Genomic DNA, 71,394 nt, shown 5'->3' with positions numbered 1-71,394 from the left:
TCAGTTGCTCTAATTTGTTTCTAGTGCTCCTATCCGAGATCTGTTCTGTGCATGGGAGCGGGCTGCCCACATGGTGGCTTGCGTCTCATGGCCATGGGTTGCCAAAACAGTTTCTCCCTGAAATGGGGCTGTGAAGACGTCTTTATTTTAACTGCATGCATAGCCAGCTACTTAAATCTTTATTTCACAAATAACTGCAGGCGCAAAGCTATAGACTCAAAAATAAATTCAGGAAAAATTAATCTATAGCATGTTTGACTTTTTCTTCTGTCTCCTGACATTGTGCACCCACTTTTATAGGAATCTGACAGTGCTTTTAAAACATGCATGGCATACATGGAATGAAGTTGTATAATTTCATATGGTTTGTGTACAGGCAAAGCTGGTTCAAATAATTCCTGGGGTAAATTAAGCATGTGAAATTTGAGATTTCATAAAAAAAAAATTTGGCTGAGTTTGCAAACAGTATAGTTAGCTTTAAAAAGACTTGAGGGTTATTTTTGGTCTTCAAAATAGCACAACCAGATGGCAACAGGCTATTTCTGAACTTTAGTTACATAACTTTGCTAAATATTTTTCTTCCATCTATAATTTGAAATTCTTTTTCTGTAACTCAGACTGTGCTGCTGTAGCATATGGTAGACTTCAGAGCAGAAACAGATCGTAAGGCACTCCCAGTGTTGGGGTGAGCCCTCGCCAGCAGGGAGCAGTCCTGCAGGGGCAGAACCGATGCTGCTGTTGGGTCCATCAATGGTCCCCGACACAGTGAGCAATGAACTGGGAGATCCAGGGTGAGATGGGACAGTAAGTTCTGTTGGTGTCCCAACACCCAGAGTGAAGATGGACGGCAATTAAAGCTGCCGGAGGGGAAGGGAGGTGCTGTAAAGGTGCTCCAGGATGGCTGCCCGTGCAGGAGCGTGCATCTCCAGTTGCGTTTGGGAGAAGAGGTGATGAAGGGCATGGGGTTAAACAGGGCCTCTAAAGGGTCTTTTGCAACTGGACTACATATCAAGCTTTACGGGAAATGATTAAAGAGGTTTTTCCTCCCCACACCATGTTACCACACCAGACTATGACTTTGGAGAAAAAAAAACATTTTGTTCCCTTAGTTTCAAGCAACCATTGCCATTACTTGAATGGTGAGAAGAAACTGTCCCTTTTCAACCCTTAAGCGACATGGATGGAAAACTGCAGCTGAAGCCAGTCTTTCATGAGGATATGAGGGCCTGCTGACATGGTAGATATCACACTTGTTTGAAAATAATCAAAATAGCATTTGTAGGGCTTTTTCTTCTTTGAGAGACCTCAAAGAGCTTTCTAAAAGAGGTGAGTATTTGGTCTTGTTTTTTCCAATAGAATTCAGAACAATTAGAACTGAAAAGCCATTTCAGAGAAGAGGAAAAACTTTTTTTTTTTTTTTAAACATGTAGCAGCACTTGGTGCAGTCTGCTTCACTGCTTCATTGGTGCACTCAATTAACAGTTTGGTTCTTCCCATGCTGAAGATACTCATAGACATTCAGAGGAGGGCAAAACTCAATTATATTTTAAAGGAGTTGTTTAAAGCAAATTTTCCAGGGCGAGTTCATTAAAGGGTGTTTTCTCAAATAGAGAATTTTGTTTTAATTAGTTTTTTTAAATCAAGTTGTCCATATCCTCCAACTCCATTAAAAAAAAAAAACACACAACTTCTGCTAATACAAAGCTTTTACCTGTTTTTCCCTCTTTCTAATAACATCTTCCTGTTGACTAAGTCATAGGTGTGCATTCGTCATGGGTTCCCAATTGTGCTGTTGATTCGTTATATAGAACAGCAAATAAAACATAGCATTAAACCAGCCTGAAAAATTGCCAATAGACAATTTCCCACCAGAAAAAAAGAAATATTTGGCAGGAATATATTTTTTTTAACTGATAGGATTTTGATAGTGAAACAGATGTTAGTGAAATGGAATAGCTGGGGGTGGGGAATGGTTCAGAAATGCCTTGTTCTGAAATCTGTTTTTTATATCAAAATGAATGTTCTAAAATTCTTCCTTGCAAAATTTGCTTTCCAAATCTGGTCTGCTCTTGAGATTTTTAAATAGGTATTTGTTACAAAGCAGAAACTTGGGTTGGTTTCTTGCCCAGTACTAATGTGCTCCCTTCCTTAGGTGGCCCAGTTCTGATCTCCTTACACCACGTGCTCTTGTGTAATTGCTGACTTCCCTGCAATGACTCCTGGGTCAAGTCAGTGCAAATCCATCAGTTTTTGGATTAGACAGAGTAGGGCCAACTTCTAGGTGTGGGTTCAGTCTTGATTTCTCCAGTTCACCAGGCACTCTACAAGATTACCATTACCTTCTATGTTTCTGTGAGTTTAGTTCTGGCTCTAGTGTTCCTGAGTCTGATCTGCACAGTAAAATCTTAATGTGTTCAAGAGTCTCAAGACATCAACTATGTGCCATGAAGAGCACAGAGAGGGCACCCTCCAGGACTTATTTGCAGGGAGGGGGAAGACAGCCCTCTTTCTTTCTCTCTTTCTCTCTTTTTTTTTTTTCTTTATTCAAGGATCCCAAAACCAAATCCTTCCATACATTAATATTTCTGCAGTGTCATTGAAGGGAAGCAAAGGGATGGGTGGTTCAAACCAGTCTGCATCAGCCCAAAAGGAAAATAAAAATGAGTGTTTCAGGTTGCTCTGAATCTGTTTTCTTAAAATATTTTGATTTGTGAGCCAAGCTGAAAAAATCAGTTATTTGCACAACCTTAATTTGAGCTCACTGGAGCAGGGTATTGGCTCAGCCTACTGGAAAGAGAGGCAATTCACCAAACCATAAAAGCCTTGCTGTTCAAATCTCACCATAACATGCTTCTCATGTCACTCACAGTGCAACATAACCCCCCTCCACACAGTGTGTGGATCTGCCAGATCTCTGCAGGTCTTCTACCTTACAAGCGTTTCTGAGACTGTCAAGTTTCTGGAGGTTGCGCTGCATTTATTTTTGCCTCCTGAGCACCTCAAGAGGGCTGAATGCATGATATAGTAATTGTGCAGCTATGAAAATTGTACCTGGATCTCTAGCTCTGACCTCCTTTCTCACATCTTCTGTAAAGCAAGGCACAGAGGAGCTTTGTGGCCCAGCACGAACCGTGCCGCTGGCAGCTATGCAAACTGCCAGCAGCTCTTCAGAGCAAAAATGCAGCTTCCCTGGAGTTGGCTTGCTCATGCTGAGGCTGGGTTATCCAGAGCTGAAGGCAGCCCCGTGTGCCAGTGGGGCAGACAAGGTGAGGCAAAACCTCCCTGCCAGATCGCCTCTGCAGTGAAGCTCACCCTGAGAGAGGGTGCTGGTATTTGGACGAGTGTTGGTCGTTTTGTCCTTGGGTGCAATGGCATATTGCACTTTACTAGGATACTGAATGTTTATTCAAGCACTATAAGGCTTGGGAGACAGATGGGTAGAGACTGCAGTCCTAGTTGTTCTTGCTTGCAGAGCAGGGTTAAATGGGTCTGGGTTTAAAAAGTGAATTTGGGAGATCAAGAAGGAATAAGAATCCAGAAAGTGTTTTTCCTTTCTGGATATTTGAACAGAAGTCTCCTAGAAAGGAAACTGTTAACATCTTGATCCCACTTCTGGCTTTTCTGCTGTTGCAGGACCAGTTAAAGCAGTGTGCTTTGTTGCTTTTCCAGCTCTCCTTGCTCATTTGAATCAGTTTTAAGCTGATAAGCAGACACATGTGCGTTTCTTGTTGGCTGTTACTACATGCTCTTCATCCCTACATCATACACTGGCCCGATGTTTTTGCTGCTTCCTTTTAGATTGCAAGTAGCCCACAGCCATAAACCAAAATAACATGACTTATGATTGCAGGAGAGATTTAGAAGCAAAAAAATCTGATACCTACATCTGTTCCAGACACTGTTTGTGGCTGGGCGTAGATCATATCTGCCCTATAGCTCTTTCTCCCTATCTGTTATGTAGGCCTGTGTTTGGCCCTGAAGATGTGGAGGAGCCTGGTTTATTTGGGTTCATTCCTTATGTTTATACTCTGAGAAGACAGCTTATTTCAGCTGGTGACTTGTAGTATTTTAGTTGTTCTTGAGACATACAGCCAATGATAGGCTCTAAAATGGTGCTGCCTTGTGTCTTGTGCCCACTGCATACTTCACTGTGTTATATCTTTAAAAAAGACTTTCTGTAAGAAGGTCACTCTGCTTTGCTTGAATCCTTATGGGAATTAGCAGTGCTGGGTGAGAAAGAAGTAACGACGACACAGAGGTTTATGAAACCCAATGGCCTGCGTGTGAATCCTGTGGTCTTTCTATGTTTCATAAACCCCAGGAAGCTGATGTGATTGAGACTGATTATTAATTTACCAGATTATTCCTAGTTGACCAAAGCAGTCCGGGTGGCATTAGTAAGAGCAGTTGGGATTTGCACTGATGAAAGAAAGGACCAGCTCATGGAGCAGAAGCTGATGCATGTGCGATACACAGGATAAGCACGTTCCCCAGGGGCTGCTCATCCCTCCACTGCACAAGAATCAGTTATGGCATGTGAAAAATTTAGGTAACAGCACATTGTAAGGGCAGGACTGTGGCTGGGAGCCACGGCCTGTGCTGCAGGGGAGAGAAGAGTGAGTGGCAGGCCCTGGGGCAATTCACGGGGCTCTCTGCAGAGGGCACCCGCGGTCAGCAACACTGCGCTCTTTCCTTGCGTATGGCAAAACGTGTGCATAGAGCTTCATTGGCTTGCTGGATTAATGTTTTACTGTGTCTGGGGGAGAGGAAGCATCCCTTTACAAACAAGCTGTAGCGCTTGTCTGGAGCACACGTCCAAAGGTCATTCTCCAGCAGCGCCAGGGTGCTCGAAAAGTTGAATAGCCCATTTGGCTGAGCCTTGGGAAGCCAGGACTTGCTAATTATCATCGGGAGAGCTGCTTCCTTAGAAGTGTATTGACTACTTGCTAACAGGGTGCAGGGCCTTTCGCCTCCAGGCCTAGAAAATTGTTTCTGTCTAGCGAATACTGGCAGGATCTCCCTTCTGGCTAACACCTCACAAATGTGCCGCTCTCTGAGCTCGCTGGCATGCTTGGGGTTTGTCTGCCTTTGGAGTAACTCAGCATTAGTTATTCCACAGTAGCTATTTGTTTTTATGCATGATCCATTTTCTTCCAGGTTGAATGCCCTTTTTATGTTTTAGCTTAATACACTTTAGATGAGTGGAGATGTTCAGGAATGGAGATCGCACTGAGAATTCACACCGTACCTGAGGCTGATTTGCCTTTCAAGTATAGGCATGGCCCAAGCAGGCAGGCCAAGAGCTAGAGAGACACAGGAGACTGTTACCCCGGGGGAATCCTTGTTGGAGCGGGCCGGAGCTGTGCTGACAGGGCTGGATTGGTGGTGCTTGATGTCAGATAGATAAATAGATGGTTTCATCCATAAGGATGGTGAAGGAGAGGCCTTTCACGAGCTTAAGTGCTATACCATATTTTCAGAAGCCATATTGTACATTTAGATGTGGCTGGGCTTATTAATGTGCAAATGACCTCACTGCAATGCTTTACTGAAGCAATTATGGGTAGAGCATAGCTGCTCCTTCTTCCCTTCCCGGTCTCCAAGTCCATCGCTGCAGCCCCTGTTCTCCGCGAGGGTGGTGGGACCACAGGGCTGGGCTTCCTGCCTTGCTGCCGTGTGGAAGCATGGCTGTGTGTCACTCTTCAAAGCAGCTGTCCCTGTGTCTCTCTGGTGGCAGCGAGAGGCCTGTAGCAGACACAGCTTCAAGTGAGAGAGCCTCGGGTGGAGATCTGTGCTGGCTGGCGTGCGTGAATTGCCAAGACACCTCCTCAGCCCTCCAGCACAAACAGATCGATGGCAGACGCGCTTTTTTGGACTCCTCTCAGTGGATGGCTTCTCTATTTCAGTCAGGGAGAGCTTCGCATTTTTTTCCTGATGGTGTCTAAAACCAGCCTGTGCCTCTAAGTGACAGGCCTGCACATGGAGATGGTTATGCCCGGTCTGGCAAGGACAGCTGTGTGGCAGCGGCAGTCAATGTCAGTTTGTCAGGTCAGCAGTAAAACAGCAAGGGACGGGACTGCGCCACAGAAAATCATGGCTGGGAAGGGGTTTTGCCTGAACCTGGTCCGTTCTCTCTTCCAAAATACTGCAGCCAGTCATCCCTTCATGGAGAATGATGGCAAGAAAGCATCAAAGATTTGTTGTCCTGTGTTGACAGGAACAAACATAAAATTCTGCTCATTTTCTTTCCTGGTCCCTGGAAGAATTGCTATCTTTAGTGGCGTGTGCTCTCAGCTTGACTCTCTGGGTGACTCTCCTGGGAAGCAACAGGTCACGGGGAGGCCTGTGATCAATATTAATAGCCCAGGGGGATTGCTGCGTCCTTGTTAGAGAAGATGGTGAATGCTGCTAATAGTCTCACTGTTACACTAATGTCTGATCTTTCATTTCCCCAACAGCAACACCTCCCACCCTGTCTGAGTTTAGTGTCCTGGAGAAGAGTGCGCTTAAAGGTGAGGTCAAGTTAATTGCGAGAGGTGATAAAAGAAAAAGCAAGGCAGGGCTCACAGCCAGGGAAAGGAAAATTGGTCCCATTGTTAAAGGAAGAAAAGAACATCAGAGGTCTTTTTAAAATGTCAAGAGTGGAGTATTGCTGTGTGCTCTTTGCTTATTGAGTAGAGTTTGAGGGAGGTTTGCTTTAAATATACCTTCCATACAAATATACAGAAACATGTTTTTTAGTGAACTTTAAACATCAGCTATAATAGTCTTTGGATAAAAAGGCAGTCATTATTTCTTCGAGCACACTCTCTACTGCCGAGCAAATGTTCCATGTGGCAGGATGGTGGCTTTAAAAATAGCTGCTCGCTCTAGAGCCTCTAAGTGTAGCTAGGAGGTAAATTAAATGTTTGACTGTGAACAGTCACTGCTGTGGTCCAAGAGCCGCAGTCAGCAAACCTTCGTTTCACTGAAGCCAGTGGAAATACTAGGCAGTGGGAAAGGCTTTCAGAAAAAGAGAAGGTTTGAGAGTTCTTGGGAAGCGCCAAGTCTTTGGGAAACTATTTTTAAAAATTATCGTCTGCTGAACTGTTAAAGAAAACTGACATCCATCATAAAAATCACAGAGAACCAGGCTGGAAGGGACAGGGACAGGTAGTTCTCTCAGATGATGTACCTGTGCCATTTCTCAGAGGTAATTGTCCAATCCCTCCTTAAACATCCAGTGACAGAGCTCTTGCATGTCTCAGCTCAGCTGCTCCAATGCTTTGCTGGTCCTACCAATGGAAAAACATGCTGGGACTCTGTCTGAATCTCCCTTGCTGTAACTTAAGTCCTTATTTTTGTCCTACCCACAGCAGAAATGGGGAAAAAATATTTTTTCCTTTCTTTACTGGCACTACTGGAGCAAGTCCAGCGAAGGGCTACAAAGATGATTAGGGGACTGGAGCATCTCTCTTATGAGGAAAGGCTGAGAGAACAGGGCCTGTTTAGCTTGGAGAAGAGAAGGCTGAGAGGAGATCTTATCAACGTGTACAAGTATCTGAAGGGAGGGTGTCGAGAGGATGGAGCCAGACTCTTTTCAGTGGTGCCCAGCGACAGGACGCGAGGCAATGGGCACAAACTGAAACACAGACACTTCCATCTGAACATGAGGAAAAACTTCTTCACTGTGAGGGTGACAGAGCACTGGAACAGGTTGCCCAGAGAGGTTGTGGAGTCTCCTTCTCTGGAGATATTCAAAACACGCCTGGACGTAATCCTGTGCAACGTGCTCTAAGTGACCCTGCTTGAGCAGGGGAGTTGGACTAGATGATCTCCAGAGGTCCCTTCCAACCTCAGCGATTCTGTGATTCTGTGATTCTGTGATTTACAACTTCTTTTCAATTTATCCTCCCTTCTCCAGACAGAACAGACCCAGTTTGTCCAACCTTCCCATGAAAGTCCTGTTTTCTGGGTCTGTGATCACCTGGCTGAGTTCTCTGGACCTCCACCAAGAAGCTCATGTCCTTCTTAAATTGCTGGGCTCAAAACTGAACACAGTAACTCAAGCTGAAATCTTACTGGTGTTGGGCAGACTAGAATTACCTCATGTATCTTATTGACAGAAATCTTGTTTGTATGACACAATATGTCATTTGCCTTTTTTGTCACAGCAGGCCTTGTTGATTCATAGTCAAGTTGTGATCCGCTAAAAACTTCAGACACTTTCCTGCCCAACTGATACCAAACTAGCTTCTCTTCTTGTATACACGACTGACTGTTCATTCCTATATGTGGGACTTTGCATTTGTCCTTATTGAATTGCATCCTACTTTTTTCAGAATATTTCTCTGATTTGTAAAGTTCATTTTATATTCAATAATGATCCAGCATGGAACAGCCTGCCCAGTGTTAAAAGCATTTGCAAATGTAATAAGCATCTTTTCTATTCCATTATCAAAATTACTGATGAAGATACTGAAGGGTGCAGGACCCTGCAAAGACATCTTTTGGGCTGTAGAGTATATACCTCCAGTCTTGCAGTGAGCAACAGATCACTGACCACAGCTGAGAACAGTTGTTGAATACAGTTGTACACCTTAAGTACATTTGTCTGGTTACTGTAGACTGTTTCCCTAACTTTTTTATGGAAATGCCATATGAGATGGTGTCAAAAGCAGTAATGAGGTCCACATATCTGATAGCTGCTGTCTTGCCTCTCTCCATGAGGCCTCTCACTTTGTTGTAAAAAGAAGGTTGGGTTTAACATGATTTGTTCTTGACAAATTCATGTTAGCTGTTGCTCATCTCTTTGTTGTCTTCTAGATGCTTACAAACAGTTTGGCTGATTATCCATATGCCAGAGTATTTCCAGGATTTAACTGGTTGAATATTCTCTGCTGTGGCCATGCTCCTCAGATCTGCTGGGAACTGCCAGCCCAGCCATCGGGCACCAGCGAGCCACTTGCTGCATGTGCCAGCAGGCTCTCGGGCAGCCCAGCCCACCGCGTGCATTGCCGCCACCAAGCCCATCCTTGCATGCATCCCCTTCCTTGGGCACAGCGCTCCAGGGTTAGTTTTAATTCATGTTGCATTTAATGCATATGTTTTTCAATCAGAATATATTTTACTGTGAAAAGAGGGAGAGAGTTAGAGGAAAGTTTCATTTTCACCAAAGTAGCAATTTCATGAGAAATTTCAGAAAACATGGAAATACTAATTTTGTCTCCAGCTATCAATTTTCAAAATGAAAAGATCTTTTTTTTTTTCAATTAGGTTTTTGCTTTCCAATCTCCATTCTCATCACCTTCCCTCAGCTTTTCCCCCGTCTGCTTGCCAGGGAAAGTACAATGTTTAGATATTCATTCCAATTCTTCCATTTTCCACTGTCTAACCTTTCAAAACTTCAATTCGGAGAAGTTAGAGAATGGGGGGGGAGAAGAACCACCAAAACAAAAATCCTGGTTTTCTAGCATGTGTGGAGCCATGCTTGTGCAGTGACACAAATGTGAAAGTCCTAGTAAAGAAAAAAGCAACAGCAATATCACTCCGTGATCAAAAGCAAGCAACAGGGAAGAAGGGAAAACAATGTGACAGCTTCTAAGGTTTTCAGAAAATACATGTTAAAATGTGGGGAAGGGGAGCTGCTCTGTTCTGACCTGGCAATATACAAACACAGTCAAAATTTGAAAAGGTTTGATATTCTCCCCTCTCTCCTACCTTCTTTACCCTGACCGGTTTCATCTGACAGGCAATATATATCCTTAGTCTGCTTCCCACAGGGGTGCCTGTCATGGACTGACAGGTTGCTCTCTCTCTCCTGTCTCTGTAGGCCTAAATACATTATTTTGATATCATAGCAGCACTAAAGGTTTTTAGTGACACATACCACAGTATAAAAGCCAATCTTAAACCATTCTCTCTCTCTCTCTCTCTTTTTTTTTTAACTGTTATATGCAAAGAGACAAGAAAGTACTGACTACAAAAGTACAAGGGATAAACTCTCCTGTAAATTTAAAAAACACTACTATTACTTTTGGAGAGGGCACAAAATATGACTCAGAACAGGGTCGTTGACTGGAATCCAGCCAGCCAACCAGTAGTCCCAGAGAGCAACGGGGCTGCTAATCTCATCCGCCAGATAATCCCCCTCCCTCGCAAAGGCCATAATTAAGGGCCACATTTTCAGTGGGCCTATAAAAATCGGTTGCTGTACTGCTTGTCTGCATGCAGAAACTTCAAAATTCAGACATACACAGATAGTACCATGGCACAAATAGTGATTTACCATTGCACAAATAGTGATTTCCCACAGATAAACACATGCACCTGAAAACACCAAGAGTTTATTCTTGCAGACCTGCTGGAAATGTGGCCAAAGCCACTTGCGTATGCTACCTGAAAGGTTGTGACTGTGCCCAAGCTGCCTCTCCTCGCAGTGAACACTCATGCCCCGTGTGCCAGCACTGCTGTAAGAGTGCAACACGAATTCACCTCAAAGCAGAAGAGAAGCGCAGTTGCTCCAGTTTCACCAGTGCAGCATGGTTGCACCAGTGTAGCAGGCTGCACCAGGGCGAGCACCTTTCCAGGGCTCCCGGGCGGTTTCTGAGGACAGTGTCTCTGAGGAGTATTTCTCAGTGTCCACCTGCTCTCTGCCCTTCCAAAGGCTCAGGTAGGGGCTATTTATGGGTTGGTTTTCTTCCTTTTCCTTGCTTGCTTGCTGTTTAGAGGCTACCTTAGATAGAAACGTTTTCTGGTTAAAAATATAAGATGGATGTGAGCTGAGAAGCTACAATCCAAACTTCCTTGAAATCTGTGCATGTTTGGACTGAGGTCTATCTGTGCTCTTAAAAGCAGCAAGCAAACGCAGCCCAGTCTTCCTGAAGGACCTAGACAGCTTCCCTGCCCTGCGAAATGGGAAGAGAAGAGGCCAGCTCCTTGCACGCGGGATGAGGGTGGGCGAGGGAGGCAAACATTGCTCGGGTTTTATCCTCTGACTCACAGTCAGCTTCCCTGGAAGCACAGCTTTGCTCTGATGTGAATACATGACTACAGTGTGTTTCCCATTCCCTGCAAGTGCTGAGCCGCAGCGCTGCCTGTCCGAGCATGTGAACGGTGTTTTGCAAGGCCAGATGGCTTTGGGTCAATGCACAGGCACCCCACTGACCCAGTCTGGGGCCCCAAGAGTTAGTCCCCAGGCGTGCTGTGTTCAGGAGCCACTGTAGTAAATGATCGTTAGTTTTGGTCTAGTACTCCTGTGATGGATGGTCCCTAAGAAGTCTTCAGACTTGCATCTTGGACAGTATTTGCCCTAATGTTGGCTCTTTGCACATAGCTCCTCGCAGCAGGTGGTAGAGGTCCTGTTAAACTCTTCAGTGCATCTGGAAATACCTTCTAAAATGGAGCCCTTCAGCGCCTCTGTAACACGAGAGTAAATGGAAAGACCGTCATCTGGAGCTGCCCCATCAGCTGTCAGCTCCATGCCGAAGTGGAAGGCGCACTTGGTTTTATGATGTGTGAGGTTCTTTGAACATTGCAGCAAACTATTTATTTCAGTCAGGCTGCTACATTTTATGCTCCTATTTGTACTTTCATCTTCAGCCGCTTCCCCAGTATCAAACAAAGAAAACAGGGAAAGTTTAATGCAGCAAAGCTTTCACAATTCACAGCAAAATGGTCTATACAGAGATTGGTAAAAGACAATAACAACTGATCTTACTTGGCCAGATCTCATTTTTATTTCACCGGTGTAAATCACAGTCCAACCATTGGATCTTGAGAGGTGCCTTCAGCTTCAAGCTTGTTGAAATGAGTGCCTGCCTTAGTTGGTTTTGTTTGTCGTCCAGTGCTTAACCAAATAAACTGTTACTTTAGCAATATCTCTAACATCCTGCCTTTCACGGAAGCCCTGACCAAGGGGGCATCCCATCTGCTGTTGATTTCTCTAGGCCCTAGCAGCCAGGTCACATCTAAATCCCCTAGACTCTTCCCCTCTTACATCTCTGCAAAAGGGGATATCTAGCCATGCAGAGGGCTGAAGCTCTTGCCCAGACCCATCAATTTGTGTTTTGTTTCCTGCAAGCCCATTCTGCCTGATCCTGACAAATGCTATGTGGCCCTGTGCTGAACCATTCACACTGCTTCTGTGAAGATCACCATCCTCATCTGCTGCTTTGACCATGCTACTCCCTTGGCATCCACCCACTACTTCCTTCTCCTCTATGGCAGCGAATCTGATCTGCTTGTCTTCCCTCTCAAGGTCCTTCCTAGTCCTCAGGGGAAGAAAACTGTTTCCCTCTGTCTCTTACCACAGGTACATCAGCTCAGAACCATTAACCGGCCGTGATGCTGGCCTCCATAGCCTACTCAATCAAACTGAACACACCCATGCTTTAACCCTTCTTGCCCTCTCATTTATGAGGTGCTCTGCATAAATATCCATGAGACATTTTCCTCATTTTAGTCTCTCCTCTAAACCTTCTCAGTTGGAGTAACGCCCACCCAAGCCTTGAGCCCCGTTAGGGCTGTGCGTGTGCTGCTCACCATCGCTCTGCTGTGCCCATGTGTTCCCTCATCTGTTCTCTTGCTTGGCTCTTAAATTGTGAGAAATTTGAGGCAGGGGCTGTGTCTTGTTCTGTAATTGTATAGTGCCTGGCACAGTGGGGTCCATGATAATACAGTAATGCTATTGCACCACAATAATAAAGGAGATGTAAATAAACACAAGTTTGTGTTCAGGCAGTTTTAGAAGTGGGGATTGTTTCTGTGGTGGATTGAACCAATTTGGAAGGGACTGTCATTCAAGAAAAATGCCCTTTCTTTTCTGCTGATGTCTGTCTTCCCTAAACATTTTCTGTCTGATACTGTAAGAATATTTTGCTGTTGCCCAGCTTGGTGAAGTGTATAGCTGGAAAATCTGATACAAATGGAAAAGGTCAGCTTAGTCTGTCATGATCAATGTTAAGTAAGATCATTTTACCCCATTTTTACCCAGTTTCATCCAGGTATTTAACTGTTTCTTTCTTCAGAATTTGTTCTAAAATCTTTGAGTTTGGGATAGTTGGTCTGCAGTTACTCAGATTTCTTTTTCCACCATCCTGACATGTATGCGTTACATTTGCTAATAACTAGTCAGGTGTTACTATCCTGACTTCCTTGAGGAGCCTTGTTGCTAGAACAGTGTTTTCATGTGCCAGGATGCTGGAATGTAGCCTATTTGATTTTCATCTCTGTCCTCTCCTCCCTCTACATCTTCTGACTCTAATACCATAACCTCTTAGAGTTATGTTTCTACTTCAGGTATTATTTCCATTTTCTTGTCCTTATTCTCACTATCTAGCCTGCCTTCTCCATCATCAGCAGCATCAATGTTCTCACTCAAGCAAAGTATTCACTTGGTTTTGGGGAAACACCTCAGTTACTTTAATCTCTACCACACTCTCACCACCTAACAGAACTGCTGTGTCCTTATTCTCCTTTTATTTATGTAGCTGAACAGCCTCTTTAATATTATTTACTTTGCAAGGCTTAACTCAGCCCAATTCTTGGCAGTCCTTATTGGTTTCTGAGCCATGATAGTCAGGCGTATCACCAGCAGTTGCACTTATTTTCCAGGATGTTTCTGGGGCAGTAAAGCCTCCCAAAGTGATATGACTCTTCCAGCATGTCCCTGCCTAGTAGCATTACAGCAATATTTGTCCATGATTAGATGAGTGTGTAATAGGGTCCCAACACAGTCCCAGGAGGCCATCATTCCCCAAAATAATACAACTCAACTAATTTCTACTCTGTTGCATATTCTGCCTCCTTATTTCTCTACAGTCTGTTTCATGAACATCAGCTATATCTTCACCTCCTTTAGCTTCACTACTCTTCCCTGGATAGTGTGTTTTCTTCAATAACCATGTTCCATCAGAATCACTATTACTCCATAACCCACAGACAGGGAATCTTAACTCCATATTAATAGATTTCTATCAAAAGATATCATCTTGTGCACAAGACATCCTTTTCTTCTCTCACTCTCCTAAACTCAGCCCTGATTGTGAGCCTTGGAACAGGTTGCCCAGAGAGGTTGTGGAGTCTCCATCCTTGGAGATATTCAAAGTCCAGCTGGGCACGGCCATGAGGTGCCTGCTCTAGTTGAGCCTGCCTGAGCAGGGGGGTTGGATTAGATAACCTCCAGAGGTCCCTGCCAACCACAGCAATTCTTTGATTCCAAAAGTTGTTGCAGAAACCGTTTAAATGCTGTCTCCAGCCAGCTCTGTGAGAAAACACTCTCCTTTGCTGCTGGACAAAATTGCTGATTGGTTGACCTGGCAACCCATGCTGAGGAGGCCCAGGGATAACAGGTGCTCACTGGCAATAGCAGTATTTCCTCTGGAGCAAGTTTGGCCACTGTTTTGTGCCAGATGTGGCGCTGAGAGGCTGCAGCTCCTCACACAGCTCCCCAGGGTTTTACTGATGGAAGGTCTTAAGCTCTTGCTAGCCATTTCAAAAGTTAAAAACCAAAGCTTATATCATCTGCCTCCTTTCACCACAGCTGCAGCCTTCACAACACCCTCACCAAATGCACCATCGTCTCCCAAGTGCAACCATTGTCAACGCAGCAATTGCATTGCCCCATATGCCACACTTGCCTGATGGTTCTTCAATGAGACTTGCTTTAGCATTACCCTGAGCCAAATCGTGGTGGTAACCGCAGGACGGGAAGCTGTGGCCAGCAGCAGGAAGCATGCTGCACTCCCCTTGCAGTACGCGTGGGTCAGGAGTGCACACAGGATCTTGGTAAGGACAGACATGTTTTCCTGCAATGGAGCATGCAAACGTTCATTAAGCAATGTAGCCTCCTGCAGTATTAAGTCGTCAGGCAATGAAGCACTTTGGTCACAAGTAAACAGGGCTAAGCCCAGTGTAAACAAGGCTATGGCAGTGTGAGTGAAGTGTGGCTTGAGCATCATGTGGATACCTGACTCTGGTTAACTTGGCTAATGCCCAGATGGAGGCAACACTATGAGTGTTTCTCTAGCTTGTCGGATAGTGTCAGATAATGAAGATCACGTATTACGATCAGCTCTGGGATTTTCACATACTAAATGACTTGAGTTTCCACTTTCTTTTTATGATGGGACTGATGATTTTTATGATGATTGTTAATAAATTGCACTTATTTTAGAATTATTGGAAATGCCCTGGTGATTTTTGTCATATCACTATTAGAAGTAGTATTCTATTTTCCATTTCTAGATAAGCAAAAAAAAAAAAAAAAAGTTACTCCCTCAACTCTGTTTTCAGATTTAGTATAATCTAGTTAATTACTCAGATGATTGTTTTAAATACTTGGTAATTTCATCCTCAAAACATGGAGAATTCAACAGCTCTAAAAGGATGACTATAATGGGAATGCTGATCCGTTCTTAGCCAGACTGAAGTGAAGGCATGGTGACAAAATAAAACTTTAGATATGCTGCTTTACTTAACTATCTTACCAGCCATCTGTTTATCATGTGGAAATTCACTTGTAAGATTTCTTAAAAGTTTGTCTGATGTTCTGGCGGGGAGTCTCTTTCTTTTCCTGACAAATGAAAATCTCATTCTCTGAATATTTACTGCTATGTAGCTGGAGACTCAGGGTAGGTACTTGTATAATAATTGCACAAGCCATATTTGTTAAATAACCTGAAACATGAAGAGGTGTGCAGCTGTGGATGTCTTTATCTTCAGCTATTAATTGGCACACCTGTTGCACAGACCTGTTGGTACCATGGGATGTAAGAGTAGAAGATGAAATCATAATTGCAATCTTCCTGCAAGCTATCATTTAATTTACATTTTAATTAATTCTTATAAGTCTTGTAGTTACAAAATTTTGAAGCAATTAGAGACATGGGAGAAGGAACACATCAGTGTCAATTAAGGACAGTGAGTCAAAGAGGAGTGTTCGGTTCAAGATAAAGTTCATACAAACAATAACTCTTTGTAGTTTATAGTTCTGTTTATGTGACATTTTCTAAGCTTTTTGGAAACTTGAGTGAAAGAAGTCATAGTCCTGTACACTTTTAGACATCACAGTTTCTTTAGTTTACAGATGAGGAAACCATAGCAGAGAGAGTCTGAACATTAGTTTCCCAAGCTCAAGGAGAAAGTCAGCAGCAGAACCAGGAATTGAAACCTGATCTATTGAGCAGTCCAGGTAAAGTATCTTCCTTACAACACCATCCTTCCATATGGCACAAAAAAGTTATGTTGAAAGTCTCTTGTGCATTTTGGTGAGTGGGGTGACGGCTTCTTTACATTTCACTCAGAATCTGACCTTCGGCTATGCACCCATTTGGTGTACTCAGAAAACTGCTGTTACTAAAGAGAGTGTTGCCAAGTCTTGTGCTTTTCATATTTACTGTTTTCTTAAAGCCTCAGTTTCTAGATGGTGAAGCTTGGCTTCTATTTAAAAGAAAAAGAAGTTTCCAGGTATCAAAGTTGCTGAGAAAAGTATAAAACATAATGCCCCACTCCAATAGCACAGAAACCAAAATATTGAATAAAAAAAAAAAAAAAAGTACTTCTTAATCACATCAAGTATATTATACCTCATATTTTTTTAAGCTGATACCACGCTTCTGAAGGACAGATTTGGGACTTTTGGTGTTCCTGTGAAGCATATCAGATGAAAATGGGCTTTGAGGTGCTGAGCTGCTCTGAGCAGTTATGGTCATGCCAACGGTGCACTACCTGGGAGAGGCCACCAGCATCATGGAGAGGGGACAGCAATGCCGATTTCAGCTGTTGGAACTATATAACAGTGCAGGTCTGAGTGCTAAACTGAGGAAAGAAGGGAACGAGGTTTGCTATCATTGAAAATGCAAGTCTCTGCAAATTCGTCTCAGGTGATTTCAAAGCAACAGGCTAATGCAGTAACTGTCACGTGCTGGTGAAGGATTTCAGCGACCAGTTGGCGTCAGACTAAAATACCCCCTGTGCAGTCTCTTGGTGTCCTCCCTCAGGGTGCATCTATGCTGAGGTGCATCAAAGATGTGACAGACGATACATGGTCTTTTCACAGGTTGTCATCTGTTCCTGTGTTACATTCCCGTAGGAGCCTGTAATGGGCAAGACGGAGCAGAAACCTCACTGTTCATCTGCCCCAGGCAGCTGTGCCCTGAGTCAGGGACCCCCATGGGATGGAGAAATGGTCTCCACCAAGGGGTATCCAGGACCAAGGGGCACAGGAGAGGGGTAGAGACAGCACTGAGCCCAGGGGAGCAGCGTGGGGTTGGAAGGAGCAGGGACTGCAGGCGGCCAGGCCTCTGACTGGATAGAAAGAGAGACACGGCCCCCAGCAAGGGCTTGTCGCAGTGCAGGGAGAGACCAAGCCACTGGACTGAGGAAGCCGTGGGAAGAAATCTTCTTTGCAAGGGCATAAGAGACAGCAGCAGTTGGAGTTACAAACACCATTTTACTTTTATTCTTACTCATTTTGATTTTTCTCTATGCCAAAGAGTTCATTGTTCTCTTCCTCTAAAAAAACCTGGCTCTTGAATTTTAAATGCCACATGGTTTATCTGGGGAGCTCAGGATGGGAAGAAGGGCTAGAAAGGGCTGCTCAAACGTTCGGCCAACTCAAGGCTAATCTGCCAGGAAAGACGCACCAGCGCTGCTGGGAACAGGCTGGCCTGAGTGACAGGGAGATATAACAACGAGAAATAACTCAGCCTGCGGAGACTGCAAGGGCATTTCTAAAGCAGGTGCTCGCTGTTCAGGGCCTGCTTCAATGTCCTCGTGCCGCATTGCACTCGGGAGCTGCACATAGTCCCTCGGAGAGGCAGGAGGTTCATGCTCCCGCATGGCGGCCTTTGAAGAGCCTTGGTACAGGAGTTTGCTCATGCAGGGCTAGTTTCTCCATGTGTCTGCAAGGAGCATGTCTCTATCCTTCCCCCTGCTCCTTGTCCTGGGCTGGCGTAAGGTGGTGGTGTGGTCGCTTTAGCAGTGTTTGCTTTCTGCATCCTCCCAAAGCCCTAAAGATGCTCTCGCCTGCCTCACCACTGCCTGGATCTGGCTTTTCCTGCTCCCCTTGTGGAGCTGTGGTCTTGGTGATTTCAGATTATCATCACTGGAGCGAGAGATGGGGTCCTGGGCCAGTCCTGGGTTGGGGGAGAGGATGCTCTTCACCTCTGTAAAACATTTTCTTCACACCATTGTGGTGCCGAAAACTGTTAAAAACAGGTGACTTCTGGCAACAGTGGGGTCGGAACAGGCGTGCGCTTCCTGCGGGGTTTCAGTTTGCTCCTGCCCATGGTTGGCTCCTGCCCTGGAAAAACAAGGGCCATGGCAGCGAGCAGCAGCTCTGGATGTGCTGCCAGTGCACAGGGGCTCCTGCGTGGCACCAGCTGCCAAGGGGAGGGACAGCGAGGGCAGCTGGAGAGAAACGGCTGAGAAGAGATTTATCTTTGCTCGGGAGGGAGGAGGCCGGGTGGAAAAAAATAAGAGATGGGATGAAAATCAACCGGGAGAAGATCAAGGTCCTTGGGCCAAATGCGCCTCAGCTGCCAATGTCATCAACTGAAGGCCTTGCAGTGCTGCGGGAGCCACCCTTTCTAAACACAGCAGAGGACGTTGGATGGTCTCCCAGAAACAGAGCTGCAAACCCACCCAGCGCACTTCTGACACAGGCAAAGAGAAATATTATTCTCCCATTAAAAAAAAAAGCCTGATAAGACATCAAGAAAATGTCTCCTCTCAGTACCTGCTCTGAGGAAAAAAAAAAATGGCACCAGCAGCAGGAGACAACCAGGTGCTGGGCAACCCCAGGGCTGGCAAAGCCCTGGCCCCATCCCCACTCTCTGGGTGCCTCCCCGGGCTGTTGGGGCTTGGGCCCTGCTGCTGTGCCAAATATGGGGGTGCACGTGCCAGGGCAGTGGGCTGTGTGGCTCAGAAGTGTCTGGCTTTGCTGGCCAAAGCACAGTGTGTGGGAGGACCAGCAGACAGCGATGATGGCCTGAGAGGGGAGGAAAGAGAGAGCTGGAGAGCGTGGGGCAGCCCTGCCATGGGGATGGCCTCTTGGCTCCTGGCTGCACTGAAATGAAGCTACAGCTTGTCCATACAGATACAACCGCTCAGCTGCGCACTGCATAGCTAGGTCCTACAGCATTAGGTCTAGGTGCCACTTGTCGTTGTAACAAAGCACCCTTTTTTGGAATAACTTGTGTCCTGACCCAGTTCCCATGTAGACTGCCTCACAACTGCCACTGCGAGGGAGGAAGCTGACCTGTGTAAGCCAGGCTGGACTCAGTGCCTCTGAATGTTTGCTCGCATGACTGGCCAATTCCTTGTTCGGATTTTAAGCCAGTGCAAAGCCATGTGCAACCTAAGCCATGAGCTGTGGAAGGTGTTCCCAGCCTTTCTCCCTCTTTCACTCTTTTCATGTCTCCTGCCCATCATCCTCCTTGCTGTTAGCAAAGGGACTCCTGCTTCTTCCGAGCTCCGGAAACTGTGAGCACCGACACTCGTTCAAATCTAATGCTGAGGATAATTAAAATGGAAAGAGCAGTTTAGTGAGGGGCAAAGGAAATTAATAAATGTTCTTTTCATGTTGAAATTATACTTCTACGCTATAGGCTGAGTGATGAAAGAGAACAGCTGTGTCAATAGTCTATAACAGGAGGGGGGGAAATGGTTGTTTACAGCCATATGGGCTGTTAGCAAAGGTTTAAAGGGTTTGAAGTTGTGCATGGTTCCAGCATTAAAGTACTGGGGCGGAGAGGGGGTCTGCAGGTGTGTTTATAGCCACAGCATCCCCCAGCCGCTAAGAGGTACATGTAAAACTGAGCAGCAGGAAAATCCAGAAAGGTGAGAAAAAAAGTGACAGCAAAGATCAGAGCTCAGATGCTAGCAAAGATTCCCCATTTGTGACTTGCTGTAGAATACAAAATTTGCTCATTTATGCTGCTGATACTGTTCTGCTTGTGAAAGAGGAGCAGATCAGTGCAGATCTCACAGAAGGAGGACAGAGAAACATATGCAGAAATTTCATGTAAGAGGCTTTTTCTTGTGCTGGCCAGAAGGTGCTGGACCAGAGCAGAGGTCAAGAGCAGTGGCTCATCAGCACTGCAGGGCCTGCAGCCTGCAAAGGGGTCCTCAGGCCTCTTCAGTCTGTCCAGCGCTGGGGAATACACAAGTGAAGGCATAGCCTTCAATGTAGCCTTCAACCCCTTCAAACGTCTCCAGGGAGAGGGGTTATTTCTCTGGGTGGGCAGCTTCTGCTGGGTCCTCCCTGCTGCTGGGGCCAGAGCTAGGCTGGAGTGGGAGTGAGTCTGCCCCTCGATGCTGTGGTCACAGTTCCAGTGGCAGCATGGACCCAGCTGGTGACCTGCATCTCAGAGGGGCCAGAACCTCTGAGCTCACCTCCTCCTGCAACTCGTTTGTGCAATTTGAGGATGATTTTGAAGAGAACAAAATCTTTGCCTCAGATTTTTCAGCTTCTTTATTGCTCCATTTATGCATTTTTTTTCCCCTGAAACCTTACCTTAGCAGTAGTACTTCCTTGTTTATTTACTCCTCCTAGAATCCCATGATAATAAAATTGCCTACACTAGACTTCAGCTTGTTTATCCATTGCCTTCTTTAGGAAGCAAATCCCTAAAAGCACTTTTGTAGGTAAAATACTAAAATTGCACATTTTAGATAAGTTAGTAGCTGATGCAGAAAGTTTTATTCTGAAAGTCAGAGATGTTGTCAAATTAAAAATGGCATCTCTCTTTCATCTCACTGAATGCTTTTCCATGTAATGCGCAAGATGATTATGCCAGAGAGGGCAGAGAGAACTTTTCTCTGTTCTTTCAGTTTTCTTGAGAATTCCTTAAACCTCCTGATGGCACAGGCTTTGTATTTTATGCAGTGAGTCTGTTTCTCCTCTGTTTGGATCTTTCACGAGCAATTTTGGTGAGAGATGCTTCTCTATTGTTTTAAGGGGAAACTACGATTTGCAAAGCCACAGTCTCCTGGGGACTTGGTTTTTGAACTTGGATGTTAAGTTGCACATGTAGATAGAGGTCTCTCTCACCCAACATCAAATGTTTACTTGTGGACATCTTGTAGATGTGGACTTGTCTACATCTAGGCTACACTCATTTTACGGTTGGTGGAGAAATATGGGCAATTTGGGAACGCAATTCATGCTACTCGTTTTAAACATCTACCTGAGGATGAGATGGACCTTCCTCCAGAAATGTCTGGGTTTTTTCCACTGGCTACAAAGGGAATGGCTTGATGTGTGCAAATTGTTGAAGTTAATGTAGCTGAAAATGCTCAGCAGCTTGGGTCTCTGTAAATGCTGCACCACAGGGGTATCTGCCTGCCTGCCTGGACACTTGTCCTCTCTGGGTTCCTCTTTCCATGCTTTCTAAGCACTTTCGCTACGTCTGAACCACTGTTTTTACCAAATGAAAGGAGGCTGACTCTGCTTTGCTCCACGTGCAGCTAGGGGTCTTCTGTCTCGGGTTTGAAAGTGATTACAGATAATAAGGTCCTAGATCTTCAACAGCCTGTTTTTTTCCTGCCCTTTGGCAGTTGCTGAAGGCAAAGTCCACTCTAGTGAGTTGTTTTTGGCTTTCCACACAGAGACAGTCATTGTCTGAGCTGTGTGTCTGGCAGCAGCCTCTCACCTGCAAACGATCGCCTCTGGTTTTGCATAGCCCTGTCACTTGCAAGTACAAGTGGTTACAGATTACCCAGTGGTGGCCTCCAGGATGTGGTGTGCTGCCAGGGTGTGCAACTACAGGCCTGATCCCACACTCGCAGCCTCGGCAGCACTACAGTCTCTGCAAGAGCAAAGCAGGTTTGCAGAGAAAATGCCCTGACCACAATTATGTCTGAAAACTTTTTTTGTGTGTCCTTTTTATTTTTGACCTGCCGCTGGCATGATTTCATGTACCTCCTTGGCAGTCCTGAGATATTTTTCTGGTAGTTAAGCAGCTCCTCCTCCAGATGAGTCCACACAGACTCTCCATGGACTTGGAGAAAGGCAAGAGCCTCTTCAGAGCAGAATGGCAGGTACGAAGATTGGCAAAGATGGCTCTTGATTAGCTACTTCCTTCTCAATGTAGCCTCTGCATTTGATGCTAGCAATCAGGAGAAGGTGTTGCCAAGGTTATGAGATCTTGTCAGTCTAGATTCCAGGTCCTCTGTGGCTTCCCTCTTCTCTCTCTAATTGTGCCCAGACTTTCTATTTAAATACCATCTGCTTCAGCTGCAATTTGCACAAGTGTCCCAAAGGACTTTGGTCTTGATTCTCCATAATCTGCCCTTTGTATGCTAACCCTCTACAAGATGGTCTTGTTACATGGAAAATACACTTATCTTTGCAGATTGCTAAAATGGGGACATGAAGCAAAAAAAGACAAGCGGGTGGAACCTGAGACTGATGATGTCTGAGCCAAATTCTGCTGTGGATAATACCTGAAGTCAACTTGCAATCAAAGCAGTAAAACAGGATTTTTGTCATAGCCAACGAAGGGGTTAATGGAAATTCTTATCTATAATGAACTATCTGCTGCATACTCCTGCTCACATTCTGCAGGCAAAACACCTACTGATGTCAGTAGGGGTTTCAGGCAGGGAGTAAGACTTTGCCATGACGATCCACATCACTGATGTGAATCAAACCAGGTTTAAAATTGGCTGACTTTCAAAGGTTAGATGCTGATCCCTTTCTGCTTTCAACCTCACTTTCTTCATGTTTTGTCTATTTTACATAAAAATAAACTTGAGGTAGGCTAGTGGGGTTGTTTCAGTAAGGAGCATCCTTTAAAAAATCAGCCCAAACCCCAAAACATTATAAACTACTTAAATGGCAGGATTCGACTCTTCCCAGCAGGCTCACAGTGAGGCATTTTTCCCAGTGTCTGACCAACACCTGTGCACTTCTTGCAGTGTTACAGAAGAACTGTTACCAGAATCAATAGACTTTATTAATGTAATCAGTTTTCTCCTTGTCACTGGTTCACTTATATTCCTACATTGCGTTTAGAAATACTTTTGCTGACAGCAACTTCTTTGGAAAGCCCCATCAGTATTCTATTATAGGCTGTCCTGTCAACACTCCCTACTATTAGAGTTGTTTGTCTGATGTTTCACATTATACGACCCTTTTTAATTTTGTTTAGTTTGCAGTCTTTAACTGTTTGGGCTGAAATGTAATATTATGAGCATTCTGAGTCCAATAGTTTAATACATGCACTATGTGTAAAAAATTTAACCTAAAGTGACAGTTTCTGAGAATAAGGCTAAGGAAAGCATATTGTTTTGCCCATCTCAGAAAATGATTGAAGTAGTGACTTGAAATATGATGGGTATGTTGTATCAAGTCTGCCTTTCTTTGTGAAAATTTCCTTAAGTGAAGCTAAGTGTGTGAACCTTTGAAATAATCACAGTTTGCATGAGAAAGACTTGCAGGGATTTCACAGCTGAATTCCCTAAGAGGCTCTCCTTTCCACAAGTTCTGCTGATTGCAGGGAAGGTTACTTTCAAAATGTCGAAACAGCGGTGCGCTTTGATTCTCCCCATAGCGACTATAGTCTGAGTTGTCTGTAGCTTCTCTTACGAAACAGCATGAACAGATGTTTTCTTCAAGCCTGGCCAGCAAAGAGCTTTTTTCTTGATGTCCTGTCTTAGAGCATTTTTTATCCTGCAGACCAAGCAGTGAGCAGCCTGCCATGACAGTGGTGTTACGTATCTGAAGTCTCTCTTCCAGCCTGTCCAGGAATGACCAGAGAAATCTATTTGCTTAAGTCTCACTGTAAGCCTCCTGCTGGGATATGCAGGATGGGAATCTCCTCACTTTGGAGTGGGGCTAGCCATGTGAGCTGGAGGTGTGTAACCTCCTTTTGCACCACACAGCTGGAAGACGCAAAAAAGGAAAAGGAGGGGGATGTCACTGAACCTCCCTGGACCACACTCCCCTTTCCTCTGACTACTGTCTCCACTTGCTCCTAATGTCCTTATGTTCAGTCAGCTCCCTAATTTATGAGGTGCCTTCATTCCTGTGTGCTCTGAGTCTTTTCTCTCAGCTGCTCGGGAGATGGGAGAAGAGTGAGAAGGAGTAATGGTGGACATGAGACGCTGTGTGAAGGAGTAATGATGGAGGGGAGACACCTGTGTCACATAGTGTCCACCTGGATGAGGAGAAAAGGGAGTGGAACATGTGTAGGACTTTGTTAAGTCCTCGGCCTTCAGAATCAGGCTGTAGATTCCGCTTGAAACTGAGAGGCTAGTCCTTGATCTGTGGAGGCTCTTAACCCAGTGAGGAGATAGAGGATTTGGAGCATTTATATAGGGAGAAGTTAGGGGACTGCAGGAGCTAAGAAAGAGTGAGAGCTGCTTATGTCATATTTACCTCTCCAAGCTGCAGGGACTGGGGCTTCCTTGGCCTGAGCTTTGACAAACACCTGATGCACTTTGCCTCTTTAGTTGCTTTAGGGGTTTATTGGTGCTTAGGCCAATGAAGCCCTGAACAGGATGCACAAGTGCGAACAGGGAAGGAAATGGGGGCACACAGGTAGGAAATCCTGACACTCTACACTGGCAGAAGAGGGAATGGTCTCCTGGATCCTACCTGGTGTCCAGGTCTCGGTCTGTCTCTGTGTGTGGAGGAAGAAACAGTTCAAAAGATGTTTACAGCTGTTACTGAATCAGATATTTTATCTGGATCAGATGAAATGATCGCAGAAATAGGACAGGTGGCAGGTGGGTTGTTACAGACCTCTGGAAGACCAGAAAGTTTCCCCAGGTTGGGCTGGCATCGCTCTCTCCCTCAGCACACTAGCAAATGTGATTGAAAACAAATGGGACTGAATCTAAAGTTTAATAACAGTCAAATCGAAGAGATGAGAATGGAAAGTGGTTTGCTCTGCACACCCAGAGTGAAGAGATTTTTGTGCTGGCCGTTTCCACTGGGTGCACTGAAAGGTCAGCACTATTTGAAGTCAGCCAGCCAATAACTATTTCTGGCTGCTATTTTACAAACATCACGTCAGAAACAAAGAGTTATTTTTGTCCATCAGGATTTCTCTGATAACTTTGCTCAGTACAATGTTAAATAATCAAAACCTGCAGGAATAATAGCACTGTTTTATAATCCCATATTATCAGGTATATAGGAGCACACAGGGGCGTGTGTGTGTGGAGGGGAAAGCTTAAATCTCTTAACAAATACAAAGGAATATTTATATTATTCATAGCATCTGAGTCCACATATTGCAATGATTTGGAGTATTGTGTAGGTGTGCATAGAGGTGTGGATTTCTAAACAGGGGGTATTTGTCCCAACAGGAGAAAACAGTAAAAGCTATTGTCCTCCACCACTTTTTAGCAATATCAGTGCAGAATATGGTTGATGTGACAAGAAGTAGCTGAGGCACCTGCAGAGCCCCACTCCTACACATATTCTGTCACCATGGCTTCCTCCACACCTGTGCTGTGGAAACCCTTTATTTGCCCATGGAAAGCCTGGCAGAAGTGGAGTGTATTGATTTGTGAATCACTGGTTGCATTTCTAGAGCAACAACGATGAGACAAAGTCCAAATTTACCACTTCCTATGCTTTAAGGTACTTAGGACCCAAGGGGAACCAGAGCTTCTTTTTGCTAATCTCTGTGCAGGCCCAGGAAAGACAAGCCTTGCCCAAAGGCATTGAAAATGTCCCTAAAGAGATAAAGATTGGAGAAAGGAAGGGTTACAATGCCCAGTTTATGGCTGGAGAAGTTAAGCACAGAGACTCATAAACCATCTGCTTTGCACTTATCACATCAGGCATGTTTGTAAAAACTTTCTATTTAGATGTCAAAGAAATACCTGTATCTTCAAACATGGTTTTCATGGCAAGTGATCACCAGGTGGAAAAATCTGCTCCAAGGTGCCAGATGGGAGCAGCCAGGAGTGGAGCTCCTCTGGAAACTCAGCCATTCCTGGGAGAGCTGAACACTTTAGAGTCTTTTTCCTCCAATTACCTTCCAATGGCATCAGGAAGCCTGAGCCAAGAGGTCCTGGGTCCCAGGCCTGAGTCAATGGTTTATCTTTTTGTTAAGCCAGTCTTTCCATTCCTCAAAAGGCTAAAGGGGGCCTGCTTGCTGTCTTGTCTTGTCTAACCACAAGTGGGTGGTAATGGAGAAGATGGGGGCATACTTTTCTCAGAAGTGCACAGTGAAAGGACAGGAGGTAACAGTCACAAGTTACGGCAAGGGCTTGGACGTAAGTAAAAAAAATCTTTACCAAGAGGGTGGTCAGGCACTGGAGTAGGGTACCAAAGAGGTTGTGATGTCTCCATCCTTGGCGGTGCTCAAAATTCAACTGGACATGGCCCTGAGCAGCCTGATCTGCCACCAAATGTAGCCCTGCTTTGAGCAGCAGCTGGACCAGATAATGTTCATAAATCTCTTCCAATCTAAATTATTCTGTGAATTTTCTTAGCTGAAAACTCTCACTGATATGCTTCCCATCTTGTCTGAGAAGTCTGGTGATTTCCCCAGGAGACAGCAACGGGATGAGGAGCAGTGCAAAGCTCAGCCAGAAGAGCAGCTGCCCCTTCCCTTTCTAGACCTAGTGGCTTGACTGGCTGGCACATGCAGTGAGGATGGAGGGAAGTGCAGGAGTTTTCACCTCCGACTAGGGGATTTGACTGTATTTCCTGCCTCTGAAGTGATTGCTCTGTCCAGTTCTAGGGGCTTGTGGGCCTGGAGCTTATTTTCAATACCATAAAAATGAAAAATCTACTGCACATTGTATGCAAAATAAAATACTCATTGCTCTGAGATGGGAAGAGTAGGCTGCTGCTTAAGACATCCAGCTGGAAGTTAAGATGAATAAAAGAATATTTGGGAATAAATATTCATTAGAACAAGGATTGAACTCCCAGGGTCCAATTTCCCCTCTTCCCCAAATCTTCCCAGGTACTTGCCCCTGAGCTTCTGTCTTTCCAGTGGCCCTGGTGGAGAGGAGACCCCAAAATGCCTGTCCCTGCTGGTTGGGCTGACCCAGAGAGAGCCAGTGACCAGTCCAGCATCACAGAGCAGTCTGATATGGTGGGAGAACTTGGGCTTTCAAGATAATGTCACTGACTTAAGGTTTATTGCTCACTCAGTAATGTTCTTTTGCATTTCCAAACCTGGAGTCATGAAACTATCAAAGAATCTCAATTTGGAGATTTTCTAAAGATCTTCTCAGCCACTCCTGCTGCAGAGAAATGATTGAAAATGTGGCATATCTCTTCGGCCCCAATGCAAAAAGCAATTAGGAAGCCCAGATCTAGATTTTTAAATCTTGCAATTTTAATGCAAATCATATGATTTTTTTAATGCAAAAATCATATGATTTTTGAATACCTGGAGTTGAGAATACTATAGCCTGTGATCTCTTTGTCTAGACCACCCAGCCTTTGCAAATATCTGCAGAGATACATGTGTCTTCAATTTGTAATGTATTTTGCAAAAGCTGTTTCAGTTTCTTGAAACAGGCACTTGATACCTTGAACATTCACATTCTTAAGTACTGGCCTCTTTTGGAGTATTCCTGTGCTTTTCCTGCGTGTGTGTGTGGTGGAGAGGCTGCTGTCAGATGCTCAGAAGGAAGATAATATATACAGTTGCATATTTGGGTTGCTCATCTTCTAGAGTGCTGAACAGACTTCCTAAACGATACCTCAGTCCTTTGTCCAGCTTTCAAAATGAATATCCCAGAGAGGTCCGCATTTTCTGGCTCAGAAAAACTTTCAAACACAATAAATCAAAAAGGGGATGGTTTTTGAAGCACTTGTATGTGAAATTTATTGTTTTGCTTCTTCCAAGATGAAAAACCTGATGCAGGCTATAATTTTACTTAAAGCTTTGCCTTTAAAAACCAGCTTGTGACTTCTCATGGGAAACAGAGGAAGGGTAGGTATAAATCAACCTACTCTAAATGGAATGGCTAAGACTTCAGAAACAGAAATTTGCTCCAAAAGATACGTTCCTTGCTGGGGAGTAAAACAGAGCTCAAACCCAGCATTATCATTTCACTCCTCCATACACACAAGACCCTCTGGTTTGAGTTTTGTGGCACTTTCAGCCAGGCGAGCTGGCACAAGTCGGAGCAGAGCCAGCGTGCAGAGAGGATGCAGACTAGAAAATCCTACTTGTCCTCCAGCGCCTTCCTATAATTTTCAACCTGTGCCAAGAACGACAGAGTGGTTCTCCCAGCATTAACTGGGAAAAAGAAAAGGATAACTTGGCTTGCTGCAGCCTGAGGGGCTGTGGGATGTACCTGCTGATGTCCTGGAGGCATCATGCTCCTGAGGGGCTCACAGGAGCCCAGCGCGGCCTCGCGGAGCTGCACCTGGCCACCCCATGGGCTCACTGCCAGCCCTGGCTGCCCACAGGCTCGTGTTGTGTCCCTAATTCTGCTGCCTACTCTGCATGGGTGGAGTTTCACTGAACTCAGCTGGAGTCTTTCCACACACAGCAAACTGCAGGACTAGCAGCAATGTTCTGCAAATATCGCTCTTACTCAAATAACCTGTTAACTATAATGCTCCATTACACTGCAGTCACTAGTAGGGTTGTTTCAGTTTACAGTATCTATGGAGAGCAGTATGTTTCTGGTAGCTGGGCTAGGTTTTTTTTCTGCACTTGGAAACATTGTGTTGAAGGAAGCGGAGATCTTTGAATGATTTGAAATATGCTCTTCTGCAAAATGTTTCCCTTTTGAATGCTTGGTAGTACAAGTTAATTTGCACGATGCTACAGGGTGTGGGCTAAATCGCGCGGCTTGATGGTTATTTAGCAAGATGCAAAGTTGCCAGAGACCTAGATGCCGGTTCAAAAAACAACCAAGCAAAACCAGAATTTGCAGCTCAAGTACAATTTCCCAGACCAGAGTGACGGAAAGCTCGCTGAGTCACGCAGGGTGCTGAAGCGGTGCTCAGGCTGAATGCAACATGGAGCAAATCGAAGGATTAAATCACAGGGTGCGGAGCTGGGAGGTGGGGCCCGTTGTTCGCTCTGCCAAAAAGTTTGCTGTCTGTGTGTCCGCTCTGTAATCGGGATCACACCAGCCCCGGAGGGGATCTCTCGGGGTGTTGCAAGCGTCCGCCGATGACTCTGGGCAGTGAGTTACTGCTGCTGTGTCGGTCCCTGCAGACTGATGAAGGAGAGGAGACAGCACAGAAAGGTATTAGATACAGGCGGGCTGCAAGAGGGGAAGGATTCAGCTTGCAGGTGTTGGTGCCGCAGCTCTTGCCGAAGGTCAGAGGTGGCTGCTCAAGGCCAGGCAACGAGATTATTGCGACGGGCAAGGTTTGGCCGACGGTTGCTAGCCAGCCTCAGGCCTGGCTCCTCAGGTCCCTCGTGGCGGTTTATGTCCAACAGAGGCAGCTGTGTCCTGGAGAGAAGAGATGGGTGTGCAGCAACAGGCAGCGACTGCTGATCGAAATTTAGAATATTTGAAATATTTCATTTTTGCTGTATAAAACTCAGCGTCAGCATCAGAAACGCAACACAGAAGCAAATGTCAAATGAAGAGAAGAGTCAATAACTGAATGACAACAGCTTCTGTTAACTGCATACATGTTTTCCACCCATTAGTTTAAAGATGTAATTCCTAAATTATGCCTCACCGGTCTGTTTTATGCAAACCTGTACTGTCTCCAGGAGCTGCAAGTAAAAACACTGTTGTTATACCCATGTTTCTATAGCACATATAACGATTCTTGCCCAATTTGCTGAGCAGCTGTGTTCAGTGTCATATTGTGTAGGCATCACAAGGCTGAATTGGTAGTCTTTTTAATTTTAAACATTTCTGAAATGCTAGGCATATAAATTGCTGCTTTTAAACTTGGGGTGAAAAGAAAAAAATGAGAAGAGTGTCACTGCTTTTAACCGGTATATCATCTCAATGCTATGCTCTTAACAGGGAATACTTAATGACCATTCAGTACTGTTCCTCATGCCATGAGAAGATGCACCCAGAATCTCCACTGGAAAGGAGGGTCTGCCTCAGACCGTCCCCCCGACAGCTGCGCAAAGCAGGAAAATGCTGCCGGCCTGCTCTGCGCGTGGGTGTGAAGGGAAGGGAACCGTCAGCGCCACAGCATGGGGACGAAGGAGATACCAAGTGGATATTAATCTCCTTGCGTGACTTGGCCAAAGCAGGGCTAGAACAGAGGTCTAGGGACTCCCACAACCCGGCAAGTGACACTTCTTCCGCTTGGTTAATCCATCTTCTTCTGAATCATTTATGGATGTTTTGAGATTGCTTACAAAGTTCAGAGGCATTAGGCTGGAGAAGAAAAAGCAGGGAGGCATCGTGTGTGCTGTCAGCCCCCAGCAGTGTGGCCATCTGCTCTTGAGTGCTGATGAAGACAGGCCTGTCCTGCTGTGCAGTGCCTTTCAGAAAGCACCAGTGTTTAGGGCCTTTTGCATTAATCTTCAATATGCACTTTGTGTGTTTGTCATGTAGGAATTCACTGATTGAAAATAAGCTGCTTACCAGAGATGGTGCATATTAGCTCACTTCTACTCCAGACTGTGGGACAAGCCCACCAGCCTCTGGTGCAGAAGACACTGGAGACAGCTAATGTGCCCTTTTGCAAAACTTTTCCAAAGAGGAGCAGCTCTCCTCACCTAGGAGGTGAAACACATCAGCATTTAAGGATCCCACCCAGTGTTTTTTAATCCTTACTTTGTTTGAGTTGATCTCCCCAAGAAGACATAGCTCATGAGGAAAGTTTTCAGTGGAGGCCCAGCAAGCCGCTGAGAATGCATGCCAGAGGTATTGGGCTACAATCACTGCATGATTTCAAAAGTACACCCCAATAACAGTCCAAATGCCTAAATTCAGTGTATCACCTACCTATAAGTAGGGCCAGAAAATCACAGGAATTACCTCTGTGGATATGTGATATCAGAGAGAAATTGCATTGGAGGTTCATGAGCACAACTTCACCAGGCCTGACCTAGCAGCACTCTGTGACAGAAGCTGTGCATCTACATTAGCACTTTTCACATCAGAGATCCCTGCTTGTTTATGCACATTTTGTCCACAGCATTTTGCTTTGAGTGGGAAGTAAATCACTACTCAGAGGGATGGTATTATCCTAGGAAAAAAATAGGTCCACAAAGAGAAGATCTATCATAATTACAGAACAATTCAATGTACAGAGTACTATGTTTTCCTCATAGCCTGTAGTAAAACTGGCATACACAGCTTTTCTGAGTTAGTGTTGGCATACGTAGTCCTGATAAAATTCAACTTGTGAACTCAAATCATGGTCTTAAGCATTATTAACCTGTGCTGAAGGTGGCAGATAAAACAGAATAAATGGTGGTGCCATATAAAGCCTGAAATATCAACACGAATGTCTTGAGTGCAATGCTAATCACAGTAAGTTTGGAGTGGAAATTGGCTCTTCCAGTTTCTTCTGAAATCTTTCTCTGGAGCAGAGTTGATGGCCATTTTAGTAAAGCTTAATACTTGGTGTTTAGCATGATATGTTCTGTGTCAACATATGTTAAACAGTTGTGTATTTAACCTGAGTAAATTAACTTCTCTACAGTGGTACAGTACTTAGAAATCTACCTACTGTGATACATTGCCTATAGCATATGTTGCAGAAGCTCTGTTGTCTGTGAACACTCCAGGTGTGATCATATTATCCCGGCAGTTGTATTCTGCTCTGACGTAAATTACGGGCCTTATCCTGCTGCATGCAGTCATGTTCCTGCTGAAAATTTGCTAAGATTTCACATCCTTTTGTATTTAAAAACCAAAAAAGTGTAGGTTGTAGAAGTTTCCTTTTAAGTAAGAATAGTTTCATGGGCAGGAGAGTTTTGCTAAAATGTAGCAGCATCTGGTTCTCATTTGGGGAATCAGTCATTTATCCAGTTTTATGAGACTGAGACACAAGAGGTCAAATGACTTCAGTTCAGGCACCGCGTTGGTGGATCAGGTTGATTTAAACCTCAGCATAGTCTGTTCTTCTCTCCTTTAGTCACTAGATTTTACAAAATGATACAAAACATAGGTTCCAGCATTAATCCAATATTGCCTTTCTCCTGTAACTTATACACACCCATGTTTTAAGACTCTTTAAGATCACATCACGGTGTTCTCCCAAGCCTGTATATGTTTTCTGATTAGATGTGTATGTTGGATTTAGCCAAATCCCCACCTAAGTGCTGTACTCTATGTATCTAGGTCATTTGCACAACAATTTTTATTGTAAATCTGGAATAATAAGCACAGCTCTTGGCAGAATTCAGCATGGCAGGAACATTTTATCTCTTCATATAAATGCACGTAAGCTTTTTTCCCCCCCAAAAAAGAAAGGACATACAGGTTAATACATCCAAAGTTTTCCTAGTAACCCAAGAATAACCTGCAGAGAGAGATTCAGAGAATAACCTGGTCAGAGAGATTCGGGGCTGCTGCTTTCACTCTACTTTTACACAGGTGAATCCAGCAATTCCTGAATTGTTTCATCTGCCTCCTTCAGGCTCAGTCTGGTCCTGGGTTGGCCCTGGGCACATGAAGCCAGGAATGGAGTGAAGAGGCTGGCACCCACGTCAGAGTTGCTCCTTGCCTGCTCTCCATCCCCAAAACTTGGACTGCAGTGCGGAGTTGCCTCCAGGCCCCCTCCCCTCGGCACCGGGTGCTGCAGAAGAGCTGCCTCCGCTCAAGGTGGCGGGAGCTGAACTTCCCCCAAAGCTAGCATCGTCCCGGGCTGAGCCCGGCAATGCAGCATGCATCGGCGCTGCCAGGGCTCTGCCAGCCTGGCTGGCGATGGCTTGCCAGGACGGGCAATATGCTAAAAGCCGCCCTAGACACAGCATTGTAGATGCAACCTGGGACTCAAGCAGAGGGAGGACGTGGGCTCCTCTGCCACGGGCATGGCCTGTTGTCTTCTTCCTACTGCAGGGGAAAGTCCTGGCTGCAGACTCGGAGCCCACCCTGGTAGGTGCTGCACTAATATCTGAGGAAAAAAAGCAAGAAAAAGGCAGTTGCTGCCTTAAGGAGTTTAACATCAAATCCATTGGAACGAATGGTTTGGCTTGGTTATGTTAGGGGTTATCACAACTGGAGTCAGGCACTAGATTGTGACAAATCACCTATAGCTGAAACAAGGTAATTATATGACTGGGTTATTTGTGAACTGAATCTATTCTTTCTGATTTGCTGATATGAAATTTAAGCACCTAAGTAATGTAGTTTGTATCTTTGTTCAAACAGTGAAAACATCCAGCAGGATTCCTAGCCAAATGCATTGTGGCTCTGAATGGAGAGAAGTACACCTATCACTATTATAAATAAGTAAAGCTTCAAAAAATGCAATAAGATCTGTACTTATCCAGAGACTTGGCCTTCCTTTGGACAATGGCTTATCTTGGTAAGAACCATCACCTGCTGTGCATATTTCAATATATTCCTGAGCATTTCTATAAAGCAAGGTTTTAGAATAGCCTCATTTTATTCTTTTTTTTCTTCTTTTTGGTACCCAGACTCATCTCTCAGCAGCAGTGGATCTAAAGCAATGCCACCAAATTTATGGGATTTGGTTTAGAGGATCTGCAAGCACAGTTTGTACTCATGCATCAAAACTTCACATTGTTTTAATTATTTCTTATTTTTCTCATAATGCATATGAAAATCATATAGATGATTTCTAGCAGGATGGTGGCTCATATTGAACCAGCAAATAATTTCCTAGACTTATTTTGAATCACTCTTGGAATGAGATTTAGTTCTGCATGTACAAACTAGGCTGAAAAAAAAGGGTGGGGGAAAAAGACACAAGGCTCTTTGTCTTCTCTGGAATTTGTTTAAAACCTCAGGGATGAATAAGCTACTTTATCTAACCCAGCCTGGCTATAAATAGGTAGCGGCACCTTACCCTTTATGTGAACTAGGGAATTCAGATGCATCTCCTCAGTTACAATCACACTTGAGAGGCACAGCTCGAATCTGAGATGTGTTTCTGTGCTAGAGGGTCACTGAAAGTAACAGAGGGCACCGGGTTTGCTCCAAGGAAAAATCTTGAGCTGGAATGAAGGTGTTGGGGTGGTAGGAGTCAAGTGGCTGCTTTGTCTTTGATTTTCTTTCCTTTCTTGTGTTTTCTGGCTGTGTTTTAAGCATCAAGTCCTTCCTGGTGTTCAGTGTCCCAGACCCCATCTTAAATTTTTCCTTGTTCCCACTGGAGTGAATTTTCCATTGGTTCCAGCACAGGTGGGAGGGAGTGTTTTTCTGGCGGTACCGGTGCCCATGGCTTCACGTGTGTCCATGATGCTGTTTGCTGTGTTACTGCAGGGCGAGTAGGCATAAGCCAGAGTCCAGGAGGGGGAAAAGGTGCAGCCTGGGCTAGGGGTGCTTTTCCAGCAAACAGTTCCCTCTGGGGAGAGATAATTTCCACGCTAAAGCTTGTTGCTGCTGAGCTGTGACTACTGCTATCATCTTTCCCAGCCTACACCTTGTGAAGGTAGTTGAAGTGTGGAAACAGGCTTCATTTCATTGCTATGTGGCTTTTTAGTAAATTGTAGCTGTGTGCAGATTGCCAACAAGGGGGCTTAGTGGCCACACAAGTCACACGCAGGTTTGCTGTATTGCCCTGGGGACTTCTTGGTTGGGAAGGTGCCAGGAGTTGTGTTTTCTGCAGAGACCCTTCGCAGGAAGGGGACAGCTCCTGCTCCCTTCTCAGCTGACACCTCTGGGCCTTGCCACTGGGTCAAATTAAACAAAACCAGGACGGACCGGAATGCCGAAGATTTGGAGAAACCTCTTCTGCCAGCTGCTCCCAGCCCCAGTCCCAGGAGGAGGGAGAGGATGAACAGCAACACCGAGACCACAGGCTTGTACCCCAGGGGGGAAAGGGAGGACTAGCAGCTGAACATAGCCATTAAGTAAGAAAAAAACAACCACGCTGTTTAAGGAGCCAACACACTCCATGGCTAAGTGGGACTCATTTTTGTGCCTGATGCACTTTGTTCTGCAGCAGTCGTAAACTTGGAAGAAAAAGTTAGTGTGTCACCCCCCCGCCTCAAAACTGGCAGCTAAAAACAAGGCCGTTATCAGTAAAATAGCTCCTGAGTTGCTAATTTTCAGCCCAGGTTCAGTTTATTTTGTGCTGTCCCAGTATTTTATACTCTGTATATGTAGTGTAGTACTCCAAGACATGGGTCAACTGCAGAGCTAACTGGGGAGGATGGGAAGGCTGCAGGGGTCAGCCAGGCTGCAGGGAGGGCTGACGGGATACGAACTCTGCTAGTTCTTCCTGCTTGAGCCATCATCGGAGAACAGCTGAGAGTGGCTTTAAATTATCCTTATGTTTCCACAGCTGTGCCTCTGCTGTGGTGCCTGGAGCTTTCCTCAGGTTGGGGTCTGCCCATACGTCCCAGCAGCATCCCCATTCCAGGCAGGGATGGGACATGAGTGCCCAGCACTTCTGCCAGGGGTGGGAAGGACATGTGGGCGCAGAGCCCCAATAAGAGCTGTCGCATGCTGGCTGCTGCCTCGTGGAGGCATTGCTCCTTTGCATTGCACTTAGCACCTAACCCATCTCAGCTGAAGATTTTCTCCCCAAGAAGAGGTCAGGGCAGCAGCTGCGTCTGCACTGAATGGATGTCTTTGAGCTGTGCCAGGGTTTCATGGCTGTGTCGCCTATTGAATAGTAACATGTGTGGGTGCAGTCATCAGGGGTATGGAGGACACCTGGATATGTGTCCTAACCTGTGTTTCATAAATGAAATAACCAATTCATAAAGAGAGTTTGCCATGCTCCAGGATCCACACTGAAGCTGAATGCTGGCTTGATTGCAAATGTCTACTTATCGACTGACTGCAATCACGGGCATTTTAAACAAATTTCTTTTGGTTTGTGTGCATGAATTGTCAGACAGGATGCAAAGATCCTTGTCCTTTTAGTGTAAAGTCTGGAGTGTGAAAGTGTAAGCATGACAAGAATAGCTACCGTCCACGCTGCCACCTCCCCGGAGGCTCCTGCTGCTCCGCCGCTGCTTGCTGGTGCAGCTGAGGGCAGAAAGGGCTGCGCTAAAGACAGTTTTGGCAAAATGACTTGTGAAATTTTTGGACTCTTTGCGGTAAAAATGTTGGAGAAAATAGAGAAAAATGCTTTGTCTGCATCCTTAGAGGAAAATTGCAACTTTTTTAATGTTTCAAGTTTAGGTTTTTCAATGAAAAATTAAAAAAAAAAGAGAGAGAAACAGAAACTTTGTTAAAATCCTAATTCTCCAGAACTGAGTGAATTTAAACTTTGGAGAGTTCCTGTCTCTGGAATGGAAGCCACAATGCATATCCAAGACAAAAGGGAGAAAGGCCTCCTGCTCTCATTTGTAGTGGAAGCAGTGAAGATGAGTAACAGCTTTTACAATGTGAACTTAAGGGCTGTTTTGTTTGTTATGGGAGTCATGGCTCCCTGTAGCTATGAGGGATCACCTTTTTCCAGAAAGAAATTCATATAAATGCTAGATTTGGAAAAGAAAGATGGTAAAAACACCAAATGAAGAAACAAATCTTTCATTTGGAAAACAGAGATGCAATGGGTGGCCAGTATCTACTATCAAAGTCTGGGTGTTCTGCCTGTGGGTGGTATGGTAAGTGAAACGCCTAACCAGCAATATATAAATTATGTTTTATGCCTGATGTCTTCTCTCTTAGGGGTAATGAAAACACAGATTAGGAAGTGATTTGACATAGAAGTGACACTTTTTAGTCTAAGGCACCATAAAAGCCAGTTTCCATCTCTTACTAGTGATTTAAATAAAGGCTAATTCCATTGAAAAAGTTATTTGTTTTTTTAGATAGAAGTGTCAAGCAGAATACATCTATAATAAAGAGCCCCTGAGCAGACGTCTGAATACAGGTGAATGAAGATATGATAATATGCCAATGGCATAACATTAAATGAATCTACTGGGTTTAAGTTTAAAACATATATATTAGGAGCAAGCCAAAAGTGTTCCCGTGCTCATCCTAATTAAAGATAAACTCCCCTGTCCTCAGACGCAAGGAAAGAGAGTAGCCAGGGCTCAGCACAGATCTCTCAGGGCCATAAATCGGCTCCTGCTGAAACTGCATCCTCTGGAGCCACCAGGTAGGACCTACTGCATCCTGACATGGCTGAGCACCACGCAAAATGCACGAAAGCCCCAGAAGGAGGAGAGGGCTCCTAAGTGAACCACGTGTGGGTTCACAGCGCCCTGGGAGGTGCTGAGGAAGTAGTGTCAGCCTTTCCAGCGCTGCCTCCCCCGCATAAATATATGCCGGGTTCGGAGTTTTTCCATGCATAGTGTGCAAGTTAAGCTCCAATGCTAAAAGATATTGGGCATCAGATTGCAAGTGCTGTGGTGGGAAAGCTGGCTTCATTGCCTCCAGCCTAAGATTCAGAAAATTTCCTGCTTGGGGGCCGGCAGTAACTGAGAAGAGTTGTTTTTTATAAGCCGTGCATGGTGACCCAGGGGTCCTTGGGGCCAGGGGCTTGTGCCAGGGTGCTCATGCAGGTGCTGAGCGCTGCAGAAACGCCCGGGAGAAGCACGAGCCCGAAGTGCGCTGCAGCCACTGGCCGGGCACAGCCCAGGCATGGCCCGTCCTCGCCGAGGAGGACCTGGCTCGGACGCCGGCTGTTGCCGTTTGCTCCCTGACGTACAACCCAGCGGGCGGCGGGCGCTTTTGAACGTAGCCTCTAGGGAACGGTGAAAGGTGAGTGACAGTCTCACGCTCCAGTTACACGATCTTTAGCTTTTTGGTAACTTGACGTTTTTGGAAAATACTCTTTGCTCAGTGGCAGATTATCTCTGCCTTTCATCTCCCTTGCCACATGACTCCACTCTTCTTCCACAGGATATAGGTTTCTGGTAACGCGAGCTCCTGCCGGGCTCTGCAAAGTGCACTGCACTACGAGGTGGATGCAGATGAGCCAGCCGGCTTGCTGCAAGCACGGCATGCTGCACGGGGTACCCCCCGGGGCGGCAGCGCTCGAGAGGGGCTCTCCAGTGAGGGCTACAGGGAAACGCAAGATGGAAGCAAGGAGTTTTGGGCTGCCTTGTCTAGGAAGGGCTCCAGGTCAAGAGAGGGAAATGGCAGATGCCACTGGTGTAAATCTGAATTTGACTGAGAAGGAGGGCCAGTGTGCGTAGCTGTATGCCACAGGGCAAAAGCAGGCTTAAAGAAGGCTTAATTCCTCCATATCTGCTGTGGGACAGGAGCTGCACAGTTCCACAAATATCCCTTTGTATTTTTAAACCAAGACACTGTGGCTTATACCACTTCTTCCAGTCGGTCCATAATAGGCATTTAATAGACTAAACAGTGTAATACATCTACAGGACATACATTAGTCGAGTATTATGTACAGGTGACATTTTACAAAATTAGAAAGAACTGAAATAGAGCAAAATCCAACAATGCCTTACTCCATAAAACTTCCTTTCTGCACTACATGAAATATTCTACAAGCTGGACTAGAAAAATATGACTGAATATCTTTTTTTTTTCCTTTTTAGTTTCTACAAAGCTTTTCATCCAGAAAAAAATACAAAACAACTATTGAGTTTATCGGAGAGACAACACTTGTACACGGACAAAGTAAGGACATTCATAGACCTGCAAGTAGAATAAGTAGGGTTTGTTTTTATAAAACAATTTTCTCTCTGTCTTGCTCTCCTATTTTAGGGCCTCTGGCCTAAGTTCAGAAAAATAAGAATGGGAGGAGGAGCTTGGCTTTGTGTGGCTGTTAAACTGAGGCCACTCGGCTTTTGTAGAAAGCTTTAGTTTGAAGCATCCACTCACTTCAGTTAAAATACTTAAAAGGAGGAATGTGAGAGAGGAAGCAGGAAAGAGAGGAGTAATTAGGCTGGAAGAATGAAGTCTGGCATTTCTACATGGGTTGCAGCTTTATGTACTGCAATGAGAAACGTGACGCCGTGCGGCATTTTCGTAGGATTTTGTGTGTTTCTTCAGGAAACTTACTTAGGGAAGTGCCATTGACCTCAGGTGGAAATAGGATAAGGGCCATCCAGAGCAGGAAGGGAGGGAGTGTCTGAAAGCAGATAGAGAACATATAAAATTGGGGGAAGTGTTTCAAATAACTGTTTTTCCTTTTATAAAGTGAAAAGCAAATTAAATGATACATCTAACGTCATTCCTTACAGAGCTGGGCAGACGTGGATTAAAGGAAATCATACAGCTAAAGATACATCGCCGTCGTTGCTGTTTTTCCCCAGAGCTTTATAAAACTTCTTGATCGTCGATGCAAAAGCAAGGTTTAAAGAGCACCCCGCATCTGCCCAGCTGCCTTGCCAGTCTGCTTTTCCCCTCTTGGCAGCAAGCCCGCCGGCCTCTCGGTGCTCTGCGCCTTACCCAAACCCTTATCTCAAGTTTGGTCTCACTTCCACAGCTTACAGGAAAACAGTTGCCACAACTGGCAAAACCTCATCCAACAAAATAAGTCTGTGACAGAGTAGGTAAGAAAGTCTATGTCAAAAAGGCTAAACAGATTGTTATATAGGTTAAGAGAGCAAAGTTTAACTTAAGTATCACGTTATACTGTACTACACTGCTTATAAAAACGGTCCTAGATCCCAAACACCCCAAACAATGAGCTATAATTTTGTACATAAATTAATGTTGCTTTGAAGTAAAATAGTCTCTTTCCTTTGTATTAAAGATTCATTGCACAGAATTCTTTGTAAGTAAATATATTAAATTTGGTTGCTAAGAAGGTATAAACTTATCTTATTAATACATCTGGCCAGTAAATTTTATCCATCATCACACAATTAAAAGTTTCCTTTAGAGAAAATTATTACTGGAGAAAAGAACGCACTTGAAAGTAAGCTTAGGAATTAATGCTGGAAGAAATTCTATTATTTCATTCCATCTATAGCAAGCGGCTTTTTCCGGCTGCAAAATTAATTGGAAGTACAGAGCCCATCCAGCCCTGGAGACGTGGAGAATGCCAGCTTTGTAGCTTACTGGACATTTTCCACTGAAACAGTCAAACCCTTCTGATACAGGCAGTATCTCCATCAGCACTGTCTAAAGGGTAATGTTTTGGCCCGAGATCATTGCTTCTCCAGGGATGGTGCCCAGTGGGAGGGAGTCTCTGCAAGGCCCCCATGCAGAAAAGGGCTCACCCCTGTGGAAAAGGCCCCCGAATCCATCCCCAAACACAGCAGAGAAGGAGAATCCAACGGAGGCCCAACATGTCCACAGACAGCTTGTCCCAACTTAAGCTCTGGTTTCCAGGAGGTGGCTTTATCGGAGCTGTGCAACCAAAGCTGATCAGGTCGTGCTGTGGATGAGGGAGCTCCAAGCCCCGGGCGCATTGGCAGTTAGTGCCGCGAGGGCAGGATGGACGCTCGGCGCATCTACCCACCTGAGCCCGCTTCCACCCCTTCCTACTGCAGATGGCCCAGTGCAGACCTGGCATCACATGAAAAGGCCTCTGCAAAATGCAAAGGAGGTTTGGGCTGTGCCATTGAGCTCCCTTTGCCCCCCTCAACCACGGCCTTGTGTAGGTCAAGGGAAGAACGACTGGGCCTCCGCGCTTGTTTTATACACAAAACATACTGAAAGAAAAGTCACAACAATTTCTATTAACAAGGTGGGACAAATTCAGCCCTGGCGGAAGCAGGAGCCATTTCTGCTGGCTTCAGTGGAGAGAAGAGTGCATTACACCACAGCTGGATCTGGGCCACGAAGTGTGCACAAACAGCACGATGCACCCAACCAACTCTACAACAAACAGTCTCACTCCACAAACACCAGTGACTAGCTATTCCAGTTCATCAATGTACAGCAAGAAAGTATTTCTAGAACTTCTGAACCTTATTGAAAAGACGGTTAATAAAAGGCTGGTTCATTTGAATTTGCACAGGTTAGTCAAAGGGAGAGAACTGCTCTAATCCGCACCTGGAAGGTAGCCTGGAGTTCCTGCGTAGCGATGTAGGCAAATCTTACACTTGCATCTCTATACAAAAGTTACAAAATCAAATGGTGACATTATATTACATCTATTGTCCATAATATCACAGTGCTAGTTTTAAATGGCTAAAAACAAGAAAGGTTTTAGATTTAAGACATCCCTTCTATAGAAATGTAACCCCTTTGTCCTGCTGTTGATATCTGAAAGCAACCTTGCTTAAAAAAGGTAAATCCAATGAAATGTACTAATTGAAATTAGGTGCATTTTTCCTTTATAATCTCATCATGTCTGTGATGCATTTCCTAATGTGTCCCATTGTTTCCCGAGGAAAAATTAAACAAATAATATGAATCCCAGCCTGAAAATCAAAATGTTGAAAAGAACAGTTCTAAAGCCCATACACTTCTTACCAGGTACTAACTAAATAAAACCCTTGCAGATTTAAATACAGATTACTTTGACATGTCTTCAGAATGTGTTAGCTTTTCAACAACGTTCACAATGAAGTTTCACTTCTGAGGCCATGGAGTTCCTACTCATCCTTTTCAGTTCTGCTTTCCAGAGGATCTGTATCATCTTCCACTTCTTGAGCTGGATGTGCTAAAGTATCTGCAAAGAAATAGTTCATCAGTATGTATTTCCCCATACAGTTATGCCAGCCTTCATCTGGTTCTGCCTGTTCAGTGAAGCAGACAGCACATCAGGGTGCTCAGTCTTGTACTTGCAGACTAGCAGTGAAACCTGAAGTAGGATGCTCTGAGGGCATCACAGCTTGACTTTACAGGGGACTTCAGACTTCAGAATGGATATTATTGAGATGAGGTGATGATCCCTCTCATTTAAGGTAGGAGACCCACTGAGTGTACAACCTGTTGCCTTCATGAAATCTGCTCGACCTCTCACTCCTGAAGACCTAACATGGCCTAATATCACTGCACACAAAAATCTTGGGGGCTATCATGCACAATCTGGAGGTCAGGCCACATATTTGGCTCATATTTCTTCTTGACTGATCACACCCTGTAGTTGCCACCACCCAGAAATGCCGACTGGAGTAGCAGGTGATTTGACACTCCAAGATCAGAAAATTTGTCATAGCCCTTTTGAAGATATGGGAAGATGCATCTTGCACCTCATCCCGGCTGCCATCTCTGGGTATTTGGACAACAAATGGTGGTGCACTGAAGCGGAAACTGTGTCACACTTTAAGGGAAAAAGAGAACACAGAGTCCAAACAAAAAAGAAATAAACAGACTAGTCGCCATACCAGAGCATTTGCTGTGCAAGCTACATTCTGCCAAGTTCTTATCTTTAGCCAGGTATTTACCCCACAGTAACACTATTAGTCATATCTACCTATTTGTGAGTGCCTGTTACATTAATGCACTCCTGGGACACCATGATGCTTTGAATGTGCAGCTATTAAATTCTTTGCTTCTAGGCTAGGAGATAGGGACACAGATATTGCACTGAACAGGATTATAGAGTGAATGCTAATGTGCACTAAACTGCCTGTTGGCCATTTAAATGGCCAGCAGTGAACCTGACATGGATTTAAACACCATATGCTCAAGAGCTATGAAGAAGTTTTAAGTCCACAGGACTCCCTCTCTAGTGCAGGTGTTCCTGGGCACTAGCCACTGCAAACCCCAAGTACCCACTGCTCTTTGATACACTATCTGTTAGCTTCAGTGCATGGCATGGCCTGAAACTGTTATTTCTCTGTGGGAAATGAGGATGAAAATTACTCATTCAGACCTTCCAGATCCATCTGCTGCTGCTGGACACAGGCTCTTTGGTCACCAAGGAGACTCTTCTCCTCCGCTGACTTCAGGTCGTCGGGTGGCCAGCGCAGCTCCCCGCTTTCCACCTCACCCGACTCGGTGGGCTCCACCACGATCGATGGCAGTCTTTTGGTCAGCTTGGGGTACTTCTCACGTGAGTCTGGGAAGGCCTGGTGAGACATTTGGTGACATGCCTGTCAAAGCACTGTCCAGGAGCACGTATTCTGAGCAAGAGGGCAAGCAGCAGTACCATCATTTCTACATCTGTCCATCACAACTTCCAACAAACTTGAACAGGGCAAACAGTCCTGCACAGGGAGGGTTTCAAAACCTGCTAAATTCAGCTCCTCACCAGCTAAGGGAGGATGCAGAAGTGCAGTCCTCGCTAACAGGCCTCAGCACACTCACCTGTGCGTGCCATCCCTCGCTGTGCAAAGAACAAGAGATCAGGACCAGAAATACAACTTTTCTCACCAGCATGTTGGGCAAACAATTGTCATGACTTGTGTGACCCAAGGTGCATAAACTGAAAACTTAGGTGAAAAAATTCATTTTGCTGCCTAACACTTGTGTTTCAGTCTTGGTGGGATTTTAGGACACAAAGGTTGTTGCTGTAATACTAAACTAAATGGCTGCTGCAGCCCTTCTAGCTTTTGCCCTTTTACTCTGATATGATTTATTCATGTTTTCTTGCTGTGACAGTTTATTAAGAAGCCACCATTCTGCAGAGCTATTTTCTGTAATGTGCAATACTATATTTTATGGTGCATTCATGCAAAACAGGTAGCCCCAGAGATCACCTTTACACATAGGACAGTGCCAGCTATTATGTTCATTTGTCACATTGAAACTGCAGGTCAAACACTATACAGTGATTAGAGCTTGAAGCTGAACTAGGTATTTTTAGTGAAGGATATTATAATATGTAAAAGTGCTTTCTTGTTTTCAATATAGCTGGTTCATTTAAGCCTTTCAGTGTACTTTGTTTTGGTTTGGATTTTCTGCTGGTTTTTTTTTGGAGGAAAATTCATTCCAAATCCTCCAGGATGTCAGTGTAACACGAACTCTATTGCTGCTTTGCTGAAACCTTATCTCCTGGCTCCTCAAACTTCTGCATATCTGCACTAACAGGCTGTAAATTTCTCCTGGCCAGCTAAGTTTCCACTTGTAACAATAAAAGCAAGGCGAAGACTAGGGGACTGAACAAGGGATTGAGAGCAAGAATCTTCCAAATTTAATTCCTGGTGCTGCCACAGGTTTGCTGCACGCTGTAGGAACCTCCTCAAATACTTGTGATGCATTTACAGCAGAATCAGGGTATCTGGTTAGACAGAGCCAGTGTCAGCACAGCTCCTGCTAGACGCACAGGTGGACACCTGCAGATATTTCCTAGCCATGCTAAAAGTGGGAAAGCATGGTTTAGTCCTGGCTGCATGACAACCCAGCCCTTTGCTATGGGTGGTAGAGCTGGTGTGTGGTAGCAAACAGCTGGGAGAGCTGTCAGAGCCTGACGGAGGTATTTGCTCCATGACTTCTGTTACCTCTCTTCATCCCAGCTCTCACCAACTGCTTGCAGTTGTCACACTTGACATCAGTGCCGGCACAGGGAAGCAAGCCCTGGAGGAAGGGGCAAGTCTCTTCCGATGTGTCTGGAAAGCACCAAGCGTGTTTTTAGCCACAATAGGAAGCAGACAGAGCTGCAATCTCTGTATTTGGCTGCAAGGCTGCGAACAGGGAAGGACAATAATTCCTGTCCTCATGTGCTCATTCCCCATGGTCGTGCCACGGAGATTCATCAGTCTTTGCAAACCTTCATGCAGATGAAAAAATGTTGTATATTATTTTTAGGGTAGCAGACAGACACAATTAAGGACTTTTCAATGTGAGAAAGCCTCTTCAGTGCAGCTAAACTAAGTGAATCACTGAAGCTAAACCTTTCTAATGCTTCTTGCAGCTGCACTCACATGGGCGTAACTCGTCCTGATCACAAGCAACATGTTTATGGTGCCTGTCAGGAAGCTCCCCACAACTTCCCATTATACCGTCTCCTCTTGAACTGTTTATATTAGGGATGAAAATTCCCTAGCAGATGTCTTGGTTGGGAGGAATTTTTAAGAAACTGCTAAACTCTTATTTCCAAATATGAGACAAGGTGAAAACACCCTGTTGCTCCAGAATTTCTGGCCATCTTTTGGTAGCTGTGCCCCATTGCTCAGCTGGCAGAAAATAGCCATAAAATTGTGGGCAAATTGCCCTATTTCCCAGCTGAAAGTGACCTGTTCCCTCCAACCGTTGCTCAACTAGCTCAAGTGGCAGAGGGCTGCGTGCAAGATCCCCAGTCTCCAAGCCCGCTGATAACAGCAAGAGGATCCAGTGTGACAGAATATCTGTTTTTTCCATCTATTTTCTGAAGACCTAGGAAATGACACACACAGATCTAAAAATATTCTAAAAGATGAATATTAAGGCTGCAAAGTCAAGCAACAGAATTTAGGAAAGGCAACTGCGCAGCCTCAGTTTGTCTATTTTTGTTTGTGTCATTCTCATATGGTCTCTTCTCACACGAATCACATCATGTTTTTTCCACTGAAGTCCTGTATTTACCAGGTCCCTCTAGGAATGAGTCAGGACTGGCAGGAAGCAGAGCACTGCCTGTAGGCTCTAACTTTATTTTTTCTGCAGAAGCTGGAGTGTATAACAAGTGGGCAGGAGACTGCAGGAAGAGAAAGAACAGTCTCCTGGCCAAAGTGCTTGGAAGTTGCCGGAAGAGCCCTGGTTTTCCTGCTGAGTCACGGACTTTGCATAACTCACTTTCTGGGTTTTTTTTGCTTCAGTTGGCATAATAACACCTTCTCCTCCCAGAGAGGCACAATAAATGAACCGAAAAAAGAAACCTTCTGGAGCATATGATCAGGGACACCATAGAAAAGCCCTAAAGACATATGCGGAGTTGGAATTGGAGTTAGCACAACGTTTGGTCTGCATACAATACCAAAATAATGAAAAGTTGGGACCATGCATTAGGTGAAAAAGAGGAAACAGAATATTGAAAAGGTGGTCCTTGAGAGAGCACTATCCATCCTTGCAGTTGATGAGGCAAGAAAAAATCTATGGTAGTTTCTTTAATCGCATAAATGGACTTGCACAAGCAACTTCAGTTCTCACTTCCCTGACTTCCAAATGTTTGACTTTGCAACCTTTAATCAGCTTCTTTTAGGGTAGTTTTCTGAGTGCAATACTGAGTTTGCTTGAAACAATATGTTTCATGTTGAGAAGCAACTCAGGTCCAATGGGAGACTTTTAGGAGGTTTGTCCCACTGTTAGTGACACCAAGAGTTGGGAGCACAACCACAGAGACTATAATAGGGAACGTGGGTTGTCGCAAGGGCAGTTCAGGACATCACGTTCCTTCCTGCTGGAAACTGCACCACAAGTGGGCATGTGAGTGGGTTTGTGAGACTGCCCAGGGACAGAAAATGTTCCTGCACCTGCCAGTAAATAGCCCTGACCAGTGCTACTGCTATCATGTAATAGCCATTTATGTTAATTACACAAACATTTCAAATTGTCTCCTTTTAAAAAAGGGAGCTCTCTTTGAGCTTGAAGAAAGTTAGCTCATTACAAGTGTGGCTGTATAAAAGGTATGGCTTTTGCTGCACGTCTTCATCACATGATGGTTGTTTGGACCTGAACGAGATGAGACACATCTGCAGTTCTGCTCTTGGTGACAAACATTCTCTCTGCCTGCATCCCTCCAGAGGCCTGCTAACGCTATAACTGTGCGTTGGAGGGCTTGCTCCAGAGGAAACCCTTCTGCCACAATTCTTGCATTTTTAAACAAAAGCTAAGTAGGATCAAACATATATTTCAGGAATTGTTTTTCTGTCAGCTGTGCTCAGCGATTCAACATCTACATGTATGAAAGTTATTAGTTGCATTACACTGCTTTTGAAAAGCAGTTCAGGAGATATTCCTGTTTTTCTAAATTTACCTGGGTTGAAGGGCCTCCTTCTTCCTCAGGAGACTGGCTTAAGGTAAATTCCTCCATCACGGGTTCCCGTGTGTTCATCACCTCAGTCATGCTGCAAATATTAAAACAGAATTGGAAAACTCAGCTCTGCACTTTGGCCCCACAGTTAATTTAACAAAGACATTGGCTTTTTATATTTGTTAAAATAATTGTGCTACAGACTGTCCTTTCTAAATAACCCCTGAAATCTGTTTGCCTGCCAGCGTTCCCTCTCTCAGACATGTGTTTGCTGCTTATGTTCTTGCAGCCACAACAGCCCACCACTGGGCCATGTCTGGGGTCACCAGCGGTGTGACAGTGCCGCTGTCCTCCTGCCCCTCCGGCCTGGGGTTTCCACATGGGAAAGCCCTCGGGCTGCGGAGGGAGCCCCCCTGTCCTGCCCTTGGCAGCCTGCACAGGAGCTGCAAGCTCTGCGCCACGTCTCTTCTGCTGGGGCTCTGGACGGGGAGGACCGTTTGGCAGAGGCGGGCAAGAAGCCCCTCAAAGGAGACATCTAACCTGACGCATCTTTTTCCCTAAAAGAGTGAAAAGCAGAGATTTAAGAAAAGAGCATTCAACACGTACTGCCACGCCATGCAGGGAGTATCGCTAGCATTTGGGGCCAAATCCACGGTGGGAGGGGAGGCATGTTTGCACCCAGTCCCCTTGGAAGTCCACCCAGGGCACAGCATGAGGGACAGCAAGTGGGGGCACTGGTGGAGCAGCAACAGAAGTGATGTCCTCCCCTTTCAGCATGAGCAGCCCTCCTAGCGGATGGCTACCGCCTCGTGCTACGACACAGAGAGAGACATCAACCCCGGCTGCCCCTCTGGGGACAGTGGAAAGGAGCCCCGCATAGCTCCAGAGTCATCAGTAGGAAAATGGAAGCCCTCCAATGTTATCAGCAACCTGTTTGTTATCAATACACGAGCTCAGAAATTGCATCTGTTGACAAAGAAGTTAATCATGGAAATATCAACCTTGAACAAAATTCACAATCTGATGCTTCATAGTGTCTTAAATATTTGCTATTCCCAGATGTCTCTTCCATTTAGTCACGAACCAGCACTTCTCTTTAAACTGTTAATTCCAAACACACCAGCTGTATTGGTGTCCAGGGCCAGATTTTCAGTTGTCTTTAGTTGCCTGAAGGTTCAGAATAGAATTTTCAACTGCATAAGGGAAGGTTTGGCACCCAAATCTCATTTAAGTCAGGGACTTAGGAACTTAATCTGCTTATATGCCCATTAACTGGTGCTGTTTGGCACCCAAGTCACAACAGCTCTGGCACTTGCTTCCACCATGTTCCACTTGGCATTTAGCACCCAGAAGGAGAGCGATCAGAGCCAGCTGGGCACCGGCACAGGGCCAGCCGCACAGCAATCATTGCTGTGGCTGGGTAATTGCACCTCCAGGGCATTAGAATTTTCCTCACGTTTGGGATTTATAGATACAACATTGTCCCTTTCATTGAAAAATTCTAGGAGGGTGTTTGAAAACTTTATAACGTGTATTAAGCATATAGCAGCAAACAGAGGCTGAACTACATTGTTTGACCTATAGACTAAATGCGCCACGTTCATTTTGGATGGAAATTCATCATCTCCCCTGATGAGCTGAGCCCTAGGTGGGTTTGGCTCAGGCCATTTTATTCTCCTGAGCTGGTATTTGGTATTTGCAGCAGCTCTTCACTACCTGAACCTCCGGCAGGACACAGGCACCATCGGTCACACTGCCCCATGAGTTGCCACAGCACCCCTTTGGCATCACTAAATGCTGCCGTTAATCCTGGTCCCGCCTCACACACAAAAGCCTTCTTTGACAAGGCTGTTCCTACTAAGAACTACAAACTAAAACATCTTAAGCATAACTTCTTTCAGGCTTACATTACCAATTACCCCACCAAACTAAATTTTACAATATCTGCAATTACTCCAAAACTCTTCACAATGACTTTAATTAGCTGCAGCACAGAACAGTGTGATATTGCAGAGACTTTCACTCCCACTGCATCATAGCTAAAAAAGGGCACCGCAGACCCTGGAGAAATTCGAGCTCAGCTGTGGGCCAGGGCAGAGCCCGAAGGTTTCAGCACACCTTGAAGGGCCAGCCTGTGACTGACAGATGCCAAATTGAACGGCAAGCTTTCTGATGCACACATGCAACGGGAGAGCACGAGCAGGCGCCGAAGCTCAGTGAGGCACCGGACTGAAGCCCTGATCTGGCATGATCTAAACCCGCCCGGAGCCGCAGCCACACAGAGGAGGGCCAAACTCTGCCTGCCAGAAAGAGCGTTTCAAGCTCACTGCCCTTGCTTGGACTTGTCCACCTCGCCAGGAGGAAGGGAGGGGTACAACGCCACCAACCACCTAATCGGTAAAATACAGGCTTTTTCAGGCACACTCTCATTCCTACATCACCCAGTGAGCCGTACCACTAGGCACCTGTGGATACAGCCCTGAGAGACTGGTGACTTGGAAACAGCGAAGCCCTTTCCCGGAGCTGTGACCGCAGCTCCAGCTATGCAAGCTGTTAGTGGCACCACAGACAGGGCTAACGACAACAGAGACGTGCCCTCACACTCTTCCCCAACCGAAAGCAGTGTCCTGCTCCCCCCGTAGCCCTCCTCCCTCTCATTACCTCCTGGTGCTCGCTCAGCGGCTGGTTCGTGCCTTTTTTCCTGGTCTGGTCCCAGTCTCCCACTTGGTCCAGGCCCCCTCTGTGCGCCCCCACTGCACCTCGAGCATTGCCTCTGCGCATGACCACTGTGGGCCACTCTGGACCCTGCGCCCCCACCCCACCTCTCTGCACATTGCACAAAGAGCCCGTTTTCGGGGCTTTTGCACTGCTTGTCAGCCAGACCCAACTGTGAACCAGGAATAGCACAGGGAACATAGCTCTGACCATGTCCAAGGTGGAAGTCTTTCTTTTATGACCTTTTCAGGGTCTGATGCCCCATCCCCAGTCACTCTGGGTAGCAGGAAAAGGGACTTGGATGAGAAAACGTGTGTTTCAGGCTGGAAATAATCTCAGTGGCTTTGTGGGGGGCTGGGATTTATGAAGGCTTGGACTGGGCTGCTGCAGAGAAGACATGCCACACTGCTGTGTGTCCCAGGGCTCGGTCCCTGCTAGCCAGCAGTGGCTGCTGCCATTGCCCCCTGCTCCCCAGCTGGCAGTTTTATTTCCACACTCTTTCAATACGCACCGAGTCCTTAAATCAGTTCTCTGTCCTTGTTCCATAGCACATTAGAGATATACATCCACTCTTGCACTTTCAAATGTGTCATGTTAGCTCAAAGATGTTCTTAAGACCTCATGAAATTCTATTATTGAGCAATAACGGACTCTGTGCTTCCCTAAGACCGCATTACACCCTGCAGATTATTTCTAAATGACAAAGACAAATGATTCTGGCTAGGAAAATGGTGACAGTCCTGCCAGTGTTACAGCAGATGCCTAAGTGAATCAGCTCCCAAGCTGTTGAAGCCCAGGCCATTCCAAAAATCTGTGCAACTTAAGGGTTTGATTGAATAGGATGGCAGAAGTGATTGTACTTCATGCGTTTCAGAAAAGAACATGGGGCCATGTAATTGGCAAAAGAATTAGGCTCTAACTGGAATAGATTAATTGTTCTCAGTCTCCGCTTAGATCAGTAACGGAGAGCAAAAGAAATCCATATGGGCCATGAAAGCAGTGATGTTTCTAACAAGCTTAACTAAGTATTTAACTCTAAAAATAACTAGCAATAAAATAATTGAAAATACCGCTGCAAATCAATTCATCTGAAGCTTAGAAATCACTTGTAAGACACTGTGGAATTGTTTATAAAGCCACTGAATTTGAAAAAGGGTTTTGGTTGTTGCTTAGGGCTTTTTTAACTATGACATGATATACGTGCAGGAGAACTTTTTATTTTTCAGGCGGTTTTGATGGAAAGTATTGATCCACTTTTACTGCTGCTTTTATGGGAGAAGTACTAGCACGCAACAGAAGAGTAGTGGATACAAGCGGTTTATTATAAGAACTATCCCATCCTTTAAACTGGGTCTTGCATTCATTTTACATATGGTAGGTGCTGATATCACCAATGACATACAGTAGCCATAGTGATGCAAAACAAGGTAATAAATAGCATTTACAAACAAAGAATAAATTCTCTTCTAGTGGATGAGTCACCTACTCTGAACCTTAAAAAGCTTCTAGCATTGAATTAAGAGATGCATTTACTTCCCCTAGGTTTAATTAAGCTCGAATATACCAATTAGGGGAAAAGGAGCAAAATCTATTCTTGCCTTTCTGTGAAAAAAACTACATGTAGAGAAGATTACCTTAAATGCAACAGCTACAGTTGCAGGACCATCCTATTCTGATTTTTTTCCAGAGGCATGGGGCAAATGAACAGCCTGGTTTCTGCTGTTTGTGACTGTGCTAAGAAGGTCAGCAACATACAGAGCAATATATAGGCTGACAAGTGCTAAACCACCTACTGTCAGAAAGCACTCAGAAACAATGCACACATTTTTATTTTAGCTTTTGCACACAGGGCATAATTGACCTGTGAAATTCCTGGTTGCAAAACAGTACTTAAAAGCAGAATGGCTTCAAGCTTCGAAAACATGAAGCACTTCTGTGGATAAGGCTAATAGGTAGGTTGCATGACAGAAGCTCCAGATCCGCACCAGCACTGCACAGCAGACTCATTTTCTATGGCAGTGCGTCCCACTTTGATGCATTTTGAGGCCCGGACCATAGCGCAGTGTAACTGGCTCAGGCGCTGCGTGGGGCCATGGAAAGCATGGGCTCGCCGTGCCGGCAGCCCACGGGCTGCACTGATGTCTGCTGCAGTGGCCTTGCTGCAGCTTTGGGGACAAAGTCTGTAGGCAATTGCCAAGAGTTTGCTCAAAGACAGACGGAGCCACGTTCTGTGGCTCGCAGAGCTCGCATCGTTGGTTTAAACAAAAAGCTGCTGATTGTCTAAACTAAGATGCAAGTGGGAACAAGTGCTTTCCGGAGCATGGGGATGGCAGAAAACCCTCCTGGTCCCCAGGCCAACCCAGGAAGGGCAGGAAAGGGGAAGCTTGGCCAGAGCAGGAGATTCGGAGCTGGAAAAATGCCAAGTACGAGACAATCACATAAGCAGCACATTACCTTCAATCACATAAAAGGATGTTGTTTCCGAAAACTGTCCTTGCTGCAGATGTTCACTTTGTTGATGAAGTGTTGCACAAACTGTGTCAAATCCTAAAAGTGTCTGAAAGAGACAATATAACAGTGTCAGAGCGTGCAACCAGAATGACAAAGCTGGCAGAGACCCATGTGAAAGATTACTACCGTAAACTTGCTGCTTCAGAAGGAGGCGGCAGAAACTCCTACTTTGGAGGTCTGTATAATTTTCTATGCCAAATGTAAAATGATTTTGCTAAGGATACAGCTCGTAGCATATCTAGTGAATTATGAAGCAATTAATGTTCTAAAAACACCCAAAGCTCCTAACTAAAATACTGTGGCATCTGACTCTTTTCCTGATGAGAAACCTTATTCCTTAGTGTAAGCTACATAAAAATTGCTGAAACTGGGAAACACCAAAATTCTTCCAGACAGCAATTTTGGTGATATTTTGAAAATCAGAAAATAAAAATGTATACCCTTACTTCATAGTACCAGTGGGCTTACTGAAATACAATTCAAAACATTAAGGAATGAGATTCTTGTTCAAAAGCTAACGGTCAAGACACAAAGAAGACAAAACATACTGAAAGAAGGATACGTTAGGATTTCATTACCGCATGCTTCTTACAAATGTCACAGGAGAAGTGATGTTCGGAAAAGTCTACTCCAAACTGAAAGTAATAATTTGACTGGAATCAGGATGGGGAGGTCTGGAAAACAGACATAAGGATCCACCACTTCAAAGCATGAATCCCTGATTTCTTATGATTCCTCTGTCAAAAGGTCTTAGCTGAGGAACTTAAGAAGTTATAGTGCAGAAATATAGTCAGCATCTGGGCCAAAGACGATTTATTGAGAAATCTGTTTATCCCTACAGCTTGCCAAACATATATTGATGCCAGCCACAGCTATTTGCTTGGATGGGAAAAAGGTGTTTTCAGTGAAGTGAATGGCACTAGTGTATATATTTTATATACTCCAGTGGTTTGGATTCCAGGCCAAGTGATTAAACAAATCTACCTGCTCTGGAGGCCTTCCTACTAAGATTTATAACACTGGCTTAACTGCACACTGGTTTTATTGAAAAACGGTGACAGAGGAAAATTGTCCATTGCGTTCTGGAGTTTCTTCACATGCTACAGGCCATGCTTATTGCAAGCTAGGGAAGCAGGAAATCACATATCCATCCAATTTGGAAGAGTTTAATTCTTGTCTGGCAATTTTCCTTCCTCCACAAAGATCAAACCAACTTCAGAGAGTCTGATGTTTTGCTCCTTAAAAATTCATGATTACATTCAGTAGTTGACTCTTGTATAGAAACTAGAGAGCCTCCAACACCATGTCATCCAATACTCTGGGAAGATTTTTATCCTGCTGCCCATTACAAAACTGCTGTTATTAAACCCATGAAAATTCAGCAAGAACTCATCTACCTTAAATCTCTTCTTTAGAAAAGATTAGATGCTATAAGAACAGTTATTATATAGAGTCAGCTATCAGTGACAGACAAAATGATGCAAGGGATTACTAACTGGGCATAACTGTTTGCCTCTAGGTCTCTGGTTTGGATACAGGCCAGGCCAGTTGCTATTTAGAGGTATTTTCACATGACTGTTTAGTGGTATATATGAATCCACGCAGTACTGAATGACTTAAAACAACATCCATTGCTTGTCCAGGCTCAGCAAAGGAGTTATGGATTGAACTGGCCCAAGACTGAACTCCTCTCCAAAGCTCCTGGGGAACTCTGTGCCTTGCTGCGTGCAATGTTTGAAAGGGGCTTCAGCCCCCAGGGCTCAGCTACTTGAAAGTTAATAAAAATAAAATCACTTGAGGAATGCAGAGTGGAAGAAGTCCCTTCTCCCAGCCCCACACATCAGTATTTAAAAGCAAAAAACCTTCTTCCCAACCAAGATTTTGGAGAGCTCAGTGTTTCCAGTGTATAAAACTACCAGTGTGCATTTATTCTCTCAAGGGGCAATACTCACTTTATCTGCCTAATAGATGTGATTATCTCCTTTGGCTGACATTAGAGGAAACATTAACTAATACCCTTCCTTCTACAGCACTGCTTAATCTTTTAAAAACAAGGTAGAACTATTGAGGCCATGCATGAGCCTTTACTTCAGTGGAAACAGAGTCTGGAAATGACACCAGTACAGCTTCTCACTGTTTATCTCTTCTTGTCTCTTCTTACTTTAACCTGCCTTTTCTTCTTTGCTGATTAGTCCAGCCCGGAACCTCCGTTTGCCCTAAACACCTTCTCCCAAGCTACCCTACTTCTGCCCCCGCAATTAACCTGCAAACCTTTTGCTCTCCCTTGCCTCATCTTGCTAATCAGCTTCTTCTCTGGCACCGGTGATAACAACACAGCTGTGCAGCTCCTCTTACCTTCTCTCCTGAAAGAAATCCAAACTCATGAATTACCTGAAACGGTTCAGTTGCACATTAACAGGGCAATGTACCCCTGCTGTCACTGTGCCTTCTCCTCCTCTTCTCATTTGTCACGTGCCCTCGTTCTGGGACAGTATGGGACCTCTCTGAGGAAAGCACGCCATGATGTGTTGCATGTCGCACATTGGGCTGGTCTGGGAGCTGGGACTGTTTCTGCACTACCACAACAGAAATAATAACTGTTTTCACACAGCCCACGAGGCATTGCCAAGGGGAGCCACATGATGGTGCATGTGTGTGTTGCTATTAACAGTGAGCAAAAAGTCGCAAGTCTCAGAGGCAGGTGATACTGCCCCTGCCCTGCCACCCCTTGCCTGGGCTTGGAGAGCCCTCCTACACACTCTAGTAAAAAATAATTGATTTAGGGACTACTCTGATGAGCTGGTCATGTCCTGCCTCTTTAGGAGCCACAGCCCCAAGTGAAGCCTACAGAGATACAACCATGGGAATAATAAGAGAGCTGGTTCCCCCAGTGAGATCAAGCAACACCTCAGCCCTGGCCCTTTTGCCCAGATCAAGGCCCTCCTCCTTCCATGCCCCTAGAAAGGGATGGATTTCCAAAAGCGATGCTCAGCATATGCCAAAAGACCATAGACCAGAAGGTGCTCTTGGGTTTTTCTCCCACTTTGAAAAGTGTCTGGGGTCTGTTGTATGTTAGCAGTTTCAGCACCACGGGGACATGGTCTGTCCTAGGGAGGTGTTTACATCTCTCGCAGGAGGATGACTGCCAACAGAGAGCAGAAGCAGGATTTTGTACAGCTATTCTGGCCAGCCAGGGTGTGTGGGAAACTTCATCCCAGCTGGATCTCCTGGCTTTGCCATGAGGAGAGATGACTCCACCATGCATAGCAGCAGATACATTTACTTGGGGTAAATTCACTGCAAATTGCAATGTAGACATTTTTAAAGCAAGCGTGCTTCATCTGCAAAACAGAAGTATGCACCAGCCACAGTTTTCAGTCCTAGTGGCCCACAGACCGGCTCCTTGATAAAGGAACTCTGCGTTGCAAAGGCGCTGAGCCCTGAGCAGTTCCCCGGGAGGTAGCAGCACCTCTGAAATCAGGTCACCATCACTGTCACTGCATCCTGCAGTCCCACACCTGCTCGGAAAGCATCCTCCTTCCTCCAACTGTCCCAAAATCAGTGACGACAGAGAGCTGAGCAGTGCACCAGAGACGTGACCCTCCAGCAAACGTGCCCACAGCCACACCAAGGCAGGGCTGCCACTAGATTAGCAGCTGCTTGGGGCCAGGCTCTTCCCTTCTCCCCTCCCAGGCTTTCTGAGTTAATCATTCCTCCACTGAGCTCTAATGGAAATATTATGATAACAGCCTAACAATACCACATTGAAAGTTCACCTTGTAACAAATAAGTGCAGACAGGCTGCAGAAATTGGCCTTGAACCACTGCTACATGTGCAAATTTATCATTTTTTGGCACTGCAGAAATGAGTGACCTCCCCTTCTTATTTCAATGGGACAATCCCAGGGGCTTTACCAACCCCATATTTAAATTGTGCTCAAGAGAAGTCCCCCACCCTGCCCCTTTGCGAAGGAGCTCAGCAGCTCCATGGTCTTTGCCTTGTTTCGGTAGGACTGTAAACACCGAGGTCTCGGAGCTCACCCATGCAATTGCAGTGCGCACACAGTTCCCACTGATTTCAGATAGTGCCTCAAACAAACAAGGAATTCAACCTTGGGTCTCCACCGCTCCCTTCACCCCATTAAAGGCTCTGGGTAAATGCAAACTTTTCTCCATTCAAGGAGTCTAGGCTTCGTATATGCTACAAAAAAGAAAAAAAAGGCTATTGATTCCAAGGGAAATTGCAACAGGGCATGTTAGAGGAGAAAAGCAAAGGTCTCCTGCTAAATTTTTGCAAACTGGACAGTCTCAACAAGCCACAGTGAACCCTGCTTGGTGATTCCCAAAGAACAGCCAGGTCCAAGGAGCTTTTTCCACCCATGAGGAGAAGGGGCACCTTATCTGGGCCATTTTGATGCAGCAGATCAGGCTGGCAGTTCAGCCAGGGCTGGTGCGTGGGTGATCTAGGACAGAGCTACAGTTGTCGTGGCAAATGAAGAAATGAAGGGGCTGTTAACAGCACACCAGAAGGTGCACGTCCCTGCAAGGAAACGTCAGTCAGAGTTTTCTAGGGCCAGGTGCTTCCGCGGATCCAACTTTTCTGTCTCATATTATTGCCCTAAGTGCCCTTTGCTTTTGACACCCCTTAACTATCAGACATTGCTTTTAGTGTTAGGTATAAAAGCGGATGCCTCAGCATCTTAACGCACTCAGTAGATGAAAGCTCAGAACAGAGATGATCCACACACTAGCCGACAACTTCTCTGATGTCTAAAGCTGTTTGGGGCTGTTCAGCAATATGCGCCAGGTGCTGAGATGTTGGGCATGATGTGGTGTGAGACCAAGGAAGGAGGTTACTCCCTTTTTTTCCCTTAGTATGATTGAGCTATGGCTTAAGCCATGTGATGCTTAAGGCCAAATACGTATCTGTGCCATCCAGAGTTAGGAGCCTGCCCCGGAGAGTGGGACTCCAGCTTCAGCATCTCTACACTCCCCAAGTATATGCTTACCTTAGTGCTACTCGGCAGCCTCCACTTTCAGTGTGAGCGCCTACTGAGCTAAGCTTTTGGACGTTGCAGATAGGAACTTGGACAGTTTCTTTGTTTCCTCTGGTTGTACATCTGTAGTGGACGTGTTTTATGAAGTGTTGTGAGCTCCATGGGACTAGAGAAATGCAAATTATAGCATGGACCACTGAAGATAAATGTGCATGTGTATGAACTCCTATTTAAACCTCCCACTTCTTTTTGGATGCAAATCTCTTTCCTAAGCAACTGAGAAAAGTGCGATATGTGTCAGAGTCTGGAGATTAGAGATCTGTTCTGTTCCCTCGTCTCAGAAGCTCTTGTCTTCTGCCACCCACGCAGTACTTGAGTGCTGCTCTCCACAGGCCAAAGCTGCTTTCCTCTCCTCGGCAGCGTGCGCTGTACAGGAGATGTCGATCTCTCTCAGGAAGCAGCGAGATGAAATGACTCTCGATGTGGAGGAGCAAGCATTTCGGCATGAGACACAGCATGTAGTTTGGGAGAGTGAAAAGGGGTAGGAGGCTGCTATTTCCAGGCTGTGCTGCCTCTCCACTAACTTCGCAGAGAGCTGCAGTTTTTACTTTGCCTGCTCCAGAGCAGCTACTGGGGTAAATATCACCCCAGGGAATTTCTCAAACTCTCATCTGTGGACTCCCAACACTAGAAAATACAGGTTTGTATTGCATCGTACAAAACTGGCAGATCATGCTAACTCAGTGTCCTTGAATTTTGTTGTTGCACGATGGGGGCCAATGGTTTCCATTTTTCTTCTTATATCCCCAGCTCCTGGAGTACTATGATCACACACAAATCTCAACTTTCAAATTGTTGTAGCTGTGGAAGTTCCTAGTAGTCCTAATTGCCGAGAGGAGCTAGAAACTTGAATCATAAATGGTCAAAAACAGAAGGAAAAAAACCTAAAACATGTCCATGTTTAACTGTCATGCTGTTTAAGGTGATCTAATGACTTGGGGGCGATTTAATTCTAAAGTTTTTAGCAAATGATGTTAGCAATGCTGCTTGCTATGGGTGCTTCTTTTGTGGCTTTTTCTTTTTTTCTTTCTTCCTGGCTGCTTTATAGAAGCTCATTTACTTCAGCTCTTTGATCTCATCTCTAAACTACCTGAGCTTCCTCATGGAAGATGCCACAAGTGATAGGTAAAAGGAGGAGACTGGGGCAGCCAGCCAGGACACACGGAGATAGGGATGAGGAGCAGACAGCCAGGAAGCATGTGCGGAGCAGCGGAGGGAGGAAGAAACAGAGCAGATGGGAAGAATGACTAAGCGAGCTCCTCTGAATGCTAGTAGACCTTGGTATCATGGAAATCTCCACAGAGTCCTCATGGAAGAGGTGCCAAGAGAAAGTTGGGATTTTTTTTTTCTTTTTAGCATTAGATTCGGCAGCTGATTGATGTGAGAGGACCTCATTAAGAAAACAGCCCCGTCAGAATTAAAGATAAGCCTCAACAAGCTGTTAAATGTTTTTAGAGGTATCTCTTCTGGTACTTGCTGTGCAAATACTTTCTCACTGAGGACTTGCTTTGAGAATCTCCAATGCCTGTGCTGAGCAGTGTGTTTCTGACCTCTGCTCATGCAGAGGACCTTGCATTGTCTTCACTTTGTTAAAAACATCTTATGAATCCAGCACCTTACAAACATGCGTATCATTCCTTCTAACTCAGAGCAACAGCTACTAAATGGTCTCAGAAAGAAATGTCATTACTTGTTTCTGTTTCTGGGATCTTCCTTGGAAGATGATGATTCTCTGTCTCTGATACTGTTCATGCAATGATTGTCCCTCACCTTATAGCAGCTGTGGGAATTGGTGAGAGGCGAAAGTTTGCTTCCTGAGCTGCTTTCTGCTATTCCCTAAGTATTAGTGGATGGTCTTGAATTCAGACCACAGTCCCACTAACAGAAGATGAGTGGGAAAAAGTATCTTAGAACAGCAACACACAGTAGGTGATTGTTAGATGGAAACATCATGAGATGAATTGCAAAATGTCTGATGTCCTTCTGGAAAGCACTGCGAAAGAGGGCTCCAGTTAGTCTGTCAAACCGGGCTCATTTATAGGTAACAGAAAGAGAACAACAAGCTAGGTATGTAGCACTCTGTTTACTTAAAAGATAAATTAGTTATTTCCTTATAACTTTGGGGAAATCAGAATATGGTGTTATCAGTGCTGTAATATCATGCAATACTGAGCCATTTAGTACAGAATGTAGTACAGCCAAAGCAGCAGAAGTGTAAGAGACTGATTAAAAATTAAAAAAAAAAACAGACACTTCTGGGAGAACAAAGTCACAGAAGGGACTTTTAATGTTCCGTATTGGTAATTAACAGAACAACAGTAGGTGTCACGACATCACAACCTAACACCAGCAATGCAGCTGTTCTTCTCTAGGAATTAAAACTCTGAAACTTAATTGAATTTCCAAAGTATGTGAAGTTGCCACAGCCTGAGATGAAGGATATGAGTACAGTGCGTGCTATCACAGTAGGGATGGGCACAATGGCAGGCAAGGATAACACAGAGATTTAAAAAAAAAAAATACTGAAAAAAGAAAAATGCAGTGTATTTTTGGAATGAGTCATTAATGCTGAAAGCATATATGCATTAATAGGGCTATGAGTGTTTCTGCCAACCAAGTAACATGCACCTTGTGGATCTGGAAGTCGCCTAAATATTTGTAGAGAGGCAGTTTATACATGTGTGTGTCAGAACCAAAAGTCAGCTGAAAATTTGGGTAACATCTTATAGAAGTTGCAATGGTCTGAATACCAGTGCTGGACATGGACCATTGCTATGTTGCCACATGGTCCTGTCATTGGGACTCCGGGGCAAAATGCCGCAGGATCACCCAGTGCAGCACCAACGACAAGCAGGGACTTGTCTGGCCAGCTACATCTTCTTCCAGCTCCTGTGTCCCTTCTGCCAAGGATGGTACTGGCCACCTCTCTCCAAAGCATGAAGGAGAGGTAGTCCCTGCCCCTAAGGACTTACAATCAAAGGGGGACAAAGGCTGAAACAGAGGGCTGAGATATGCTTTTAAGGACCTGTTGGTACCAGTCAGTCTTTGTCATTCTACCTGTTACCGCTTGGCAGTTTTCACAGGCTCGCAATAAATCTTCCTTTGAAGAAGGAAAATGCAGGAAATAATTGATTCATTTACAGATTTTTCCAGAGAACGTACACAAGTCTGAGGAGCAACGGGAAGGGCTGTTGCTGAGAGGCAGATGCTGTTCTCACTGAAGTCACAGCAGGGCTCCCTCTGACTTCAGTGATGTAGGAGCTGCCCTGGATCAAGGTGTCTGTGACTGACCCCTCCAAAATAGACCTATGTGGTTAAATAGGCTCAAATACAGGGGCATAATTTCAGAAATGAGAAAGAAGGAACAACTTCAGTCTGTGACACTGTGGTTTGATACCTGATCTATGCAAAAGCCTGTTGCTTAATACAAAGGGACCCTTGTGAGAAGGGAGGGAAAGTGGTGACTATATTTGCACATTCACATCTTCTGCTAAAGTAATGTACCAGAGACGTTAGAGGAAATTCCACATGACTGACAAATTGTCAGACCAGATCAGGAAAGCAAGGAAACCAGATCAGGTAGTTCGTTGTTTGTTTGTTTTCTCTCTGTAATCATAATGTTGACTCTGCAAACATGTTTTTAAAATGGAATATTAATTACCAAAATCCTGAGCTGTGAGCTGAATTCTTTTCTGGGCACAAAATTTGTTGCTCATTAAATCTAAGAGACAAAAAACACTGGCTTGGGACTGGTTGTGTGTGGGCAGATTTCCTCGCTTCACCTTCATTTCCAGGCTACTCATAAGGAGGCACTGTGAACAGAGCCAGACTCCGGGGTAGTTGTGAACACAAACTTCTAGGTGCTTCAGTAAGGTTTGAGCCTATAGCCAGAAGGTCTTCCATCACTATACAACCAACTATATGATTGCAGTAAAGATCTCAGCCAGAAAAAGGCTCATGGAAAGAGAGTTCTCTATGTATATCACTTCACTGTGGCTTCAGAGGTTTATGCTATATCCAGTCACACCTAACTCTCCTCTGCCAACTGTAGCCATACTCAGAAATACACAAACAGATCTCTGTCCCGGATTAAAAGAAAATTTTTGTGGTACACTCACTTGGCAGTAGGAAAATATTCACACCCCTTGCTCAGAGTAAAACATAGTCCTCATTTACGGGGCAAAGTAGGTTCTTTCTTTCTATGCAAGTAATTGTATGTGTGGTATTTGCTACCAGATGGAAAAAGCAGTGTTCTTTTACCAAATTCAGCTAAGCTGCAAGCAAAAGCATCATTGTCTTAAATTTACGTTTTGTTACCCACTTCCTTGCCTCAAAAGTTGTCTTGAAAAAAAATGAAATAAATGAACAGCTGAGATGATCACAAACCATAAATCAACAGTCCTCTCAGTGCTATTCTCATTGATAAGGATTCCTTCCAACAGGCTTTTCAGCTGCCAAATGAGATTTGTTTTTAAAGGGGAATCCATTCTTTCGTGAATTCTCCTCAATATCCTTTACGGAAAAAAAAAAAGTATACGGAGGAAAAAGCAATGCAGAGGCACAGTTTCGGTTCTTCCTTCCCCTATAACTCCCTTTAACTATGCAGGGAAGTAAAATGCTTTTCCTGAGACAGCGTTACAATAGATTTCCCGTGCTCTTCCCTCCGCACAGCGTTTCGCAGCTGAGAGCCACCGCTCCGCACAAGCGCTCGGCGCCGGAGCAGCGCGCAGCCGAGGCGCGACACGGGCTCCCGCCGCGCTCGCGGGCGGGCTTTGTCCGCGGGCAGCAGGTGGGAACTTCTGGGCATCCGGACTCCAGCCCGGAGCCCCGGGCAAGCGGCGGGTTTGCAGGTGGCGGCCGTTTCCCGGCGGCACCGCGCCGCCACGCGTCTAACGGGGCAGCGCGCTGATGCGCGGCGGTCTGCGCCGGCCACCCCGGGGACACCGCCGCCAGCCGGGCCGGACCGGGCCGGGCCGAGCCGAGCCGCTCCGCTGCCGGCCGCAGCCGCGGCTGCACGGGCTGCCCCGCGCCCCGCGCCCTCGCCGCCTCCGCCTCCGCCCGCCCCGGCGCGGACCCGCAGCCCGCTCCCCCCGAGGGCCAGCTCCGCCACGAGCCCCGGCGAGCCCCCGCGCCGGCTCCCTCCGGCCGCCCCCGGCGCGGCTCCCGCGGCCCGGCGGCGCTCACCTGCGGGGCGGCGCGGCGGGGCAGCCCGGGGCGGCCCGGGGCAGGCGAGGCGAGGCGAGGCGAGGCCGGCAGCCGCCCGCCTCCCATGCACGGCGGCAGAGGGGAGCCCGCAGCTCCGTCAGCGCGTCCGCATCCTCCCGGCCGGGCGCTGGCACCGCCGCCGCCGCGGCACCTCCTCGCGCGCAGCCAGCCCTGCCCGCCGCCGCCGCCGCCGCCGCCGCCGCCGCCGCGGGGGAAAACCACTCCCCCGGCAGCGCCGGCGGGGCGGTGCAGCGCCGCGGCCCCCCACCCCCGGCCGCGCCCCGGGCCGCCCCGCGGCGGGAGGCACCGGCACCGCGGCGGGAGGCACCGGCACCGCGCGCGGCACCGGCTCCGCGCGGCTCCGGCACCCCGCAAAGCCCCGGTCCCGCACGGCTCCGGCACCCCGCAAAGCCCCGGTCCCGCGCGGCTCCGGCACCCCGCAAAGCCCCGGTCCCGCACGGCTCCGGTCCCACACAGCTCCAGCACCCCGCAAAGCCCCGGTCCCGCGCGGCTCCGGCACCCCGCAAAGCCCCGGTCCCGCACGGCTCCGGTCCCACACAGCTCCAGCACCCCGCAAAGCCCCGGTCCTGTACGGCACCAGCACCCCGCAAAGCTCTGGTCCCACACAGCACCAGTCCCGCACAGCTCCAGCACCCTGCAAAGCCCTGGTCCCGCACAGCTCCAGCACCCCGCAAAGCCCCAGTCCTGTACGGCACCAGCACCCCGCAAAGCTCTGGTCCCACACAGCACCAGTCCCGCACAGCTCCAGCACCCTGCAAAGCCCTGGTCCCGCACAGCTCCAGCACCCCGCAAAGCCCCGGTCCTGTACGGCACCAGCACCCCGCAAAGCTCTGGTCCCACACAGCACCAGTCCCGCACAGCTCCAGCACCCTGCAAAGCCCCAGTCCTGCACGGTACCAGTCCCGCATGACTCCAGCACCCCACACAGCTCCAGTCCCACATAGCCCCAGCATCCCGCATGGCCCAGCCCCAGTGCGCTGCGTGGGTCCAGCACCCCACAAAGCCCTGGTGCCTAACGACACCGGCACCCCGCACAGCTCCAGTCCCATGCGGCCCTGGCATCCCCAGGGCCCCGGTCCTGCATGGCACTGGCACCCTGCACAGCCCAAGTCCCACACAGCCCCAGCACCCCGCACATCCCTAGCTCTGCATGGCCCCACACAGCCCTGGTCCCACATGGCCCCAGTTTTGCCCAGCCTTGTCTCCAGCACCCTGCACAGCCCCAGCACCCTGCACAGCCCTGGTCCCACATGACCCTGTACAGCTCCAGTTGCACACAGCCCTGCACAGTGCCAGACCCAGTATCCCACACAGCCCCGGTTGCACATGGCCCCAGCACCCCACAGACCCCACACATGGGGGCAGAAAGCCCCGGAAGGGAGCAGATGCCCCTCCCTGCTCATGGGTATGGGGTAACACAGGGCTCCTGATCCCTCAGAGGTCCCTGCTGAGAAAGCACTGAATTCAGAGCATGCACAAATTTTTTGTTTGTTCTTTGAGGGGTTGGGGTGCAGGGGTGAATTTCCAGGCTGGATACCTCTGCCCATGGCTGGGATCGGCACGGTGTCCCTCTACTGCCTCATCCAGAGGGGTCATAGGAGAGAACTGGGGCTGTTGGGCAGATGACACCGGGGCTTAACCCAGTGCTGGGCTGTCAAAAGGGGCTGTCCCTTGTCCGGGGTGTGTCAGGAGCCCACTTCTGACGTGCTGAAGAGAGGTTGCTGGAGAAGGATGCAGAAAACATCCTCAGAGTGGTGAGGCAGTCCTTTGGTAGGAGGCTGGTTGGCAGGTTTGGGGGGATGAGGCAGGGGAGGAGGGCCCAGGAAGAGTGGTAAAAAGGAGCACCATCCTCCCCCCCCCCCCCCGAGCATCCCCTTTGGGAAGCAGCACTCCGGGCATGTGAAGCATCAAGAAGAGGGATGGCTGCCGGGGCTGGAGTCCCCTACCCTACTGACAACAGACTGAGGAAGACAAGGCAATGTGTAACCTCCTTCCTGTGATCTCTTTCTTTTTCAGGAAACAAGGAGCTCAGCCTTTGGTTCATGGCGATTCATGCTTGGCTGATGGGGAATAAAATATCAACTGCCATTGATTTAAGGAAATACAGCCCCCCTGTTTTTGTGGGCAATGTTGAAAGGTAGCTGAATTAGGCCAGTAGGACAGTGTTGGCACAGCTGTATTCAGTTCTTCACAAGCTGAGGGCAGTCAATGGGATGGATGATCCATGTCTATGCCCAGTGAATCCATTTGAGAGTGTAGGCAGCTCCTTCCCAAGGATGCAGGGAGAGTGTGACTACCACGGTGTTTCCCAAAGTCAGGGTCATAGACTTTGACCCCAGAGCCACAGTCACACAAGAAATGTTTGTGGCTTCTCTCAAACGAGAGCTGCTTCTGAACTGCATTATTTTCTTTCACAAGTGTGTGTAAAATGTAGCTATCAGTTTAAATGTATATATGAAATATATTGTTTCAGTGTATAAAGTGTGCTGAAAATGTAGTCTGTAGTGGCAATGGGCTGGCAGTTTGATTATGAAAGTTGGGTTCCCAGACAGCAGTAAAAGAGTTATTCTTGTCTGATGACAGAATGGCTCTAAGGTGAGATGAGACCAGTAGGTTATAGGGTGGATGTTAAAACTAAAACTTCTTGATGATACAGGAATTGCAGGAGATCCTTAGGAGGAAGGTTTCACTGCAACTAGAACTCCAGAGAGATATTAGGGAACTTGTGTACTGCATCAGGTGCTTCTTCAGGGCTGGTAATGCCTGGGAAAGGCTTTCACATGAAGGCAAGATCCAGCCAGGTGGCTGTGCAAGCTTGTCTGCTGGATGAAATGGAGAAACTAACATTATGAAGCTGCTGTAAACTCAGTTTGGTTTGGTTTGATTTCATTTGGTTTTTATTTATGAACATCTAACTCTAGCAACTCCGCTGTTAATATTCAGAGTGTGGTAATAAGCACTTGCTTCTCTTTACCTTAATATTTGCCCAGTGATTTCAAAGCTACCAACAAACAATGAAGCATTTACTCCTATAGAGTGTCCTTCCTGAAACCTGGTTCCAGGACCACTCTGAGCTTTGATACAAGGTTTCTCCCCGCTGCTGTACAGCCTGTACTCCCCGCTACAGCCCTGGTAGGTCACCTGTGTAGCCTGGGAAGCCAGAAAAGTGTCTCCAAGGCTAGAGGTGCTGCAAAAGCACTTTTTACTCTGGATGCTTTTTCTGAAGGTGTGTATCTATTCTAGTTAATCATAATGTATATTGGTTCTATTGTATATGATTGCATACGTATGTCATAAGGAAGGGGGAGTGGGCCACATGTTGTGGTAGATTTGATAGAACAACTTTGTGTCAAATGAATAGGTAGGTTTATTATAGACTTCCTTTGCTCCAAGCTTCAGAGGGGATGGTTAAGGCCCCTTTGAATCACATGAGATCCCCAGAAGCTGCTTGATGGTCTTCTTGTAGCAATACCTTCATTAGCTTTTTACCATGTATCTGGTGAGGAAGTGTGACCCTGCTTTTCTGAGGTGAGTCTTTCTGGTATGGTTCATGCCTCTGTAGGCTCAAGACGTACCTGTGGCACCTAGAGAAAATGTTCAACTGAGGCAACTGGCATCTGCATTCATCAACTGGTGGGCTCCAGGCAGACTTTGGAGTGGTGTCTGCAGCCTTTGAGGCCCCCAGCACCTTGGGACTGGTCCCCAGCAGCGGATTCACTTCTCTCCATGGACATGTTGACACCATGAGATCAGCTGAGGCACCAGTTATGACTGCATAGGGTGTGGATGGGGATATACTCCGAGCGGGCTCCTGGAAGGAGAAACATGCTGCTCCCCTGGCTGCAAATGAGCCCCATATTGGTGACTTTTGAAGTGCACTGCAGGGTTTCTAAAGTAAGTTGGGGAAGGGGGGTGGGCAGGCTCTCTAGATGATGAACAGTTTAATCACCAGTCAGCCACTGTTAATCCTGCAGAACTGATTTGAATGTTGCTAAGATTGAATTTAATTGTATGATTAATTATGTCAGGAGACCTCAAGTCCTGAATAGGTGCCCTTATTAAATAAATATCATGGGAATAATTCTTGGCTCCAGGAAAAGGGATCTGCAGAGCTGGGGCAAGACTAGTGTGGGAAGGGCACTCATTATGGACACTAAATCAAGACAAAAACCCATGATCAGGAGACTCAGGAAGGTGTGCTGGTGCTGAGACCCAGGTGACACCAGCTGCATGTGCTGCCACCAGTTTCATGGAGGAGCCTGTGTGTGAGCCCCAGTGCCAGCAGTGCTGCCTCAAAGAAGCCCCTGCCTTGGGTCTCGGCCAGAATCTGACTTGTTATTACAGCCAAATGCACCCACGTTAGACCTTCAATTACCACAAGGTGGGTGGCTTCAGTGGTGCTTGGACACATGTTCATCTTGTCCATTGGCCCACAGAGCTGTGGGACAAACCAAGGTTTGCCCAGGAGCATCTGTGCCTTTTTGGTCTGACCTCATCACTGTGATCCACAGCCTGAGCCCCAAAGCACATCCTACAGACGTTATAAATGCTGCCCAAAGTCTCAGGAGACTTGGCCTCTCTTGCTGCCTCTCAGCGTTTCCCATCTTGACCTGGAAGTAATTATTTCACAAGCAGCAGAGCTCAAGTTCATATCAGACTGGGAGGGCAGAGTGCACAATGGCGGAATGGAGCCAAGATGTTACATTTGACCATTTAAAAATTATTATTTGCCTGCATCTTCCAGATACTAGAATGCTTCTCTAACATTACCGGAGGCGCATTGCGGGGAAATGTGCAGGGGAAGCTGAATCACAGTCTGCACAGTCTTGGAATAGAAATTACAGCTCCCAACATCTGGGCTCTAGATATAGGACTATTTTCTGTCCTTAATTGTTTGCCTTCCATATCATCACAAGCTGCTTTTTTCAGGGCAATTACTTTAATTGCCATGAGAAAACAAGTCAAATCCAGGTTTTCAACAAAACTGGTCTTTTTTTCCCCAAATAAAGCTCCAAATGATGTTAATCCGCTGCTGGTCACCCAGCCCCACTACTGTACTTAAACTGCCTTCTCCCTTACTGCCAATATTAACAAATTAGCACTAATAATTACAAACAATAATTAGTAACAGGATTCAGATGCATGTGAAACCCAGACAACCCGCCCCGTGGGGCCGTACACCACGTGTTGCGATGAACACTACCTTGGCTCCAGCATGTTTGCAGAGGACTGAGCCAGGGCCAGCACTGGTTTGACGCCTGATGCCTTGGGCCTTCCCCAAACGTGTCCCCCTCCAGTCTCCTTGTGGTCAGGGGGCCGTCTCAGCCAGCATGTCCACAGGCTGCCAAGTCACGCTTCGCTGGTAGACGGCCTAGAAAGAGTCATGTCCAAGGGAGCCCAGGGTCTCTGTGCCCCAGGACGCCATGCAGCTGTCTGCCACCTCTCTCTTTCCACCAGTCTCCCCTCGGATGAGGACTTGTTTCAGTATTTTTTACTGAGGTGTATACCTGGGCCTCAGGTAATTTTTTGCACCATGTAGCAGGCCACAAGGTAATGATAAAAGAGAGAGAAGTATCTGCTGTCATCCACCTTCTGCATGGTGTGCACGCTAAATTTTTCTCATGCCTTAACAAGTTACCTCATCAGCTGAGCTCTGGGAACTGTCCCTCTACGCAGCAAATATAGAACAATGTGTCTTATCAGAAACCTTTGCTATGGACTAGAGGAGACCAGTTTCTTCTGCCTCTGTTGTCAGGTAGCGTCAGAAACATGTACAGCCATGCTGGCTCAGCCAAAGTAAGGAAATCTGATAAATATGCACAAGTCTGAAGCCTTATTAACCTTGTGAATTTACTGTTTTAAATTTGATCTTTCTTCTCCCATCCCACTCCTTTCTGTGGATTGCTACTGTCCCTCCTGGACTTGCATCTCATTCCTAATTGTGAGGCCCTACCTTTTTGTTTGTCTTGTAGGTCACCTTGTAAGGGCTCTCAGACAATTAATCATTCAAGTCTTGAGACTGAGTGAAAGTTCTCAGTCCTTTAATTTTCTGGTTGCATTCAACTGAGTAATGTCCTTACAGAGTCAGGGGGAGAGAAGAGTTTGCAACTCCTTTGCAGGCATTTCATTATTTTCAAAGGCATTTCTGTGAAGCATATCATACTACAGAAAATCACATGGCAAAATATCCTGAAAGAAAAAGAAAACCCAGGCAGCACAGCTCCTCAGTCCAGGCAGGCATAGCCCAAGCTGGTCAATGACAGGCTCAGCTCTCAGACAAATCAGACACTAGCAAAAGAGATCAATTCCTGGCAGGTACAGGGGCCTTTGGGTCAGAAAATCTGGCTGTGCTGTGGGTGCTGCTTTAACATGGAAAATAAGGTGTATTAACTTCTGCTAAGCAAGAGAGTAACAGAGGTACAAATGGCTTCAGAAATTAGGGCTTTAGGCTGTGAAGATAGTAAATAATCACCCAGAGTTTTCTGATATTAAGTATCAAAAACATTTGGAAGTAGGAGGGTAAATTTTTATTAAAATGACTCTGCTGCAGAGCTCCTACTTAAACCCTTTCCCTGTCCCTGCATGCTTCAGTCCCTGATGTGCTTTTAAAATCATACATCTTCAGCCTTCCCTCTGTGCAGGGAAGGTGGCTGCTCTGCAGAAACCTCCCTTTGTGGGTGCGTGTTACAGCAGGGGGTTGTTGGTGGGATCCCACACTCAGACTTGCGAGGCTTATCAATAAAAGGGGCCTTCCCGGAATACTAAAAGTTAATTTAATTTTTTCTTAATGTTGGCTATGATAATGAGTTACTACATATCATGATATTGGCTTCATTTCCTTCTCCAGATTTGGTCCCTGCTGGCATTTGAGCAAGGTTTTATCTGGCTGAATCACTGGGTCATCAGATATAGTCTATAGGCACAGGACTCCTCTCAGACAGATCATCTCTCTTCATGGAGGCTGTAGTTGTGAGTAGGGTTGCCATGGTGGTAGTGAGACAGTTAAAATTGCTTCATAACCAACTGAAGGTACTCACTGTTTCCTGGATACGATATATCTTGATCAATCTCAGTTATGACAGACCTTGGAGTGAAGCCAGGTCCAGTGACAGCAGTTGGTGTTGTTTAATATTTTTTTCCTTCTTCAGTCCTCTAGGGTTATCTTTCCTGCATATGTCTGAAGCTGCAGTCTAAGGTAGAAAACCTCATCCTTTCTGGATTTGTTATCTTTCAGTCCACATAGTTTAATTTGGACCACATAGCACTAAAATATAAAAAGTTATCGACACTATTCTGATCTTTTGACCTACAAGAAGCTGAATTAGGTTTATTTCTTTGACTGATGTGGGCGCTGCCCTTTAGCTCAGCAAAGCAAATAGGGGATCGCTTTGTTAGAGAATCCTCCTAACAGGCTGTGCTGCTCTCCCTGCCAGGCCATTCCCTGTGGGTGGTGGGGGCTGGAAGCAATATGTTGGAAGTCACACTGTATCCCAACAGCTTGGGATTCAGAGCTGTCAAGCAGTGGCTCACTGTTAGTACAACTTCTTCCAGAACACCAGAAAAAGAAAAGACAACTTAAAACTTTTTATGACCTGCTGACACATGAATCTGGTAGGAATCTGCATGTCTGTGAATCCAGAGAAACAGCTGAGGGCTTCAGAGATCAGCTCTTTTGCTGATAGTTATAGAGTTATTCTTCCCTACAGCTAGTGATGTGAGCAGAAGAGCTTGTCTGAATTGAACTCATTCTTCCAGCTGATCCTGCAGGGATATGCTTTGCATTTTAGGTTCAGTCCTGTGCTGGGTCAGCATTTCAAAGTATCCCCAGAAGGTTTATTTTGTCTTTGCCATGATTCAAGGACTGCTGAACTTCCTTTTCAGAAGGTTTCTCCCTTGGACAGGCCCTGAGGTGACTGTGTAGTCCCAGGTAAGAAGCTGGGCCAACTGTGTCCTGGAAATCTGGATGAGTTTGCAGTGTGAGGTTATAGGATTGCAAAAAATGGCACTCATGACTGCTGCTACCTTTCCCCAAATGTCTAGAGAGCCTACCTGAACTGTAGGGCTCCTCTGCATGGCATTGGGTATGTCACCAGTGCAACAGCGGGTTTCAGTTTTGGGGTGATTCTTGGCTCTTCTGCTACATTTCATGGTCACTTTGTCTAGCTTAAGGGTCTCAACTTTTTCTTGTTGAATCTCCATTCTTATAGAATTTTTAGAACAAACCCAGATATCAGCATTAAAAATAAATGAATGTGAAAATATTTTAGGCTTATGCCCCTGTTTAACCATTCTAGGATTGTGAAGCCTATTTTGGGAGCTGCTGCTCTATGTCTTTGCAATGAACCTACACTGTACAGTCAGTCACTGCATATAATTTGCCTTAAATTATCAGACCTTGCACAAGTCTACTGACTTTCTAGTATGCCCATATATTTGCTAGCTCTTCTCTCTCTCTTTGGATATACCTGCTAAGCCTTAGGACAAAGGCTTAGTGAGAGTCACAAGATAAACCAAAAACCTTGTCAAGATGTTTGGGGACTTCTTCTCCCTTAGGAACCAGCCACCTTCAACATTTCTTCAGTGATCAAAGAGAACAGCTTGAAAAAACACTCATTTTCTAAAGATAAACAATTTAGCAATGTAGATGGAAAGTTATGGGATTGTTTAAAGGCGCTGTTTGAAGATATTTTTTCCATGACTCCCCCTTGACACCATTAGGTCTTCCTGGCTGCTCATTTTGAATGATTTTGTTTCAAAATCTGTTTAGAAACTTAGGTTCCAACACAGGACAATAATTACCAACTAACAATGAACTTAACCAATCACCAGAAGAATCGGAATGATTTATGGCATTCAAAGGAGCTGATGCTAGCTTGCCTTTTGTCTTTCTACTTAATGCGTCTCTAATATTCTTCTCTAGACACAATGACTTTCTGAACTGTTTTTTTCTCCTTTTTTCTCTTAAACAGAATGCTAAACCCCTCCACCACCTAATTCTCTGCATACAAAAGAAGATTTAATATCCTCTAAATGACTATAAAGAAGAAACCTACCAGATGGCAGACTTAGTTGCTCAAGGGGGATGCAGGCTGCTTTTCTTGGAGAACTTTTGAATGTGGTTTTGAAAGAGAGAGTCAGTAGATATATTAATCTTTTCCTTAGTGGGGTGCTGTGATACAACTC

At 45.8% G+C, this 71,394-nt stretch overlaps 1 protein-coding gene across 2 annotated transcripts; it reads right to left on the bottom strand.

Moving 5' to 3' along the window:
* Nucleotides 1–38,273: 38,273 nt before the first annotated feature.
* On the bottom strand, nt 38,274–62,315 carry LBHD2 (LBH domain containing 2). Of its 2 annotated transcripts, XM_067295636.1 has the most exons (7): nt 62,170–62,315; nt 51,872–51,974; nt 46,706–46,796; nt 42,689–42,884; nt 41,387–41,539; nt 40,918–40,975; nt 38,274–39,043 (listed from the first exon to the last, which is right to left on the bottom strand). In XM_067295636.1, the coding sequence occupies exons 3-5, from the start codon at nt 46,793–46,795 to the stop codon at nt 41,463–41,465; spliced, it is 363 nt and encodes a 120-aa protein (XP_067151737.1). In that variant the 5' UTR covers nt 46,796; nt 51,872–51,974; nt 62,170–62,315; the 3' UTR covers nt 38,274–39,043; nt 40,918–40,975; nt 41,387–41,462. The 2 variants fall into 2 exon arrangements, with proteins under 2 accessions (XP_067151737.1, XP_067151738.1); XM_067295637.1 differs by lacking the exon at nt 40,918–40,975.
* Nucleotides 62,316–71,394: the final 9,079 nt, after the last annotated feature.

Source organism: Apteryx mantelli, chromosome 4 (assembly GCF_036417845.1).
Source record: "Apteryx mantelli isolate bAptMan1 chromosome 4, bAptMan1.hap1, whole genome shotgun sequence".
NCBI lineage: Eukaryota > Metazoa > Chordata > Aves > Apterygiformes > Apterygidae > Apteryx > Apteryx mantelli.
Note: the sequence above shows the minus strand (reverse complement) of the source record. Positions and strands in the feature narration are given on the sequence as shown.

Coding starts and splice junctions, on each gene's coding strand:
- LBHD2 (XM_067295636.1), bottom strand. CDS start 46,795: ATGACTGAGGTGATGAACACACGGGAACCCGTGATGGAGGAATTTACC. Junction 42,885..46,705: donor AAGGAGGCCCTTCAACCCAG/GTAAATTTAGAA, acceptor ATGTCTCACCAG/GCCTTCCCAGACTCACGTGA. Junction 41,540..42,688: donor GCAGCAGATGGATCTGGAAG/GTCTGAATGAGT, acceptor ATTTCTTTGCAG/ATACTTTAGCACATCCAGCT.